This window comes from Mytilus edulis, chromosome 6, assembly GCF_963676685.1.
Source record: "Mytilus edulis chromosome 6, xbMytEdul2.2, whole genome shotgun sequence".
NCBI lineage: Eukaryota > Metazoa > Mollusca > Bivalvia > Mytilida > Mytilidae > Mytilus > Mytilus edulis.
Window position 1 is genome coordinate 50,884,049 of NC_092349.1, and position 72,089 is coordinate 50,956,137.

General features: G+C 33.4%; 1 protein-coding gene and 1 long non-coding RNA gene across 6 annotated transcripts; both read right to left on the minus strand.

Annotated features, from left to right (window-relative positions):
- Positions 1-35,799: 35,799 nt before the first annotated feature.
- Positions 35,800-46,040, minus strand: LOC139529136 (uncharacterized). Its single transcript, XR_011665763.1, has 3 exons — positions 45,863-46,040; positions 45,225-45,429; positions 35,800-35,887 (listed from the first exon to the last, which is right to left on the minus strand). It is a non-coding gene; the product is annotated as an uncharacterized lncRNA (long non-coding RNA).
- On the minus strand, positions 37,206-43,665 carry LOC139529129 (uncharacterized). Of its 5 annotated transcripts, XR_011665755.1 has the most exons (8): positions 42,511-43,665; positions 41,610-41,756; positions 41,057-41,326; positions 40,681-40,798; positions 40,356-40,483; positions 39,862-40,124; positions 39,401-39,545; positions 37,206-37,544 (listed from the first exon to the last, which is right to left on the minus strand). XR_011665755.1 is itself a non-coding variant. In XM_071325453.1 (7 exons), exons 4-7 carry the CDS (start codon positions 40,689-40,691, stop codon positions 37,541-37,543), a joined length of 423 nt encoding a protein of 140 aa, XP_071181554.1. In that variant the 5' UTR covers positions 40,692-40,798; positions 41,057-41,326; positions 41,610-41,756; positions 42,511-43,658; the 3' UTR covers positions 37,206-37,540. The 5 variants fall into 5 exon arrangements, 2 of the variants coding, with proteins under 2 accessions (XP_071181554.1, XP_071181555.1); XR_011665756.1 differs by lacking the exon at positions 40,356-40,483; XR_011665757.1 differs by lacking the exon at positions 39,401-39,545.
- Positions 46,041-72,089: the final 26,049 nt, after the last annotated feature.

Sequence of the window (72,089 nt, forward strand, 5' to 3'; positions counted from 1 at the left end):
AATATAATTATTTTCTGTGACTGTATCTTACATTAATTTGTAGGATCCTTTACTATAGATAACTTAGCTGATCTGTAACAATAACATCTTCATGCCTTATATATCATGTACTGTAGTACGCCGCTAGATTAAAACTGACGTGGAAAGGTAACACATGCCCACCGAAATCTCTTTTTATGAGAGCCGAGGTGGTCGTGTGGTCTAGCGGGACGGCTGCAGTGCAGGCGATTTGGTGTCACGATATCATAGTAGCATGGGTTCGAATCCCGGCGAGGGAAGAACCAAAAATTTGCGAAAGCAAATTTACAGATCTAACATTGTTGGGTTGATGTTTAGACGAGTTGTATATACATTATGTACACAGCCATGTATCACCATCATTGATGGCGATCCGATGGATACATCTGTTGTAGGGTTGTCACTGACTCAGACGTACTTATGAATATAATTATTTTCTGTGACTGTATCTTACATTAATTTGTAGGATCCTTTACTATAGATAATTTAGCTGATCTGTAACAATAACATCTTCATGCCTTATATATCATGTATTGTAGTACGCCGCTAGATTAAAACTGACGTGGAAAGGTAACACATGCCCACCGAAAGCTCTTTTTATGAGAGCCCAGGTGGTCGTGTGGTCTAGCGGGACGGCTGCAGTGCAGGCGATTTGGTGTCACGATATCACAGTAGCATGGGTTCGAATCCCGGCGAGGGAAGAACCAAAAATTTGCGAAAGCAAATTTACAGATCTAACATTGTTGGGTTGATGTTTAGACGAGTTGTATATACATTATGTACACAGCCATGTATCACCATCATTGATGGCGATCCGATGGATACATCTGTTGTAGGGTTGTCACTGACTCAGACGTACTTATATATATATATATATATATATATATATATATATATATATCAATTATTGGCGTAAAAGTCAGCATTTCGTGCGTAAAAATGACCACCAAAGTAGGCACGGGGTTTAACTATGCATTTCCCTGCATACTTAAACTGTAGCGATATATTTCTCTATGAAAAACTTATTTGTTCATTGAATTACGGTATTATTCTTAAAGGCTTTTACATTATCTTCCATATGCACCAAAAATTAGCTCAATTGCGTTTATTTTCGTGAAATGCCGACACTTCGAAATTTCAAGGCGTATATATGATGACCTATGCGCTTGCTTCAAACATATAACTTAAGAGTGCACGGTCTTTAATCATATATTTCTCATTTAAACTGATATATATATTGCTTTTTATTTATGAAATAGATAAAGTGTAAAATACCTTAATTTTTGGTTAAATTATATAAAGCCAACTTTCTTAGTTAAAAAGATATATTTAATAAACCGATATATACGCCTCGTTAAAAGGGTTTTCTTTTCTAGCAATGAATCTCACGTGATTAAATACGTCACATGTAATGTGAAGGACATTTGATATCATGTACAGTCTGTAGAAAATGGAAGTTATATATTTTGAGATTTACACTATATTACGAGTTTATCAAGGTATGAGAATTCCAAATAGGATTTTATTTGTATTATTTGTTTATTGTCAGTATAATAGATATAATAGATAGGTATTAAATGCATTTAGTTGTTATTTTTGGCTAGATGAGCTCTTGACCTACTTAATGTAATAAATAACAATAGCTTATTTTGATTTAAATTTATCACAGACCCTGGCGGATCTAGAAATTTTCATAAAGTAGGGGCCCTCTCTAGTCAACTTTCAATGATTGCACAGTGGCGAATTCAAAAGCGGTAAGATTGTGTGTTCCCTATATAATCCCCCCTTTTTGTCCTGGGTTGGGAACCCCTTTTTAAAATGGCTTGATCCGCCTGTGTTCCCTTAATATTTAACCACTTTTCAGAAATAGAACCCTGCGCCCCCTTAAATCTACCTCTGGGCTCTGGGTTATATCTCCAATTGAGGTCATATTAGAGAAATCAGGTGTACAAACACCAAAGTAGGCACGGGGTTTAAGTATGCATTTCACTCTATACATAAACTGTAACGATATATTTTTATATATGTATTGCTTTTCATTTATGAAATAGATAAAGTGTAAGATACCTTAATTTTTTGTTTAAATTAAGTAAAACCAACTTTCTTAGTTTAAAAAGATATATTTAATAAACCGATATACGCCTCGTTAAAAGGTTTTTCTATTGCAATGAATCTCACGTGATTAAATACGTTAATACAATGATTTTTATAGTTGTTACAATAATGAAACAGTAATGACACAAATCATAAACATGAATTTAACTATTTCTTAGATGTTAATCTACAACCAGATCAGAGCCATATACATAAAAAGGCACAACAATATATTTATTAGCTAGATGAGCTGTTGACCTACTTAACGTAATAAATAACAATAGCTTATTTAGATTTAAATTTATCACAGACCCTGGCGGATCTAGAAATTTTCTTAAAGTAGGGGCCCTCTCTAGTCATTATTCAGTCATTCCACAGTGGCGGATTCAAAAGCGGTAAGATTGTGTGTTCCCTATATAATCCCCCCTTTTTTATCCTGGGTTTAAAATGGCTTGATCCGCCTGTGTTCCCTTTATATTCAACCAATTTTTCTGAAATAGTTCCCTGCACCCCCTTAAATCTACCTCTGGGCTCTGGGTTATATCTCCAATTGAGGTCATATTAGAGAAATCAGGTGTACAAACACCAAAGTAGGCACGGGGTTTAAGTATGCATTTCCCCTCTATACATAAACTGAAACGATATATAATTATATATATATTGTTTTTTATTTATGAAATAGATAAAGTGTAAGATACCTTAATGTTTTGTTTAAATTAAGTAAAACCAACTTTCTTAGTTTAAAAAGATATATTTAATAAACCGATATACGCCTCGTTAAAAGGTTTTTTTATACGCCCGTCAAAATTTTGACGGGACGTATTATGGTATACAAATGTCTGGTGTCCGTCCGTCTGTCCGTCCGTCTGTCCGTCCGTCTGTCCGTCTGTCCGGCGTAAACATGTCGCACCGTAACTTGAGAACGACTTATCCAAATTTCATGAAACTTAATATAGTTGTTTCTTATGATGGTCAAATGATCTGTATACTTTTTGGTGAAAATAAGATTTAAACTTTTTGAGTTACGGCACTTTGTAACTAAAACAGGGGTGTGCTTTTTTTCACATGTCGCACCGTATCTCAAAAACGTTTCTTGATTATTGCTTAAAACTTTACACACTTCTTAGTTATATTAATCTTAATATCTGTATACTTTTTGGTGATGATTCAAAATTTCCTTTTTGAGTTTTTGAGTATTTTGTTAAAACGGGGAGGGTTTTTTTACATGTCGCGCCGTATCTCAAAAAACGATTTATAATTATTGCTTAAAACTTTACACACTTCTTTGTTATATTAATCTAAAGATCTGTATACTTTTTGGTGATGACTCAAAATTTTATTTTTGAGTTATTGAGTATTTTGTAAAACAGGGGAGGGTTTTTTTACATGTCGCGCCGTAGCTCAAAACCAATTTATGATTATTGCTTGAAACTGTGCACACTTCTTTGTTATACTACTCTAAAGATCTGTATACTTTTTGGTTTGATTCAAAATTTTATTTTAGTGATATTTGTAAACAAAAACAGGGTGGGAAGGGGGGAGTTCACATGTCCCGCCGTGTCTCAAAAACAATAAATGGTTATTGCTTAAAACTTCCTCAGAAACTATTTATGATTATTGCATAAAACTTCCACACAAGACGTCGGGTGTAAGCTGTTTATTTTTTTTTATAGCAATGAATCTCACGTGCTTAAATACGTTATTACAATGATTTTTATAATTGTTACAATAATGAAACAATAATGACACAAATCATAAACATGAATTTAACTATTTCTTAGATGTTAATCTACAACGAGCCATATACATAAAAAGGCACAACAATATATTTATTAGCTAGATGAGCTGTTGACCTACTTAATGTAATAAATAACAATAGCTTATTTAGATTTAAATTTATCACAGACCCGGGCGGATCTAGAAATTTTCATAAAGTAGGGGCCCTCTCTAGTCATTCTTCAGTGATTCCACAGTGGCGGATTCAAAAGCGGTAAGATTTTGTGTTCCCTATATAATCCCCCCTTTTTGTCCCGGGTTAGGAACCCCTTTTTAAAATGGGTTGATCCGTCTGTGTTCCCTTTATATTCCACCAATTGTTCAGAAATAACACCCTGCTCCCCCTTAAATCCACCTCTGGGCTCTGGGTTATATCTCCAATTGAGGTCATATTAATGCAGTTTTCATCACTTATTTTTCAAGATTCATCATAACACAAGTTCTTTATCTTATAATGTATATGGCTTCCGCCCCTGTAGAAATCATCTTTCTGAAACACAAAATGCATTTAACTTTTACACATCTAGTGTATGACAGATCTTAACTGAAGCCAAAAGCCAGAAAACTTTTTATTCTCATAGTGGTGTGAACATGATTGTTGTTCCCATAATACTTGTTCCCCCTGGAACAAGTCTTTGAATGGTAATAAGTTCTTTAGAACAAACATAACATAATTTTATTTCCACCTTCTTAAGATATTTTCCTGGAACTAAAATTTTATATGGTTTCATAATATCTGTTCTTTTAGAGAGAGTGTCATTTGATTTTTTATACTTGATCACACCTTAGTTGATATTCACCTCACATTTCATTTACCTGGACATGAAGTACATACAAAGAACATGAAGAGTGGGCAAGAAAAGGGGAACGTGAACCCTGGAACACATGTTTTTTTTTTAAATCTCTGGACTGACTTTAAATTTAGTCCCTGTTTATTTTTTAATAGACTGTGAGAGAAATCAGGTGTACAAACAAGAAACACGAGGCCGGGATAAGGTACCGGTACCTCATGTATCTCTAACAAATGTAAAATTCAAAAAAAATATTATAACACTAAAAAAAAATTATAAAAAGAGATACTGAAATGTTTTATTTAGTGTATAAAGTGTTTTTTCAAAACTAATATATTTTCTCGTTTCAGTTGAAAGTACCTCTCTAATAACTGTTTATGTGCTGCTTAAAAATATATTGCAGCACTTCACAGTTGCTTGAAAGGTTGAAAATGTCATCATGCAGAAATTAGAGCAGATTCCTCAGATTAAAATCATTGAAAATGGATAGATGCACTGGTCCTGGTGGTATACATCGATACAATTAATCTTAATTACATTTGGAATGAAAATTGTCTTCTTTTTTGGTTTTTTGCACGATAAAACCAATATTTAAAGTGAGTCACTCGTTAAAAGTAATGTTTATCCCATTCTTAAACCAATGCATGTATATCATCAACTTAGTCTTCTGTGCATTTCTAATGCAAAATAAGGCAAAATGTTTGGTCCGATTTGATTCTGTTATTACAAACTTTTTAAACAAATTACTTCCCTTTGTTAATCTGAGACTGGTTCCATACCGGACAATTTGGCTTTTGCCAATGCAAAGTATGATGGATTGAAAATGATGTATCGGCGGTTAAACTAATTTTGTATGAAAAATAATTTCTGATGTCGTAAGTATTTATCTAAACAACAAGAGGGACGAAAGATACCAAAGGGACAGTCAAACTCATAAATATAAAACAAACTGACAACGCCATGGCTAAAAATGAAAAAGACAAACAGAAAAACAATAGTACACATGACACAACATAGAAAACTAAAGAATAAACAACACGAACCCCACCAAAAACTAGGGGTGATCTCAGGTGCTCCGGAAGGGTAAGCAGATCCTGCTCCACATGTGGCACCCGTTGTGTTGCTTATGTGATTTCAAATCCGGTAAATAGTCTAATTCGGTAGGTCACATTCATGAAAGGGTTATTCCATAACGGTCAACCAACTCGTGATGGCGTCCGTAAAATTTATGAAGGGATGATTTAAACTTCACCATTGGGAACTCTTGGTTTAATAGCTTCCTTGTGAGCAGTAACCCTCTATCAAGAAAATCATGATAGGAAATGCAAGCACGGGAATATCGTTTCAATTGGGAGATATATACCCCGTATGCAGGTGCTGCTGGAATGTTGCTACCTAGAAATGGAAAGTTCACAATTGGAAAGCTGAAATCATCTCTTTTGTCGTAAAGTTTTGTTTTCAACCGACCCTCATTGTCAATTTCTAGATGTAAGTCAAGATATGAAGCCGACTTAACTGTATCTGTAGTATCCTTTATCTCCAATTCGATGGGATAGATGCGTTCCACATAGTCACCAAATTTTGAATTGTTTAGTGAAAGAACGTCATCTATATAGCGGAAAGTAGAGTTAAAGGATATTGCTAACTTCTTATCTTTCTTCCTAAGAAGTTCCTGCATGAAGTCAGCTTCATAATAATAAAGAAACAAGTCGGCAAGTAGAGGTACACAGTTTGTTCCCATTGGGATGCCGACAGTCTGTTGAAAAACACGTCCTCCAAACGTTACAAATATGTTGTCAATCAAGAAATCAAGCATCTTGATAATATCGGTTTCAGAGAATTTTTTGTCTGAATCAGAGTGATTCTTTACAAAGTATGATTTATCCCTCCCTAAGACAAGATACTTGTATCTACGTTGGCCATTCTTTTTTATGAAGCAAAATAATACCAACTCTTTCGTCTTTTAGTTTGGAATGTGGAATACTTGTGTAAAGAGTAGAAAAGTTAAATGTTTTAACACTGTTACAAGATGAAAGAGAGTTAGATTGTATGTACTCTAAAAGATCTTTGGAATTTTTAAGTATCCACATCTGATTCACGCCACCTCTAGAATAGGCAGTTTCACAATAACTTTGAAGCCCATCTTTGATTGCTGATAAAATAGATGTTAATAATTTAGAAAGAGGTTTCGTGGAGCACTTGGAAGTTTTTAACAATAATTTCTGATGTCGTAAGTATGTATCTAAACAACAAATTAATGTAATTAAAAGATTTCAAAATCTAAGATTACGCACAGGTAAATTTGCTGTTCCTGCTAGCTCTCCATTGTAATAAAAAAAAAATGAATGTCCCTCATAATGGAGACAACTAAAAAAAGGTATCTAATTACAGGGTCGGGAATTGGCAAATGGACTGTAATAATGCTTTTTTCTGCTTATCATGTTTGTGGCTTTGATCTTGTTGTACGTGGTTTAACATGATGATAATGGAAGTGTTTAACGACATTGACTGGATATACATCCCGCGGGCAATTGGTGAGCTTTAGATATTTTCTGCAGTTGGTAATCACAAGGATTTGTATAGTAAGACTTACTATACAAATCCTTGGTAATCAGCAACAGGTTGAAGGCCGCTATTTTGGTGCGCGGCCATCTTGGTTATGCTGAGTTATTTTTGGTTTGTTTACTCTTTTGATGTTTCTTTTGTACTTCACAACGGCTACTTTCAGGCCCAGGTTGGTTAGCTTGATAGCCCGCTAACAACGATGATGGCGTACTAGTCTACGAGTTTCTGACGTAGTAATAACGATGACAGGTAGCATAACCAGTACCAAAGTCGTGAGACAGTTAAATGAATGTCCATTATTCAACACCTCGGTTACAGCTCTCGAGCGTTTGTCGTCATAACACTCCCCCATTAAAAATGAATTTTGGAGTGTATGCAGGCGCGGGTTGGTTTCTGTCATCGAAAGAAGTTAGTCGTTAATACATCTAATAATAAAAATTCCTAATTTTTGAAGCAAGAATAAAACTAAAATTTTCATCGCACGAAATTAAAATAAAATATAGTGTACGAAAATCCATACAAATAAAATATTAAATAACGATATGTTTTGTTTCTATTAAGTTAATGAAATTAAATGAATAGACAACTTTCGAGTTCGATGCATTTCCGTCAAAAACTCTAGTTTTAGTGAACGTCATTTGTGCGTTTAGGGGCGTCGTCACTTCCATTCCAATATTGAGCGAGTGGTTGGAAAACTATACTTATATATTGTACGCATTATTCGGCAAATTGAATTCTCAAAATTGACAATCAGCACTACTGTCATTCGGAATTGTCATTAAGTACCAATATAACAAGCATTATTTCTAGTTTATCCTGCATAATGACGATCACTAAGACGCTTGATGAACGTTAATAGTGCAGGGATACAGGCGATCCCCTCTATCTGGTAAATGACGTCATAAAGGCGCGTATAATTGACGAGTTTTTTTCCGGTGACGGATGAACTCGAAAGTGGTCTATTGAATTAAAATTTCCAAACTATATATGTAGATTTCTCATATTTCTCGACTGTCTTTAATTATTACAAACAAAAAGAAAAATGTTTATTTAGCGGGTTTTTTCTAAAACAATATATCTTCATTGTTTTTTGATATTTCAAAAGACATCTTATTTTGTTTGTTTGCCAAGCTTACTTGTATGCGGTTAGTACCATCACTAATAACTCCTAACTATTAAAGACCAAATGACCTAATAAACAACAACAAATGGAAGTTTTTAACGACCTTGACTGGCTAGGCAAAATAAACCTGATAATTGGTATTCAATATATATAATCCTAGGTCATGCCTGACATATTTCACAAAAACGGCCGATGAAAACTTCGATAACTCCTTAAATGTTAAAATGTTAAAATGATTTTATCAAAACAAAAATTATTAGATGAAGAGTTATATTATCTATCGAATGCATACCTTCACAACACACTAAAACATATATTTCATGTCCTGAGTGCAGTTTGTATGTTCTGAGTGCACTCAGGACGTCCTGAGCGGTGTTTAGACGTACCGGTGTCTTTTGTTTAAGTGTTTAATTTTTTTACATTGTCATTTTGGTGCCTTTCTTAGCTGACTATGCGTTATGGGCTTTGCTAATTGTTGAAGGCCGTACGGTGACCTAAAGTTGTTAATTTCAGTGTCATTTTGGTTTCTTGTGGAGAGTTGTCTCATTGCATGGCAATCATACCACATTTTCTTTTTTATGTTTGTAAAAGTTAACGCACGACAAATGATGAGAATTATTCACCTAGCCCTGGTGTCAGGTGAGCTAAAACATTTGCATTCAAGTATGACTACATATTTTGGAATCAAAACCAGGACACTATTGACTATTGGGCGCGGTTTTTATATAATTATCCTTAAAAGTGTTTTGTGTATGTTCAGTGGAAAATATTACAGAGTAATGAAATGGAGTTTTGAAAACGATCTGTAAAATGTCGAAACATATACAAGAAAAACATACAATCTTCACGCTATACAATAATTTCTACGGAATTGGCTTGTACAATTTCTTTCGACAGGCTTGTAAAATTCTTCTTTACCAGTCAACAGAATTATAATATACAGTGTTAATTTCCATTGTTTAACGCAAGCGTACATTGTAGATAAATAAATTAAATTGTAGTGACCTGGGGTCGTGTCATCGAAGGTGTCTTAGGACTAAGACATGTCCCACGACCATCGTAGGAGATTTTTTTGCTCTTAGCCATGTTATTGAAACGATCTTATTTTAAGAGATGTCCTAATGGTGGTCCCAACTTTAGGACTACTACTAAGGTCTTAAGGACATTTTCACATTAAGGATAACTTTATGAAGTCTTAGCATATAAAATTAAAGAACCTTAGTGAGCACGCTCACATACCCCACGTCCCCACATTGTCACTGGAGAAATTGAATAAGTGTAAGAAAAAAAAAATTGTATAAGAAAAAATAATGACTTATAATTTCCTGTCAATATGCACATCTACATACAGTGAAACCTGGGTAAACCGAACCCTGATAAAACCGAATTTCAGTTTAAACCGAACAATTTTCAAAGTCCCACACAATTTCCCTATTAATTAACGTTAATCTAACCTGAAAAAACCGAACCCTGTCAACACCGAATTCCGAACGCTTTTTGAAGGCTCGTTAGTAAATTTGTATCTAAAAATTACCTGTCAAAATCGATCAATACCAATCAAAACAATAAAATATAATTAATTATTTGCATGATTTAATTAAACAAACACAGGGTGGCAGAGTATCCCCGTAGGTATTTGAGGTTTAATGAACTTGTGAGTTGTTATTACAAACTAATTAGCATGTCTGTGTGCATGTATAAAGTGATTTTTTCGTAAAGAAACGTTAAACTGGTCAGTTACCCCCATCGCCGATAATGACAAGAAAGGAACTTTCCCTCAGATCAATTAAATGAACCTTACTCAAATGATTACGGCCACAAAATCGAAACTGCCATTCTGTAGCTAAACTGTTTAATTAAATAATAGTTTGAAAGCCTTTCACCGGATTAAGAAGTCGTGCAACACAACAAGGTCAATGGATTTCGATTGCTGGATTCCCATTAGAGGCCCTATATATTTGATTCGAATGCTCCCGAAGACTTCCGTTAGTTATTTAGCAATGATAAAGTCCGAGAATAAACTGGACCCCTGCTGTTGTTTCACTGTTATCGTGTGCCGAAGTATCAATCAGCGGGTGACCAGTTTAGTCCGAGAACTCGTGTGTACAATGACATTCCCGATTCAACTACGGAATCGTCATATGACAGTGACTGTGAATCTGAATTGGTCAGTGAATTTACGGATGAGAAAATAATTATAAAAAGCAAAATCGCTCCACGTCGGACATCTCCCAACGACGAGCGTGATTGACGGAGTGGCGTTTGTTTATCAACAAAAATGTAGCAATAGTTATCAAAGGTACCAGGATTATAATTTTGTACGCCAGACGCGCGTTTCGTCTACATAAGACTCATCAGTGACGCTCATATCAAAATATTATATAGCAAAACGTCTATCTTTTATCTTCTTTTATTTTCACATTTACATCTAAATCAACACAAAAATAAACTGTCGGCTGTTGTGTCACAATGTAGTATGTCCTTATTATCTACAAAATTTCATGAAATACTGTTGTGTGGTTTCAGAGGAGTTGAGATGACAAACTGTTGCAGAAGTACATTGAAACAAATATGTTCAAAGGGGCCTAACTCCTAGAAAAAAAATGAATCGTAATTTCCTGTCAATATGCACATCTACGTAGTATGTCCTTATTATCTACAAAGTTTCATGAAATTTTGTTGTGTGGTTTCAGAGGAGTTGAGATGACAAATTGTTGAAGTAGTACCTTAAAGCAAAAAAATTCAAAGAGGCCTAACTCCTAGAAAAAAATTTGAATCACAATTTCCTGTCGATATGCACATCTACATAGTATGTACTTATTATCTAAAAAGGTTTCATGAAATTCTGTTGTGTAGTTTCAGAGGAATTGCCATGACAAACTATTGCAGTAGTACATTTAAGTAAATAAGTTCAAAGGGGCGTAACTCCTAGAAAAAAAATTGAATCGTAATTTCCTGAAGATATGCACATCTAATAGTATGTCCTTATTATCTAAAAAGGTTTCATGAAATTCTGTAGTGTAGTTTTAGAGGAGTTGCGATGACAAACTGTTGCAGTAGTACATTGAAGCAAATAAGTTCAAAGGGGCGTAACTCCTAGAAAAAAAATTGAATCGTAATTTCCTGACGATATGCACAACTACATAATATGTCCTTTTCATCTAAAAAGGTTTCATGACATTCTGTTGTGTGGTTTGAGAGTAGTTGCGATGACAAGAAACAGGACTGACGGACGGACGGACGGGTCAAAAACATTATACCCTCCGCAACTTCGTTGCGTGGGGTATAAAAATGAATCCTGCAATTAGCCAACTATTGTACAAATAACAGGTACATACAAATAAATGTTTGCTTTTTTGTACTTGTCCTGTTACCCCAATTCCACGTTGAGCAAGCAGTAATATGAACATTTCTGTTTCCAAACCAGTTCATTTTGGGGTCCTCTTCGCGGTCCGTGTTTCAACGATGTCGATTTTGTGAAATTAGAGACAATAATTTTGATTTTATAACTAAAGTTTCAAGTGTTGGGAGTAATTTCAGGATTCCTCTTATATGCGTTGCGGAATATATCGACTGTATACCTTTTGTTCCTCTGTTAAAAAGCTTTCGAATGAGATATAGGGTATATCTATAATTAGAGCTAAAAGGTCGCAGCAGTTCATTCCATTTTTCAAATTATTCATTTCATTATTCAAAATTTCTTATTTTTCTTAATTTTCACGCGTATTTTGGCATTTAGGTCCTCCGTAACCCCTCTAATAGTCAATGCTGCACATATCGTTTATACTCAGTTTATTCCATTACCAATAAGCTCTCATTTGGTGTATTAATTTTGTCTTGATTAGGGGCAAACGGCTTGCAGCAATCCATTCCGTTATTCAAAATAAGCTATTTCTTAATGTTCAAACGTATTTCGATGTTTTGTTCCTTCTGTACTCCTCTAATATGCGTTGCAGAACATATCGTTTATCCTCAGTTTATTCCTCTATCAATAAGCTTTAATTTGTATACAGTTTGCCTTGATTAAAGGCCTAGGCCTTGCATCCGTCCATTTCATTATTTAAAATAAGCTATTTCTTAATGTTCGAGCGTATTTCGATGTTTAGATCCTTCATTACTCCTCTAATATGTGTTGCTGAACATATCGACTATTTATCTTGTTTTCCTCTCTTAATAAGCTTTCAAATGAGGTATAAGGTATATCAATAATTAGGGGCTAAATGGTGGCAGCAGTCCATTCCATAAATCAAGTGTATTTCGATGTTTAGGTCCTTCGTTACTCTTCTAAAATGCGTTGCGGAACTTATCAACTATATATATTTTGTTTCTCTCTTAATAAGCTTTCGAATGAGGTTGAAGGTATATCTATAATTAGGGGCTAAAGTCTCGCAATAGTCCATTCCATATTCAAAATATTCATTTTATTATTCAAAATTGGCTATTTCTAAATTTTCACGCGTATTTTGGCATTTAGGTACTCCGTAACCCCTTATGGTCAATACGGCACATATCCTTTCAACTAAAATTATTCATCTAGCAATAAGCTTTAATTTAGTGTATTTGTTTTGCCTACATTAGGGACTAACGGCTTGCAGCAGTTCATTCCGTTATTTAAAATAAGCTATTTCTTAATGTTCAAGCGTATTTCGAGGTTTAATTTCTTCGTTACTCCTCTAATATGCATTACTGAACATATCTACTATATATTTTTTTTCATCTCTTCATAAGCTTTTGAATGAAGTATAATGTATATCTATAATAAGGGACTAAAGGGTTGCACCAGTCCATTCCATTATTCAAAATATCCATTTCGTTAATCAAGATTGGCTATTTCTTAATTTTCACGCGTATTTTTTAAATTAGGTCCTCCGTAACCTCTCTAATGGTCATTACAGCACATATTGTTTAAACTAAATTTATTCCTCTATCAATAAGCTTTAATTTGGTGTATTAACTTTGCCTTGATAAGGGGATAACGGCTTGCAGCAGTCCATTCCATTATTCAAAATAAGCTATTTCTTAATGTTCAAACGTATTTTGCCGTTTTAAGGTTCTTCGTTATTCCTCTTATATACGTTGCAGAACATATCCACTATATATTTTTTTTCCTCTCTTAATAAGCTTTCGAATGAGAAATAAGGTATATCTATCATAAGGGACTAAATGGTCGCAGCAGTGTATTTCATTATTTAAAATATCCATTCATTATACAAAATTCGCTAATTCTTAGTTTTCAAGCATATTTTGGCATTTAGGTCCTCCATAACCCCTGTAATGGTCATTGCTGCACATATCGTTTATCCTCAGTTTATTCAATTATCAATTATCTTTAATTTGGGGTATTTTTTTTTGCCACGAATAGGCTCTGACGGCTTATAGCAATCTATTCCGTTATTCTAAATAAGCTATTTCTCAATGTTCAAGCGTATTTCGAGGTAAAGTTCCTTCTTTATTCCTCGAATATGCGATACGGAATATATCGACTGTATACCTTTTGTTCGTCTGCTAAAAAGCTTTCGAATGAGATATAATGTATATCTATAATTAGAGCTAAAACATCGCACCAGTCCGTTCCATTATTGCAATCAATCATTTTGTTATTTAAAATTTCTTATTTGTCTTAATTTTCAGGCGTATTTTAGCATTTAGGTCCCCCACAACCCCTTTAATAGTCAATGCTGCACATATAGTTTATACTCAGTTTATTCCATTACCAATAAGTTCTCATTTGGTGTATTTATTTTGCCTTGATTATAGGCTAACGGCTTGCAACAGTCCATTCCGTTATTCAAAATAAGCTAAATTTTTTTATGTTCAAGCGTATTTCGATGTTTAGGTCCTTCGTTACTCTTCTAATATGCGTTGCGGAACTTATCAACTGTATATATTTTGTTTCTCTCTTTATAAGCTTTCGAATGTGGTTGAAGGTATTTCTATAATTAGGAACTAAAGTCTTGCAACAGTCCATTCCATAATTCAAAATATCCATTTCATTATTCAAATTGGCGATTTCTACATTTTCACGCGTATTTTGTCATTTAGGTACTCCGTAACCACTCTAATTGTCAGTACGGCACATACAGTTTAAACTAAATTAATTCCTCTATCAATAAGCTTTAATTATGTGTATCAATTTTGCCGAAATTAGGGGCTAACGGCTTTCAGCAGTCCATTCCGTTATTCAAAATAAGCTATTTTTTAATGTTCAAGCGTATTTCGGTGTTTAATTCCTGCGTTACTCCTCTAATATGCGTTGCTGAAAATATCGACTATATACCTTTTGTTCATCTCTTAATAGGTTTTCGAATGGAGTATAATGTATATCTATGATTAGGGACCAAAGTCTAGCAACAGTCCATTCCATTATTCAACATATCCATTTCATAATTCAAGATTGGCTATTTCTTAATTTTCACGCGTATTTTGGACATTATGTCCTCCGTAACCCCTCTAATGGTCATTATGGCACATATCATTGATACTCATGTTATTCCTCTATCAAAAAGCTTTAATTTGTTGCATTAATTTTTCCTTGATAAGGGGCTAACGGCTTGCAGCAGTCCGCGTATTCCGATGTTTAGTTCCTTCGTTACTCCTCTAATATGCGTTGCAGAACATATCGTTTATAATCAGTTAATTGTTTTATCAATAAGCTTTAATTTGGTGTATACTTGCTGCATTGATTACAGTATTTCTTAATGTTCAAGCGTATTTCGATGTTGAGATCCTACGTTACACCTCTAATATGTGTTGCAGAACATATCGACTATATATCTTTCTTTCCTCTCTTAATAAGCTTTCGAATGAGGTATAAGGTATATCTATAGTTCAGGCTAATTGGTGGCAGCAGTCCATCCCATAAATAAATATCCATTTAATATTCAAGATTGGCTATTTCTTGATTTTCTTATGGCCATTGTCGCACATATCGTTTATACTCCGCTTATTCCTCTACCAATAAGCTTTAATTTGGAGTATAAATTTTGCCTTGATTAAGGGCTAATGACTTGCAGCAGTCCTTTCCATTATATCAAAAGAAACTATTTTTTTATGTTCAAGCGTATTTCGATGTTTAGGTCCTTCGTTACTTTTCTAATATGCGTTGCGGAACTTATCAACTATATATATTTTGTTTCTCTCTTAATAAGCTTTCGATTGTGGTTGAAGGTATTTCTATAATTAGGGGCTAAAGTCTCGCAACAGTCCATTCCATTATTCAAAATATCCATTTCATTATTCAAAATTGGCGATTTCTACATTTTCACGACTATTTTGGCATTTAGGTACTCCGTAACCACTCTAATGGTCAGTACGGCACATATCATTTAAACTAAATTTATTCCTCTATCAATAGGCTTCAATTCCGTGTATTAATTTTGCCAAAATAAGGGGCTAACGGCTTACAGCAGTCCATTCCGTTATTCAAAATAAGCTATTTCTTAATGTTCAAACGTATTTTGATGTTTAATTCCTTCGTTGCTCCTCTAATATGCGTTGCTGAACATATCGACTATATACCTTTTGTTCATCTCTAAATAAGCTTTCGAATGTAGTATAATGTATAATTATGATTAGGGACTAAAGTCTCGCAAAGTCCATTCCATTATTCAAAATATCCATTTCATAATTCAAGATTGACAATTTCCTAATTTGCACGCGTATTTTTGACATTAGGTCCTCCGTAACTCCTCTAATGGTCATTACGGCACATATCATTAATACTCATTTTATTCCTCTATCAATAAGCTTTAATTTGTTGTATTAATTATTCCTTGATAAGGGGCTAACGGCTTGCAACAGTCCATTCCGTTATTCAAAATAAGCTATTTCTTAATGTTCAAGCGTATTCCGATGTTTAGTTCCTTCGTTACTCCTCTAATATGCGTTGCTGAAAACATCGACTATATACCTTTTGTTCATCTCTTAATAAGCTTTCGAATGAAGTATAATGTATATCTATAAGTAGGGACTAAACGGTCGCACAAGTCCATTCCATTATTCAAAATATCCATTTCCTTATTCAAGATTAGCTATTTCTTAATTTTCACGCGTATTTTGGACATTAGGTCCTCCGTAACCCCTCTAATGGTCATTACGACACATATCATTAATGCCTGATATTCATATGATGAAAACATAATCTTTTTATCAGTTTAATTGAGGTGCAGAGCTGGCATGTCAGTTAACTGCTAGTAGTCTGCTGTTATTTATGTATTATTGTCATTTTATTTATTTTCTTTTGTTTCATCTTCTGACATCGGACTCGGACTTCTCTTGAACTGAATTTTAATGTGCGCATTTTTATGCGTTTACTTTTCTACATTGGCTAGAGGTATAGGGGGAGGGTTGAGATCTCATAAACATGTTTAACCCCGCCGCAATTTTGCGCCTGTCTCAAGTCAGGAGCCTCTTGCCTTTGTTAGTCTTGTATGATTTTTTATTTTAGTTTCTTGTGTATAATTCGGAGTTTAGTATGACGCCCATTATCACTGTACCAGTATACATATGTTTTAAGGGACCAGCTGAAGGACGCCTACGGGTACGGGAGTTTCTCGCTCCAATGAAGACCCATTGGTGGATTTCGGCTGTTGTCTGCTCTATGGTCGGGTTGTTGTCGCTTTGACACATTCCCCATTTCCTTTCTTAATTTTATCAATTGATTCCTCTATCAATAAGCTTTAATTTCGTGTATTAATTTTGCCTTGATAAGGGGCTAAAGGCTTGCAACAGTCCATTCCTTTATTTAAAATAAGCTATTTCTTAATGTTCAAACGTATTTCGATGTTTAGTTCCTTCGTTACTCCTCTAATATGTGTTGCAGAACATATCGTTTATACTCAGTTAATTATTCTATCAATAAGCTTTAATTTGGTGTATACTTGTTGCATTGATTACAGGCTGAGGGCTTGCAGCAATCCATTTCATTATTCAAAATAAGCTATTTCTTAATGTTCAAGCGTATTTCGATGTTGAGATCCTTCGTTACTCCTCTAATATGTGTTGCAAAACATATCGACTATATATTTTTCTTTCCTCTCTTAATAAGCTTTCGAATGAGGTATAAGGTATATTTATAATTAAGGGCTAAAGGGTGGCAGCAGTCCATTGCATAAATCAATATCCATTTCGTATTCAAAATTGGCTATTTCTTGATTTTTTTATGGCCATTGTCGCACATATCGTTTATACTCCGCTTATTCCTCTACCAATAAGCTTTAATTTAGTGTATAAATTTTGCCTTGATTAAGGGCTAATGGCTTGCACCAGTCCTTTCCATTTTTCAAAATAAACTATTTTTTCATGTTCAAAGCGTATTTCGATGTTTAGGTCCTTCGTTACTCTTCTAATATGCGTTGCGGAACTTATCAACTATATATATTTTGTTTCTCTCTTAATACGCTTTCGATTGTGGTTGAAGGTATTTCTATAATTAGGGGCTAAAGTCTCGCAACAGTCCATTTCATTATTCAAAAAATCCATTTCATTTTTCAAAATTGGCGATTTCTACATTTTCACGCGTATTTTGGCATTTAGGTACTCCGAAACCACTCTAATTGTCAGTACGGAACATATAGTTTAAACTAAATTAATTCCTCTATCAATAAGTTTTAATTTCGTGTATTAATTTTGCCAAGATTAGGGGCTAACGGTTTTCAGCAGTCCATACCGTTATTCAAAATAAGCTATTTCTTCATGTTCAAGCGTATTCCGATGTTTAGTTCCTTCGTTACTCCTCTAATATGCGTTGCTGAAAATATCGACTATATACCTTTTGTTCATCTCTTAATAAGCTTTCGAATGAAGTATAATGTATATCTATAAGTAGGGACTAAATGGTCGCACCAGTCCATTCCATTATTCAAAATATCCATTTCATTATTCAAGATTGGCTATTTCTTAATTTTCACGCGTATTTTGGACATTAGGTCCTCCGTAACCCCTCTTATGGTCATTACGACACATATCATTAATGCCTGATATTTATATGATGAAAACATAATCTTTTTATCAGTTTAATTGAGGTGCGGAGCTGGCATGTCAGTTAACTGCTATATATAGTAGTCTGCTGTTATTTATGTATTATTGTCATTTTATTTATTTTCTTTTGTTTCATCTTCTGACATCGGACTCGGACTTCTCTTGAACTGAATTTTAATGTGCGTATTTTTATGCGTTAACTTTTCTACATTGGCTAGAGGTATAGGGGGAGGGTTGAGATCTCATAAACATGTTTAACCCCGCCGCAATTTTGCACCTGTCTCAAGTCAGGAGCCTCTGGCCTTTGTTAGTCTTGTATGATTTTTTGTTTTAGTTTCTTGTGTATAATTCGGAGTTTTGTATGACGTCCATTATCACTGTACTAGTATACATATCTTTAAAGGGGCTAGCTGGAGGACGCCTACGGGTAAGGGAGTTTCTCGCTCCAATGAAGACCCATTGGTGGATTTCGGCTGTTGTCTGCTCTATGGTCGGGTTGTTGTCGCTTTGACACATTTCCCATTTCCCTTCTAAATTTTATCAATTGATTCCTCTATCAATAAGCTTTAATTTCGTGTATTAATTTTGCCTTGATTAAGGGCTAATGACTTGCAGCAGTCCTTTCCATTATTCAAAATAAACTATTTTTTTATGTTCAAGCGTATTTCGATGTTTAGGTCCTTCGTTACTCTTCTAATATGCGTTGCGGAACTTATCAACTATATATATTTTGTTTCTCTCTTAATAAGCTTTCGATTTTGGTTGAAGGTATTTCTATAATAAGGGGCTAAAGTCTCGCAACAGTCCATTCCATTATTCAAAATATCCATTTCATTATTCAAAATTGGCGATTTCTACATTTTCACGCGTATTTTGGCATTTAGGTACTCCGTAACCACTCTAATGGTCAGTACGGCACATATCGTTTAAACTAAATTAATTCCTCTATCAATAAGCTTTAATTCCGTGTATTAATTTTGCCAAGATTAGGGGCTAACGGCTTTCAGCAGTCCATACCGTTATTCAAAATAAGCTATTTCTTAATGTTCAAACGTATTCCGATGTTTAGTTCCTTCGTTACTCCTCTAATATGCGTTGCTGAAAATATCGACTATATACCTTTTGTTCATCTCTTAATAAGCTTTCGAATGAAGTATAATGTATATCTATAAGAAGGGACTAAATGGTCGCACCAGTCCATTCCATTATTCAAAATATCCATTTCATTATTCAAGATTGTCTATTTCTTAATTTTCACGCGTATTTTGGACATTAGGTCCTCCGTAACCCCTCTAATGGTCATTACGACACATATCATTAATGCCTGATATTTATATGATGAAAACATAATCTTTTTATCAGTTTAATTGAGGTGCAGAGCTGGCATGTCAGTTAACTGCTAGTAGTCTGCTGTTATTTATGTATTATTGTCATTTTATTTATTTTCTTTTGTTTCATCTTCTGACATCGGACTCGGACTTCTCTTGAACTGAATTTTAATGTGCGTATTTTTATGAGTTGACTTTTCTACATTGGCTAGAGGTATAGGGGGAGGGTTGAGATCTCATAAACATGTTTAACCCCGCCGCAATTTTGCGCCTGTCTCAAGTCAGGAGCCTCTGGCCTTTGTTAGTCTTGTATGATTTTTTATTTTAGTTTCTTGTGTATAATTCGGAGTTTTGTATGACGTCCATTATCACTGTACTAGTATACATATGTTTAAAGGGGCCAGCTGGAGGACGCCTACGGGTAAGGGAGTTTCTCACTCCAATGAAGACCCATTGATGGATTTCGGCTGTTGTCTGCTCTATGGTCGGGTTGTTGTCGCTTTGACACATTTCCCATTTCCCTTCTAAATTTTATCAATTGATTCCTCTATCAATAAGCTTTAATTTCGTGTATTAATTTTGCCTTGATTAAGGGCTAATGACTTGCAGCAGTCCTTTCCATTATTCAAAATAAACTATTTTTTTATGTTCAAGCGTATTTCGATATTTAGGTCCTTCGTTACTCTTCTAATATGCGTTGCGGAACTTATCAACTATATATATTTTGTTTCTCTCTTAATAAGCTTTCAATTGTGGTTGAAGGTATTTCTATGATTAGGGGCTAAAGTCTCGCAACAGTCCATTCCATTATTCAAAATATCCATTTCATTATTCAAAATTGGCGATTTCTACATTTTCACGCGTATTTTGGCATTTAGGTACTCCGTACCACTCTAATGGTCAGTACGGCACATATCGTTTAAACTAAATTTATTCCTCTATCTATAGGCTTCAATTCCGTGTATTAATTTTGCCAAAATAAGGTGCTAACGGCTTACAGCAGTCCATTCCGTTATTCAAAATAAGCTATTTCTTAATGTTCAAGCGTATTTTGATGTTTAATTCCTTCGTTACTCCTCTTATATGCGTTGCTGAACATATCGACTATATACCTTTTGTTCATCTCTAAATAAGCTTTCGAATGTAGTATAATGTATATTTATGATTAGGGACTAAAGTCTCGCAAAGTCCATTCCATTATTCAAAATATCCATTTCATAATTCAAGATTGGCTATTTCCTAATTTGCACGCGTATTTTGGACATTAGGTCCTCCGTAACTCCTCTAATGGTCATTACGGCACATATCATTAATACTCATTTTATTCCTCTATCAATAAGCTTTAATTTGTTGTATTAATTTTTCCTTGAAAAGGGGCTAACGGCTTGCAGCAGTCCATTCCGTTATTCAAAATAAGCTATTTCTTAATGTTCAAGCGTATTCCGATGTTTAGTCCCTTCGTTACTCCTCTAATATGCATTGCTGAAAATATCGACTATATACCTTTTGTTCATCTCTTCATAAGCTTTCGAATGAAGTATAATGTATATCTATAATTAGGGATTAAAGGGTCGCACCAGTCCATTCCATTTTTCAAAATATCCATTTCATTATTCAAGATTGGCTATTTCTTAATTTTCACGCGTATTTTGGACATTAGGTCCTCCGTAACCCCTCTAATGGTCATTACGGCACATATCATTAATGCCTGATATTCATATGATGAAAACATAATCTTTTAATCAGTTTGATTGAGGTCCGGAGCTGGCATGTCAGTTAACTGCTAGTAGTCTGCTGTTATTTATGTATCATTATTGTCATTTTATCTATTTTCTTTTGTTTCATGTTCTGACATTAGACTCGGACTTCTCTTGAACTGAATTTTAATGTGCGTATTGTTATGCGTTAACTTTTTTACATTGGCTAGAGGTATAGGGGGAGGGTTGAGATCTCACAAACATGTTTAATCCCGCATCAATTTTGCGCCTGTCTCAAGTTAGGAGCCTCTGGCCTTTATTAGTCTTGTATATGCTTTTTAATTTTAGTTTCTTGTGTATAATTCGGAGTTTAGTTTGACGTCCATTATCACTGTACTAGTATACATATTTTTTAAGGGGCCAGCTGAAGGACGCCTACGGGTACGGGAGTTTCTCGCTACATTGAAGATTCATTGGTGGACTTCGGCTGTTGTCTGCTCTATGGTCGGGTTGTTGTCGCTTTGACACATTTCCCATTTCCTTTCTAAATTTTATGAATTTATTCCTCTATCAATAAGCTTTAACGTCGTGTATTAATTTTGCCTTGATTAGGGACTAAAGGCTTGCAGCATTCAAAATAACTATTTCTTAATGTTCAAGCGTATTTCGATGTTTAGTTCCTATGTCATCCCTTAATATGCGTTGCGGATCAAATTGACTTGATAACTTTAGTTCCTCTCTTAATAAGCTTTCGAATGAGGTATAAGATATATTAATAATTAGAGACTAAAGGGTCACAGCAGTCCATTTTATTATTCAAAATATCCATTTCATTATTCAAAATTGGCTATTTCTTAATTTTCACGGATTTGAAGGGTTTTTCAGGCCCGGGCCCCCACTCTTATCGAGATATATATATATATAGTGAAGCGCCGTAAACACACACAGAGTTGAGTTTTTCAAATGCAAATAATGAAATTTAAAGATCTTATATATGTGGTATTTTACTTTATTTCTTTAAAGACTGCCAGGTATATTACTGTAAATTCTTAAATTATTGCGAGGTTTTTAATTATTGCGAAAATTGCGACAGAGTTGTAAACGCAATAATAAGATTCGTAAAAGTTAAAAATCGCATTTAAGTCTAAAATGACAAAATCGCAATAATAAATGTACGCAATGATTTCTGAATCTACAGTAAGTAGTTATATAAAATCCATAGTCCAAGTTTAAACCATTTTCACTCATCACACCATTTGTTAATAAACAAATAGTTAAAACCCAAAAGTTTTGTGTTGTTAGATTGCTGTCTCGTCGATGTATACCCACACCACCTATTATTCAGATCTCTAAGAGATATAAATATGCTAAAAGGTCATGTGTGTGAGAAGTCACCTTAAAACAAATGTCTAAATATTAAAAGAAATAAGAAATGCATGCATCTATTTGTTTTAATTATATTATAATTGTGCAGATCAGAAGATCTTTCTATATAATGATATTTCCCAGTTCAAAGTCTTTTATTAAAACCATATATTTAACACCAAAACGAAATTGTTCTCCAAATTAATACTCAGATACATGTACAAACACTTTGGTTTGTTTTGAGACTAAGAAGGAGCGGGAAATGTAACTGTAAGCTATACATTATAAATCAGCATGTGTTAACCCAACTAACATGTTTATTTAGATAGTGTCCAAAATTGTTAAATGATTTTAATGATAGGGCGAATGAAGCGGGAAATATAACTGTAAGCTATTATACATAACATGCTGATTACGCATTTCTCACGGATATTTGATACAGGGAAGGTCGTTGTTTTATCATCTCTACCACAAGTACACATTCCATCCTCTAGTTTCCGCTGCAATTTATAATTAATCTGACAGTGCTCGACATCATTCTAAAGTATTTTGCTTCACCGATAAAGGATTAGATATAAAAAAAGAATCAAAAAATTATTAATATGATACTTTAAATTGCAACAGTCTTTTTTTAACTATTTTTAAACATCGACCATCTTTTCATTTATAAAAGGAACCATGTATATTGAAAAAAGGGAATATGTTAGTTTGTTCCAGGGCGTTTTATCTTTCGATTTGGAAAACAAATGTTTGTTCCGAGCAAATATAACTATACCCCCTTGAAAAAATGAATGTTTGGGCTAAACAAATATTTGGTTTTCATTTAGAAAAAAAAAAAAATTATGAAGTTCATTTCATGATTCAAAATAAGCTATTTTATAATTTTCACCCGTATTTCGATTTTTAAGTACTTCATTACTCCTCTAATATGCGTTGCGGAACATATTTATTGATCATCTTTTAATAGGCTTTCGAATGAGGTAAAAGGTATATTTGTATTTGAGTGCTGAAGTGTTGCAGCAATCTAATCCATTATTCAAAATATCCATTCCATTGTTCAAAATTGGCTATTTCTTAATTTTCACGCGTATTTTGGCATTTTGGTCCTATGTAACCGTCTTGAACGTAATTGTGGGTTTTCTATCAATAGCTTTCACATGGTGTATTTAAAGTTTTTCTTATTTAGGGACTGAGTTACTGCCTCTAAATAAAGTTTTATTACTGACGAGTCACAGCAATTCATTCTTTTCTTAAAAAGAACTATGTCTTAATTTTTATATAAAAAAGAAGATGTGGTATGATTTCTAATGAGACAACGGTCCATAAGAGTTTTAAATGACACATAATATGCATTATGTATTTTTCGACATGTTAGATCCTCCGTTTCTCCTCTAATATGCGTTGCGGAACATACTAACTACATATATTTTGTTCTTCTATTGATAGGCTTTCGAATGAGGTATCATGTAAATATGTAAGTATGGGTTGAAGGGTCGCAGCAATCCCTTGCATCATTCAAAATTGGCTATTTCTTAATCTTCACGGTTATTTTGGCATTTATGTCCTCCGTAATCTCGAGCTCTCTAATGGTCATTGCGGCACATATTATTTATAACCTAAACCATTTTGTTTCTCGATCAATGAACTTTCAAATGGTTATAACGTTTTCCTTAATTAGGGGCCGACAGTCTCAGCAGTCCATTTCATTATTTAAAATAAGCTACATTTGTACTTCTTAATGTTCACATGTATTTCGATTTTTAGGTACTTCGTTACTCATCCGCGTTGCGGAACATATTAGCAATATACATATTATATACCTTTTGTTCCTCTATGATTAAGCTTTCGAATGAGCTTGAAGTTATTTCTGAAATTATAGGGCTGAAGGGTCACAGTAGTTCATGTCATTATTTCAAAATATTCATTCAATTATTCAAAATTGGCAATTTCTTTCTTTTAACGCATTTAAGTCCTCCGTTACCTCTTTTATGGTCATTGAGGGACGTATTATTGATACATTTTGTTTCTCTATCAATGAGCTTTCACGTGGTGTATAAAGTTGTCCTTCATAAGGGACTGACAGGTCGCATCAGTCCATTCCATTATTCAAAGTAAGCTTTTCCATAATGTCCACCCCCATTTCGATTTTTAAGTCCTTCGTTACTCCTCAGATTTGCATTGCAGAACATATTGACTATATATCTTTTGTTCCTCTATTAATAGGCTTTCGAATGAGATATAAGGTTCATATATAATTAGGGGCTGAAGGTTCACAGCAGGCCATTGCATTATTCAAAATATCCATTCCAATTTTCAAAATTGTCTATTTCTTAATTTTCACGCGTATTTTGGTATTTAGGTCCTCCGTAACCCTTCTAATTGTCATTGGGGCACATATTATCAATAAAAATTTGTTCCTCTATTCATAACCTTGCAAATGGTGTATAAAGTTTTCCTTAATTATAGGGCTTATGGGTTGCAGAAGTTCATTTCATGATTTAAAATAAGCTATTTTATAATGTTCACCCGTATTTCGATTTTTAGGTACTTCATTTCTCCTCCAATATGCGTTGTGGAACATATTAACTATATACCTTTTGTTCCTTTTTTAATAGGCTTTCGAATGAGGTAAAATGTTTATTTGTAATTAGGATCTGAATTATCGAAGCAATCAATTCCATTATCTAAAATTGGCTATTTTTATTTTATTTTCACGCGTATTTTGGCATTTTGGTCCCCTGTAACCCTATTAAACGTCATTGTGGTTTCTCTATCAATAAGCTTTCACTTTGTCTATAAAGTTTTCGCTAATTAGGGCCTGAGTTACTGCCTCTAAATAACGATATTGTTACTGACGAGTCGCAGCAGTCCATTATATTATTAAAAAAGCTATATTTCATAATGTGTATGCATATTTTGACATTAAGATCCTTCGTTACTCCTATAATATGCGTTGCGGAACATATTAACTACATACATTTTGTTCTGCTATTAATAGGCTTTCTAATGAGGTATTATGTATATCTGTAATTAGGGGTTGAAGGGTCACAGCAATCCATTCCATCATTCAAAATTGGCTATTTTTAAATCTTCACTGTTATCTTGGCATTTATGTCCTCAACCTCTTTAATGGTCGTTGCTGCACATATTATTTATAATCTAAACCATTTTTGTTTCTCTATCAATGAACTTTCAAATGGTTACAACGTTTTCCTTAATTATGGGCTGATGGGGCGCATTCATCCATTTCATTATCTAAAATAAGCTACAATTGTATTTCTTAATGCTCACATGTATTTCGATTTTTTGTCTTTCGTTACTCCCCGCATTACATTTTAGCTATATACTTTTAGTTCCTCTATAAATAAGCTTTCGAATGAGGTTAAAGGTATTTCTGAAATTAGGGGATGAAGGGTCGCAACAGATCATGTCATTATTCAAAATATCCATGCTATCATTCAAAATTCTTTCTTTTCACGCGTATTTTTGTCATTTAGATCCTCCGTAATCCTTCTAATGGTCATTGCGACAGCAATGAACTCTCAAATGGTACATAAAGTTTTCCTGAATTAAGGGATGAAATGTCGCAGCAGTTCATTTCATCATTTAAAATAAGCTATTTCTTAATGTTCACGCGTATTTCGATATGTAGGTATTGTTACTCCTCTAATATGCGTTGTGGAACACATTAACTATGTACCTTTTGTTCCTCAATAAATAAACTTTCGAATAAGGTATAAAGTATATCTGTAATTAGTGACTGAAGGGTCGTTGTAGTCCATTCCATTACTTAAAATATCCATTCCCTTACTTGAAATATCCATTCCATTACTTAAAATATCCATTCCATTATAATCAAAATTGGGCATTTCTTCCTTGTCTTGCGTGTTTTTGGTATTTAGGTCCTCCGTAACCAATGTAGTAATCATTGTGGCTCAATCGACATGTTTTATAATCAGGGGATAAATAACAGCAAATACATAAATAAAAATAACCTTAATCATATGGGCACAGGACGTTTGCGCTTTTTTACCTGTATTAAAAACGATACGACATTTGCGCTTCAAATACTATGGACATTTGCGCTTTAAATTTTGATTCACCAGTATTAAATTGACCGGACATTTGCGCTTTTGCACCTATTGTCGTCTGTCTGTAATTTTAAAGAGAAGTAATTATTGCGTAAATAAATTTAACTTATATTTGGCATTAGTACGACAAATGGTCCAGAATCATTCCCTGTACATTATAATGAACAGTTCTACTCGACTCATCCTGATATTTTTATCTTTTTAAAGAGCATCATTGAACAACAGTATGTGAATCACATTAGATTCGTTATATTGATGAACAGGCACCCCTGTCAAGAATTGGGAAAGAGAATATTGAATATATATTTGATATGTGTGCGAAATGCCAGTCTAAACAGATAAACAGAGCTAAATTTGTCCAATCCTTGGTCTTAATATATCAAGCGAAAACTGACCTGTGATGACTGTACGTGTTTTTAGGTCTTTAGAATGTTTACCTTTAGCTCAGTGTATATAGACTTTTAAACACATATCAATGTGCTATGAAATGAATGTGCTATGAAATGTGCTATTAAATGATTTTTTTAAACCTTTAACCATAAAGAAAAAATATTATTCTGCCAGTATTAAAGAGGAAGATATGATAGTCATAAAAATCAAATATTGCAAAAGGGCAAATGTCCTATGTTAACAGCGCAAATGTCCTTTTTTTAAAAGCGCAAATGTCCTATGATTTGAAGCGCAAGTGTCCAAAAAAAATAAGCGCAAATGTCCTATGAAAAAGCGCAAACGTCCCGCGCCGAATCATATATATGTCTTGGTTTTCAGGTTGTCCATACATTGAACCTTCACTTTTTATCTTGAAAACAGAAATACAAACTATATATCATTATTCAATATACATCACTTAACATTGAATTTTGACTACTGAAAAATTAATAATGGACATACATCAGTGCAATGCTTTCTGTTCTTAAATTGTCTGATCTAGCCAAGAAATCCTTGCTAAAAATTCTGTGGACCTCCTACGGCACCTATTAGTAGTTAAAGATTTGTTTTTACTAAACAAATTAATTTAATGTATGACCTGCATGTACGTATCGCTTAGAAAACGGTCATATACCATACGGCGCGGGACGTTTGCGCTTTTTCATAGGACATTTGCGCTTTTAATTTTGGACACTTGCGCTTCAAATCATAGGACATTTGCGCTTTTTAAAAATGTGCATTTAAGGGAGGATTTTATATTTTGAGACTGTCTCATTTTCTCAAGAGTAGATTTTTTAAAGAAAATTGCAAAAAACTAAAATTTTACCTCAAAATTTTATAACTTTATCAATATTCAAAAACTTACCAATTTTTTCTTTATTCTTCTATATTTCTTCTTTCTGAACATTGATGAAAAAGAACAAAAGCTCAGGCAAAAATATCTCTGCACTTGTTTAACTATATATCAAGGACAAGAGATAATCCCAAATGAGCAATCATTTTTATTCTGCTGTACAATCTTCATCAGTCCTGAAGCAAAAAATAAAATTTTAGCTTAAATCAGTAAGTAATGTAAAGGAGAGCTAAAATTTTAGCTGGTTCTTTTTCAGACCAAAAGCTAAAATTTTAGCATCCACAACTTAGATAAAATTTTAGCTTTGCAGAAAATTGATAAAATTTTAGCAAACATGTATACAAAGATAAAATTTTAGCATTTGAAAAAACATTATATAATATATTGCAAAGAAAAATAGACTTTAGCGTAGTTACATGTATTTTAACACCGCAGATGGCATTACCCCTGTTAACCTTAAGTTTAATTGATTGTTGGTTGTTTAATGTTCAGTGGCAACTAATTCATGCACTTTCAAGACAAGAACAAATAAATAGACAACAGGTAGGTCCTGTAATAGGACTTGATGAGGAGGAAATTTGGACTATCACCATGATCACTGGCTGGTAAATTGGATAGCCCATATGATCAGAAATTTGACCTTTCAAAAATCCACCTATGGACTGGTCAGACATAAACAGTAATAAATGCTGAACAATTTATCATGGTTATTGGTAAAATACAAACAAGTGGTTATATGGGACTCTGGGCATAGGATCAAATACTGACTCAGAGAAATTAACAGAAATAAATGCTGAACAATTCCTCAGTCATGTCATGATTATTGGTATGAACAAATAAGTGCCTTAGTATATGAGAAACTGGAGATAGCATTATATACTGATCCAGAGACAGTAATCATGGTAAAAATGCTGAACAATTACTCATGGTTGTTGGTATGAACAAACACTACTGGACTAAATGCTGAACAATTCCTCATGATTATTGGTATGAACAAACAAGTGGCCATATGAGTAATTGGACATCAGGTCATATACTTACTCACTGACATAAACAGTAACAAATAAAAAAGGGGGGTCCACTCCACAAGCGTCTGTGAGTTCACACGGACATATAATGTGAATTGAATGGGCATTCAAATGTGAATTGACGACGTCAAACGCTTTCACACAGACATCAAAGCGAATTCAATGCACATTGAAAATATTGAAATGTTAATCATTTTCTATTGCGCATTTGATAATGAGAATTAATTTGCATTACATGTGAACAAGGCCTAAGTTCCAAGTGTACAATAAACTCCATTTGAACAGGTGAATTATGGTGTTCATAACTCAGACACAAGTGTAAGGCAAAATAGTGTCCTGGGAAATTGTGTCCACATGGACACTATTTCCTAGAATTTAGGTATTCAATAATGTCCATTGCCATGGATTATTGTCCCCTAAATGGACAGATTGTCATAGCAGTATCTATGAAATAGTGTCCACTTGACTACAGAATGTTATGAAATAGAGGACATTATTAAATCCTACTATAATTAACAAATTATGTCCTCTAAGGGAAGTAATACAATGGTCAGTATAATGTTTTATTATGCTTGAATTTTAATAAAATAAGAAAGTTTAATTAAAAATTGATAATTATAAACAAAATAAAAAATGGATGGAAAGGAATACAGAGAAATTTACAACTATATAAGTTATAAGAAATATCCTGAAAATACAAATCTAAATGAAAGAAGAACTATAAGAAGGAAATGTGAAAAGTTTAAAATTAAATTTGAAGAACTGTACTATATGTACTATGACAAAAAGTCAAAAGAAAATGTGGAAAAACTAGTGGTTCACTGTGACAAGCTAGATGCTGTTTTATTCATATGTCATAATCAAGTAATTCCCGTCAAAGTAACAAAATTTGTGTATTAAAAATTAGCAGGTATAGATTAGAATAAATTTAGTAATATAACTTAGCAATGAATGTTATTTAATCATATATATAAAAAAAAGTCCAGGAGGACAAAAATGTGGACATCTTATCACTGAAGTATAGTATTTAATTATGTCCACTTTCAGGGACACTTTTTCAAATCTGAGGACAGTTTTTCATAGAAAAATGTGTCCAGGACACATATAAATAAGTAAATAGTGTCCCGAGACCGTATTTACTAGGAAATAATGTCCGGTGGACACTTTTTCATTGGGGACATTATTAAATCCTACACAAGGAGGTTATGAACAAATGTAATAAACATTTTACATGTATAAACTACGTATTTATTCCATGGATTACAAATGCACATATTACATGTAAATGATGTATTATGATTTTATTTTATCATGTCACACATAAATTAAGCTTTCCAATAAATAAAAGTTAATAAATAAACCCATTAAGTGATTTTTTTCAAAGTTCTAAATCCATGAAATTTCCAAAAAAAATGATTTGGGTCATGGTGGTTTTATAATATATAAAAAATATTTAAGCATAAATAAATGTACAGAAATAAGCAAATATTCAGCTGTATAGATCTCAAGATAAAGAGCCTACTGAATTATTTATTTTTTTAAAATTGTTGAAACTAAGTAGTCAAAATTAAGGATGTATAAGATAACATGAAATTGACAAATACATCAACTGATGTTTGTTAAAGCAGCACAAATAAATACCAAAAGCTGATAACTAATATTTTATAAATTTATTTTCATCATAGTTAAATTTATTAATCACATGCAGTAGAGGTAAAGGATAGAAAATATGCAGACAACTACTGGGTACTGTTTTATTTAAACTCATGGTATGTACACACAGATGCAAGTCGTTGAAAACAATTGCCAAAAGAGATTAAATTAATAAATCATGTACATGTTTTACTGCAAAATTCAGTTTTAAAATTCATTGATGGAAAGCTACATCAGGGAGCGGATATAGTTTGTAATAACATTTGGAAGCTATGATATTTGTTTTAGTTTATATTGCTGTGTACTCATTGAAAAGGAGGATTCATATCATAAATTTTGATTTTGAAATTGAGTGAGGACAATGGAAACTGTTTTTTTTTTTTTTTATTTCTGTTTATATTGTTGGGTTATTTAATGGAATGATTTGTCAAAAAGTGAATAAAAATTACTTGAGTGAGGTTGTTATTAGAATATAACCATTGTATTAAACCAGTCTATTAATTAATCTATTGCATCCAGCAGCAAGTGTTACTTACAATATAAGCCTATATATCAATGTGGTATGAAGATACCCTGCTTATCATGTGTGCTAGTCCCATAAACAGTGTAAATTTTTAAAGAAGCTGACTTACAAGCATCTTCGCTAGCCAAGGGTTACGATCCACTCCCGCTCTCTTCACCCTTGGCAGATTGAGATAATATTTCTGAGACACAAGGTAAGGATTTTTATTGGTTGCAGTAGAAACTCGCTGCATCCAATCAAAAAGCGCCTATAACATGATCACGTGTAAATGTAGAAAGTGTTTGTAAATAATTGCCACGTGTTTATTGTGCAACAAGTCTTTACATCACTAAACATACGACTATATTTAGTGACATTTTGAATGTTTTTAATCAACTAATGAAGTTCCTGTGTATGATTCATGCACAAATGCATGAATGTTGACGTATATTTTCGTTTCCGGCTTTACCAAGTGGGTAGAATCTAGACGCTACCGTGTTTTACCTCCAAATTGAAGAGTTCAAGTGCTACCATTGGTCAAGAATAATGTATTCGGAATGGGCGTGACTTTAATCTTCCGATAGATGGCGCAACATTGATATCACAAATGTTGGCTCAATCTGCCAAGGGTGAAGAGAGCGGGAGTGGATCGTAACCCTTGGCTAGCGAAGATGACTTACAAGGTGACAGCTACAAGACCCTGATGTGGTACATTATCCCATTTCAAATTTGATTACTTTTTTCTCTTACTTTTTACTACTACATGTATATGACTTGGCATCTGAGAGAAGAAGCAATTTATATACCATTTAAAGTCACTTTTTGAACACGAAAAAGATGTTTCCTAGTGTTAAAAATGGTTGCTTATATTGGCATTACAAGTTGTAATAAACTTTAGGCACTGCTACACTGGTCATTCATCTTTTGTGTGTACAACATGAGGGGGGAGTTCTTCCTCATAATTTCCAAAACAAAAAATTGAACCCCTATTGTTTTCAGAAACATACAGGAACAGTATTATTTTACAATAATAAATGATGCAATCTCAAGATTAATCAGAAGCAGCTGACAACACATTATGTTATTTCACTTTGGGGAAAAATCACTACCCTTTAGCAAATTTTTTCCCCCCCTTCCCAATTCTAAAAAAATGATTTTCCCTTCCCTTCCAAAACAATTTTTCTTTTTCCACTTCCCTTCTTTTCCAATATTTTTTTAAATGAGAAAGAAAATGATTTGTTGGGCCACACCAATTTGATTCCTTGTTCGACGGACCCGCCCGCACCTATTTTTTTCAAAACAGATTTTTTTTATTTTTATTATATTCCTGCTTCCCGCATCCGGAAATGAAATCATGTCCATTTCCCGCACCGTTTTTTTGTAAATAATATAGAAAGATCTCAACATTTGTTTTTTTTAAATCACAGTCTAGCCTTTATATAACGATTTTAAACCTATCAGCACCCCACAACACTGTAAATATCTGCGAGAATAATTGTTTCAGCATGAAACCAATTTATTCCAAGCGGGAGTGCTCCGATATAAATAGAAATACCAGTACAGAACAAAATGTTGGTTTCTTTCCCCATAACTTATATTCCCTATAAATAAATGTTCGTTGTTAAAATAAAGTACAAAGAACTTCTGAAGGATTTGCCTTCAACTGCAATTATAATGTATGGTTACGGTCATACCTGCTGAAGGTTTGTGCACCTGTCATTGTTGATTCACGGACCTGTTGTTCAGCAGTTATCGTTTGTTGATGTGGTTCAATGGTATTTTCCCGTTTGGAAATATAATTTAGATCGTTGGGTTTCCTGTTTGAATTGTGTACAATACTAAGTTGTGGTCCCTTATAGCTTGCTGGTTTGTCTTGATCAAAGCTCTGTGTAAAAGGCCGTACTTTGACCTCTGTTTGTTAATATTATCAGGTTGGGATCAACCCTCCCTCAGACAAGGACCTTGAAGGGGTCATTTTACCATGTTTACTGTTGTAGAAAAGAAAATAGAAATACTAAGGATTTGTACAGTGCTACTATACAAAACCTTTGACAACTTAGAATTTTTTACTCAAAAAGAGGAGAAATACATTATATTTTAAACAACTTTTCTAAAGGAGGGATGGTTCCACTTATTTTGAATAATATGTAACTTAAAGCAGAGACACATTGTATTATATGTCTCTGCTTAAAGTAAATGTGTTAACATGGTTAAAGTCCAGGAATATTACAAAATTCTTGGACATGTTTTGACCATTTAATACCAAATATTATAGTTCTTTGGGAAAATATAAGCCCTTTTGTACTTTAAGTGTTTTTACAAAAAAAATATATTATAACTTATTTTGACCCCTCATAAAAGGGATATTCACAACATAAAGGGGTTGTTCTGAACCTGATTATGACTTGGATGGAGAATTGTCTCATTGTCAGTCACACATACATAGACCAGATTTAATTATTCAATTATTTCTTGTTGAACAGGGAAAAATACTTCATAAATTAAAGAAATGTCAAGGTACAAGTGATAAATCAAGTTTTAATATAGTCAAAACCTACTATTTTATGTTTACAAAAAAAAATTATAATCACTCGCCTTTACTTTTTAAGCTTCGCCTCAAAAATTTGCAAATTAAATATTTTTTTATTAAAATTTTCAAATCGCTCGCTCGCCCCAATTTTTGGAGTCCAAAAATCCGTAGAACAAGAAATTAAATTGGTGTGGCCTTAAAATAAAATAATCATCTTGGCATTTTTCAGTATTTTTTTTCTCTGTCAACACAGAGACATATATAGTATACATGTCTCTGGTCAACATAATTTGTTTTTCAAAACAAAACAAAATTTAAAATTTTTGTATGCTGAACAAGACTTTTAAAAACCTCTGTCACAAGACGAGATACATCATGGAAAATAAATTTACATTCGATTAAAATACGAATAAGATTGCAGAATATTGTCTCATCTTTCGAAACCACTTTTATGTAAAATAATAAAGCTTTGAGATGTAACAACACGTGTTTTATGAACCACACTATTTATAGACTCAGCTGTCAATTTTGTCAATATCCGGTTCTATTTTAAATGAAATTGGACTTTCGTTTTGTCGACCGTAGTACATACTGCAGTACAGCCTTTCAATAAAAAGAAAGAAAACCCGTAGCACTACAGACTTATGAGAGTGTCTGAAACGATGACAAAAGACTCTGACTCAATCAGTAATGAAAGGTTGACTGTCAAACGGCAACGAGAAATAATAATTTACAGTCGTGCACCTGATGGCGACAATCAAAGTCTCGATTTCAGATTGTTTTACAAATATCCTTCTCACAACTCCAAAATATACGTACAATAACTACTTTTGTTCAAGTTAAGCCACTTTCATGACCGCAGGTCAAGTTTTCTAAATGTTTCAACTCAAAATGAAACTCTTGACCATGATTCCGCCATTTTGTTTTTCACGAGGTTTTTTTTCCCTCAACAATCTTTAAAAAAACATATTTCAACAGTGTTTTTACGCCCGATACTAAAATATCGAATGCATTTGATGTTTATCATAACATCTATGAAGCAACGGGGCCAAGAAACATGTTTAATCATTATTTTTACTGTTTGCACTGTGACCGTCTAAAAATAGAAATATTCGGCATCTACACCGGTGTGCCAAAAGGATACATTCGGCATCTACACCGGTGTGCCAAAAGGATACATTCCGCATCTACACCGGTGTGCCAAAAGGATACATTCGGCATCTACACCGGTGTGCCAAAAGGATACATTCGGCATGAAAGGGTTAAAGCAAATAAGTTCAAAGGGGAGTAACTCATAGAAAAAAATTGAATCGTAATTTCCTGTTGATATGCACATCTACATAGTTTGTCCTTATTATCTACCAAGTATCATAAAATTCTGTTGTGGGGGTTGGTATAATAAGGAACAGACAGACAAACAGTCAAGCAGATGGATACACAGACCAGAAAAATTATCTTAATATAATATCACACATGGGGCTTCAAACAACATGCCATGGATCATTTTATCCAATGCTTTAATTTTTTCTGTTAAATATGGGTTATGTAACATGTGCATTGGCGGATCCAGGGGGGGGGGGAGTCTTGGGGTTGCAACCCCCCCTTTTTTTTTGGCCGATCAATGCATTTTAATGGGGACATATAGTTGAAACCCCCCTTTTTAAAATGGCTGGATCCGCCCCTGATGTGTATGTGAGCCTCAGTCTGTGACTCGTCTAACATTTTGTCATTATCATGTCAGATTTATTTGTGAAATGAAATTTACTTAAGAGAATCAGACTGTCTCTGAAATTGTGTATAGAACCAGATTTGCTTATTTTAACAGGTCACATTTAGATCACGGTGAGTTTGTGTTGTAATTATGTTTTCTGTTTGAACAATGTACATTTTGTTAATTTACCCGTTCTAGAGTCAAGGACAGTTTTCATATCAGCTGCTGTTACAATGTTTTTTTTTTCAACTTGCAACCCAATTTTTTATCTTTTTGCGCTTATTTGCCATCTTTGAATCACAATATGACTTTCCTGCATGGGCCTCAGAGTAGCAATATCCCTGTATATTGATCCCTATGAAATATAAGATATTCATTACTCTGCAATTTAAATATACACAAAATAACTAAAAAGTATTGTATAAAAGTTTTATCACATTAGATTAAGGCAAACTACAGAAATAGGAAGAAAACTAAAAAAAATAGCAATTTTACCATTTGTCAAGGGGCATAACTTTAGATGATTAAAGTGACGCCCCCAATATTCAAACTTGATTGTGTTTAGTGGTAATAAGCATTGTATAACAGTTTACTAACATTTGGTTAAGGCAATCTAAAGTTAACTATAGTCACGAAGTGATCCGAACCAGCTAGGGAGGTTTGGGGGCATGCCCCCCCCAAGAAAATTTTGGAATATTAGTAAAATCCTGCATTCTGAGGTTACATTTTTGTGTATAAATCTTGTCAAAAATGTAGAGTTTTTTCTCCATATTATATGAAAAATTCTACTTTCCTTCAATAAAAATTTGTAAGGGTTCCGCGGAACCCAGTGTCTCGCCTACTTTTGCTGTAAATAGCAGGCTCAACAAAAGTCAGGAAAAAAATAAATAAAAATATTCCTCTTGATACTATTTTATGATTGTAAGAAACTTCTGTCCAAGTTTGGTAAAAATCTAGGATAGTTAATGAATCTTATAAATGTTTTGAAAACTTTAACTGCAGACTGTATGTAATGTTAACTGGAAGAAAATCTAAGTCCATTTAAAAGTAAAATACAGAAAAATGGAGTTATCTTTTTACAAAATTTACTTCTGGATACTATCTTATGATCATAAATAAGCTTCTGTCCAAGTTTGGTACAAACCAAGGATAGTTTAAGAAAGATGTTAAAATTTTAAAAACTTTAACCACAGAGTGAATGTAATGTTTCCCCGCAGAAAAACTAAGTCCATTTAACAGTAAAATATGGAAAAAATGGATTTATTTTTTTACAAAATTTACTTCTGGATACTATCTTATGATCATAAACAAGCTTCTGTCCAAGTTTGGTACAAACCCAGGATAGTTTAAGAAAGTTATTAAAATTCTAAAAACTTTAACCACAGAGTGAATGTCATGTTTCCCCGCAGAAAAAACTAAGTCCATTTATAAGTAAAATACGGAAAAAATGGAATTTTATTTTAAAAAATTTACTTCTGGATACTATCTAATATCATAAACAAGCTTCTGTCCAAGTTTGGGAGAAATCCAATATAGTTTAAGAAAGTTATTAAAATTTCAAAAACTTTAACCACAGAGTGAATATTTGTGGACGCCGCCGACGACGACGACGGAATGAAGGATCGCTTAGTCTCGCTTTTTCGACTAAAGTCGAAGGCTCGACAAAAACCTTCTCAAAACTGTTGACAAAACTGACTCCATTCTTTGAATTGAAGACAAACATGTAAATGTAAATTAAATGTATACATGTAGATATAAACCCCTTGCCATCACATATTGTTTATTCAAATTTGACTTTGGAAAGTTAAAGAAATCACCCTTTCTGATGCAGACCAAAAATAGAAGAAAGCTTATATCAATTGATTATATATTTATTCTTCATAATTTTTCATGATTTTTTTCAATTTGCTGAACAACTCCTATTCAGCAAGTTCATTTTCATCTTCACTTTCTTCACCACTGTCCTCATCCTCATCTGTACTGCAATCTTCTTCTTGGTTGATAACAATCATCTGAAAAAAATATATATTAAAACCTTGTAATATTAATCATTTCAATTTGATGTGGATGTACATCATGGTTGAATACAAGTAAACTGCGAGCTACTGCTCACTGATGATACCCTGCCGCAAGTGAATAATATTAATAGTGTAAAAATATGCAAGTGTTCGGTAAACAGGAAGTTGTCGAGTGATGAATCTGAAAACACATCACACGGTACAGCTGACTTATATTAATCCTGAAACCAAATTTCAGAAATCCTTGTATTGTATTTCCTGAGAAAAATGTGACGAAAATGTTCAACTTGGCTATCATGTGTAAAATCGTACAAGTGTTCGGTAAACAGGAAGTTGTCAAGTGATCAATCTGAAAACAATCACACAGTATAGCTGACTTAGATAAACCCTGAAACCAAATTACAGAAATCCTTGTATTGTACAATGTAGTTCCTATGAAAAATGTGACGAAAATTTTCAACTTGGCTATCATGTGTAAAATCATACAAGTGTTCGGTAAACAGGAAGTTGTCAAGTGATCAATCTGATAACGCATCACACAGTATAGCTGACTTAGATAAACCCTGAAACCAAATTACAGAAATCCTTGTATTGTAGTTCCTGAGAAAAATGTGACGAAAATTTCCAACTTGGCTATCATGTGTAAAATCATACAAGTGTTCGGTAAACAGGAAGTTGTCAAGTGATCAATCTGAAAATGCATCACACGGTATAACTGACTTAGATAAACCCTGAAGCCAAATTTCAGAATTCCTTGTATTGTAGTTCATGAGAAAAATGTGACGAAAATTTTCAACTTGGCTATCATGTGTAAAATCATACAAGTGTTCGGTAAACAGGAAGTTGTCAAGTGATCAATCTGAAAATGCATCACACGGTATAGCTGACTTAGATAAACCCTGAAACCAAATTTCAGAAATCCTTGTATTGTAGTTCCTGAGAAAAATGTGACGAAAGTTTCGTGGGACGGACGGACGGACTGATGGATAGACTGACGGACGGACGGACGGCCAGAAAGCGGTAAAACAGTATACCCCCCCTTTTTTAAAGCTGGGGTCCTTTTTTAAAGCGGGATTATAATTTAAAGCGGGGGTATAATAATTACAACAACTTTGGACTATAATAATTTGCATGATATATAGTAATTAGTTCTCTACAAAGAAAAATAATTTATGCTGTGTTGTGTATTAGAATTAAGATATTGCAGAAATTTATATCTTTGCTGGTTCTCATTCTTAAAAGTATTTATGTTTTTTTTTTAAATTACAAATATTTGAATGCTTTTATGAACTATGTGAGGCCAAAAAAAAAAATAGGTGTGTTTCCTGTTGCATGCCCCAAAAAATTAGGGTCGGTAGGTAGGTATTTTTTTTTTTTTTTTTTTACTGGCCTGCTTCGGTTGTTTTTTGTGTATTTTTATAATCAGTTTGTTATTCTTTCAGGTTATTTTCATCAGTTTATTGTATAAAGTATACAAGATATGAATAGTCCATGTTCAAAAGTTGCAGAAGACTTGGCCAGGACTTCCAGCTTATAAAATTTTCAAACTTTTCAGAACTGATACGCCATCTGTACGGGTCAGGCTATAGTCTAACTCAATCTGTATCACACAAATGCTTACTGTATTAAAATTTTATTTGAAATCAAATGTTTAAAAGATGCCATTCAAAGGCTATACTAAACAAAAACCGTTTCCGGAAAAAAAACGAAAAAAATCCGGATTTTTTTTTTTTTTTTTTTTTTCCGGGAAAAAAAGTTAGGGTCGGCCCCAAAAAATTAGGGTCGGTCGGGCGACCGGAAACACACCTATTTTTTTTTTTGGCCTTATGTATTTTAAATACAATAAATACCTGGATGTCTTGACCAGCAGCTGGTGTATCAATCTCATCATGACCAACCACAACAGTTTCTTGGTCGACTGTTTGTTTGGAGTGTCTCGGTTAACCGTGATGGTCTGGAATAGCCAACTCTCCTTCTTCTGTCTGAAGGGGTAATCTGAAACAGTACAAATTATTTAAAAAAAATAAACAGTGTTTGTCAGAAATTTTAATTAAGTTTACAATTATTCAGACTAATATGTAATCAAAGAGGAAACTTAAACTTATTAAAACTTTGTCTTGAAAGAGCTTAACAGCATGGGAGAAAATACGTAAGACATTAAGTAAGTGTTTTAAAAGGCATACAATGATACAGTGAACTGAGGACAGTAAGTATTGAAAATAAGTAAACAGGAATAAATTCAACTTTGAGCTAATATCATCCAATTTTTTCTGTCATGCAGACAAAACAATAATTTTGAATGAACAATTACCATCCAGCTTTGGGTCAAACTGCTCAACATTAGCAGTCTCAATTTCGACTTGGATCAAGTCCTTCAATGTGTCCGTCTTCAAATGACCCCGCCTCTTGCCTTTGCTGAGTTTGGTTCTGCTGAATGTAGTTTCGTTATTGACACTTGTTGGTGGTAGACTGAGCAGAGCATCTATAACAAGCTTTATATTGTCAAGGCCATCCCTGAATGTTTCAAACACAGATCCCCATGTCAAGGCACCATCTATAAGTCTGTTACTGTACCTAAAAAATTAATACACAAAATTGTAAATATTCAATATCAGATCATATGGATATTTTATTTTTAAAAATATTAAGATGTTCAAGGCAAAAAATTGGAGTAAATGAATACAGAGTTAGGAGTTGTTTACCCTATAGGTAACATTAAGCTAAATTAGGTTTTTATAGAATAGAGAATGGAAACATTGTGCCAAAAAGACAACAACCCAAACAATGAGCAGAAACATTAATTACCTTTGATATATTAAAGATTTCAAAATGGCCCACTCTGTGTTAATTAACTTCCTCTATATCCATGCCTGACCTTATTAAGGTGGACTTGAGATTTGTCTTTACAAGATGAATCTCATGGTCCCCATACTCTAAAATGACAAAAAAACTTATTCATTAAACATGTTAAAAAATGAGAAACATATTTTTGCTTGCACCATAAAACACAATTTGCTTATAGACTGAGATATTGATGATTACAGGTATTTATTTAATTACTTTAATATTATAACCTGTACAATCAGAGACAGTTATGCTATGACATATATGCAATTACAAGATAACTTACTTGGTTTGCATATTTTTAGAACTTCTGTAGTTGCTTTGATCTGTGCATGTCCATTATACAATGTTAGGTTCTGTTTCTGCAGAATCAAGGATAGTCTGTTCAAAGGTGATATGATTTCCTAAATGAAATGCAATTAATTAAAATTCAATATATATAAGTTCGTCATATACATGGAAATTTAAATATGCAGTTCATATTCACATTCATTATTTGTAAAGCAGTAATTACATTGTACATATAAGAGTAGTAACAATTGTCAAAAATCAAAACAGACATGTCAAGATAAAGAAAACCAAAAATCAATAAAGCAATCTTAAAAATATTTTGACTTCTAAATGTATGTTTTTAATAATGATTTATTATTCTACATGTATACCTTTAAATTTAACATGAATGTGACAACCGCTACATCAGTTAGAATTTTGGCAAGTCCTTCAGCTTTTTGGATTTTCATGTGAAGCACTTTCTAGGTGAGCTTTAAATCCCCTGTAACCTTTGATAATAACATTTATTGCTCTAAGCATGTGTGGCATCCAACGAGTTCCTCCTACACGGGTTGGAAGTATTTTCGTCATGTTAAGTGCACTGAAAGCTCGTTTTAAGGCTTTCTTCTGTTTGGGACCTCTGCGGTACAAGTAGTAAAGACCTGTAAAATAGTTATTTGAAAATTTGACTTACAAATGTAAGACATCTTCTGTAAGACAAATTTATGTAAATAAATTTACATGATTAATAAATAAGGGTACAATGTATGCCATGGTGTATATGTATAAATTTTTGACATTAAATTGCTATACATCAATGCATGACATACATTGCATATGCATACATGTAAAATATAATAAGCTAAATGCATTTGAATTGAATGAACTAGGACTTTTTAATCATGATAATTATTAATTGTTTTATTGCCAAACATAATAACTTACCAAGAAGAAGAGTTATGGTTTTATCATACAATTTAGATGACTTAATAGCATCCTTAAAGCTTAACTCAACTCTGTGAGCCAAGCAATGTGTAACAACTATTTCTGGGTTTTCTCTTTTCATCAAAGCAGCCACACCATTTCTTATACCTGAAAAAAATATGTCTTTAAAACAAACTATTTTTGTAACATTACATTGACATTGTACATTAAATTAATTTTAATCATATACTGTAAAAATGTTTTAATTCCTTTATCATGTTTAGAATTTTTTCAAATTCTATATGTTTACCACGGTCCATGTTTACTTTAAATCAATATGAAGGTCTAGATTGAGGTTCTTTCATTTTAATACACGTTTCAGTATAATATTCTTTTAATTTTTTAGGTCATTTGTCTTTTCTTTATACCCATTATTTTGTATTCTTTATATTATATGAACATGATGAATGAAGAATTTCATGTTTATAAACTAGTACGTACATACACTGTCACACATATAGCTACAGAGAACATATACATATTTGCTACGCACCAAGCACATGTGAAAATAAATAACTGTATCTACACCTCATTATTTTATCTATATGGATAAGAAAATGTGGCATGAGTCAGAGTGTCAATGAGACAACTCTCAATCCAAGTCACAAATTGTAAAAGTAAACCATTATAAGTCATAGTACAGTCTACAACATGGATACCATTTTTTCTACTGTAAATGTAAAAAAGAAGATGCGGTATAATAGCCAATGGGACAACTATCTACAAAAGACCAAAATGACACTGACAGTCATTAACAACTATAGGACACCGTACAGCCTTCAACAATGAGCAAAGCCAATTCCAACCCCATCCACATTGTATACATGTATTACATAATAAATAAATTAAAAAATAAATTTACCTTGCATGTTTGATGCACCGTCTGAGCAAAAGCCAATAAGTTTACTCCACAGTTGGTTGGTATTGTCCTCTGAATTTTCAAAGCAAACAGCTTTCATGTAATTAAATATGTCCTGAGATCCTGCAGATTCAGCAGTACCCAAATCTAAAAACTTTTCAATTATCTTTCCATTTTGGGCACTTCTTACCCACAATGACTCATATTCATCCCCCATGAAGTCAGATGACCCATCACAGGTGAGGCTCAGAAATGGTGTTTTTTTCAAAAGGTCTCTGGTCTCATTTCTGGAAACACTGGCTATATTTTTGACAAATTCACAGGCCTTTTTGTCATTCAGGTAGCTATTGCCAACATCAAGACCTTTAGCTTGATCCAGTTTACATATAACATTATAAGTTTAAAAGCTTAGATGATGTTTAGCAACAGCATGGGCATTACGAAAGAGAATGCTAAGTCTGTCATATTCAGTTTGTTTTATAGAGTTAATGGCCTTTGCAGCCAGTGAATTCTGAGGAAGTGGCCTCTCGGCAACAGATGTTGCACTGATGTGAGGCGAACTGACTTCATGATTTTGGATGGTGTCAATCCTAAAATTCGTACACCCAGATACGAATTTCCATCCCTTTCCCTGCTCCTTACAGTATGTACAATACATAACGGAATTCTCATTATCATACTTGAGCCAGGGACGACCGTCCATCCAATGGGTTTTGAACTCTCTGACGCGCTTGTCCTCGTATTTTTTCTTTGCTTCTGTAACTTGGTCGGAAGTGAGAGACAGTCTTTTTGGTGCCTTTCCAGGTCTCGCACTATCCGACCACCTCAACAATGAAGCCATGTAACGATGTTAAATTATGTGTGTACTTTTATCTTTCGATATGAAAACAAAACTGGCACCACTTCTTCATAAAATTAACGGTAACCAGTCACCGAGGTCGTCCTAATAACCAATCGTCTAAATACACAAGATGTCAAGCGGACAGTTACGAATTAATGTCTTCCGATGCAAAAATGAACATTTTTTTTTTATTTTCTGTTATGATTATATTTTATTTAGTTTATGCAACACAAATTAATCAATAACTACCGAAATTTGAAATTTTGAAAACACGTGGTACTGACCGTTTTTGCGCTTTTTTTTATTTATTTTCAACAATCGTTAATTAGGGAGACCGTAAAAACTGGTTTACGCTACTTTTGCAAGGAAGTGAGTATCAGTTTATTGATCTCGATGGCGTTGTATTGACACATTCGGCAGTTAACTTACGGTAACGATTAAAAAAGTGCACACAGATATGCACTAGACCGGTCGGTCGAGCTTAATTAAACTAGACACGGGCTTCGGGCTACCGCTTAACGTCGCAGACTGTGTTTATGTATTACATATTATTTTTTTCTCTCATTATTGGTTCATTTATCAGGCTGTAAGTTTTCTCTTTTGAATTGATTTACCTCGCCATTTCCAGGCTTTTTGTAGCTGACTGTGCGGTTTGGACTTTGCTCATTCTTGAAGGCTGTACTGTGACCTATAGTTGTTACTTTATGTGTCATTTGGTCCCTTATGGAGAGTTGTCTTATTGGCAATCATACCACATCTTCTTTTTTTTATAAACAAGGGTTAAACTTAAAGCACCTCCACTATGGCATGGGACATAAAATAAGTTTATGAGTATACATACATGTACGTAACATTTGTACATTTGTACATCTAGAATTATATCAAGGTTATAACAAAATGCACCCAAATTTTCTTTAGAAAAAGAGCAATAACCCTTCAAGTGTTGTCTGATTAAATTTCTTGTTAGAAAGCTTTTGACATGGTGAACAATTTTACTACTTTAGTTTTCCCAAAACTATAATTATATTATTTTATAGATATAACTTAAATGATATCTCTAGGTTGTTTTTTCCAAAGCAATGTCTCAAGAAACATATGTGCTTTAATAAAAATAAAGATTATAGCTAATTTCTTAATGCATGAAGGGCAAGACTTTTTTTACTTTGTTTGTATATTGTACAATAGTAATTTAGATAACATCCAATTGCTTTTAACCATTATATTTACAGGTTTAGGTTTGCCTATATTTATTGTATGAAGATGTCAGTCTTACGTTGTACAAAGCTTGGGTAAACGTTTCAAAATCAAAATTCTACTCTACAAGAAATTAGCTGTAAGATGAACATTAAACTACTGTCACTTACTGACTTAGCATGCTTAGGGAACACATAAAAAAAAATCAATGAAGGATAATAAACTTAATTCAAATAGTTTGGGGTGGGGGTAAAAATTGCTGCAATTTTTCTTTAATTGAAATGATTTTATACTTTCCTGTGGTCAATCTATTTTTCCCAAATTAAGTTAAGAGGAGAGTAAGGGGGTCAGTGTTTATCCTACATTGAACTTTTGATTTCGACCCTAATCATGCTAATTCTCAATTGTTGTCTTCTGCTTTTACCATATAAAATTGAGAAAGGAAATGGTGAATATATCAAAGCGACGACCACCCGACCATAGAGCAGACAACAGCTGAAGGTAACCAATGTGTATTCAATGTAGCGAGAATTCCCACACCCGTAGGTGTCCTTCAGCTGGCCCCTAAAATATGCATACTAGTACAGTGATAATGGATGTTCGAATTATACACAAGAAACTAAAATTTTAAATCATATATTTACTTAGCACAATTTTTTCTGTAATATACATTGTATGTTACCTGTTCTTTTACTTCTCTTACTTCTTGTAAGCATAACCAGATATGTCCACAGTGGTACATGTAGCATGCTGCATTATCTGATAGAAGAACAACGTCTTACTTTAAAGAAGTTGATATTTATAGTCATTATAAAATTCTCAAGAAGTGAAGCCACACACGACCAATCCTGTTTCACAGATTCTAAAACATGGGTGAAAATTGTATGCTGAAAAAGAAATGCACAAGACAATTTTTATAGATGTAAATTGATACTGAATTCATTCCAAATAAAAGACTACATGTACATTTATTTATATTCATTTCATAAGAATCTATTCCATTAGAATCTTAAATCAAGGATTTTTTTGTTTTTTATAGTCATGATAGTTAGTGTGATACATGTAAGAACACAATGAAAAATTATATAAAGTTCCAATTGATCATGTTTTATATATATAAACAAATTGCTAAACAGTCTCAAACTCAGAACAACCTTATACATGATTTACAAATAAGCATATTTTGGTTTTCCCGTTTGAATGATTTTACACAAGTAATTTTGGGGCCCTTCATAGCTTGTTGTTCGGTGTGAGCCAAGGCTCTTTGTTGAAGACTCCAGTTGGTATTACTTATTGTGCAAACAGAGCATATTGATTTACCTGAAAAAAACACATCTCAGTGATATCATAATCAACTCTCCTTCATTGGCATTGTCCACGGCTGGTTCGTGGATAGTCTGGCAACCTCCATGCAGTCTGAGGTCTGTCAATGCTGCGGCGTTATGTCTTCATTACATTCAGCGAGCTTTCGTACACTTTTATCCTGATTACATACAGGATTAAATCCCACATGAACAGATGAATGGGTTAAGACAGACTTATACTGCCCTTCATGTCTGGCAGGACCATCTCGTCTGCCATTTGTTATTGTTGTTGTGCAGACTACGCACCTTTTTTTAAACAGAGGTAACTAAGCAAGGGAGATAAACAATACGGTGAATGACGCGTTTCGATGACTTTACTTTAGTGAATAACATTTTTCAAATAAAAATTTCCAAACTTTTTATTCATTGAAAGAGAAGATATGTATCAACTGATACAAATATTATATATAAAAAAATGTGTGCTAGGCATCTGCTGTTTACAGAAAATCAAATATATCGTTGTTGACCTACTTCATGTACTTTCAATGCCATTACACTGTTGTATATATGCGGACGGCGAATGCATTCAACCTATTTTTTTCAAGACAAATATGGCATACATCGATGTAATACTATGGTTTTGTCACTTTTATAAATGATTACAAAGTTCCCAAAATTTCACCATATTCCGTGCTTATCAGTTTTTATTTGATTTGCCTCTTACACGGACCTGTACTTAAAAGGTCGTATTACCTCTCTAAAGAACAGCTTGCAGTCTTCAATCCTATTAATGGTAAAAAAAAAGGATAAATTTTGTAATTTAGACACTTTGGTAAATGTATACACAGATAAAGTCAGACGGAAGTAACTATTTTTGCGCCAGTTTTTGGGTTACACTAATGTCTGGACCGAATGACAGGACCGAATGACAGGACCGAATGACAGGACCAAATGAAAAATGCTAATAACTTTTTCATTTCTCAAAGGATTGATCTCAAATTTGAAATATAATAAGATTTCATCATTTGGTAAATAGATTTAAGAAAAAAAAAGAAAAAAAATTGTAAGAAACTTTAGAAAACGTGACATGACCAACTCTGAGAATGACAGGACCAAATAAAAATGCTAATAACTTTTTTATTTTTCAAAGGAATTATCTCAGATTTGAAATATAAAATGATATGTCATATTTTGAAACATTAATGTTATAAAAAATATAGATTTATTTTCAAAAACTTTCGAAAACGTGACATGACCATCGCTGACTGACATGACCAACCTCGACAATGACAGGACCAGATGAAATTGCTAATTTCTCTTTCATTTCTCAATTTTTTCCCCTGATATTTGAAATATAATAAGATTTTATTATTTGATAAATAGATTTAAGAAAAAAATTAAAGAAATATGTAAGAAACTTTAGAAAACGTGACATGACCAACTCTGATAATGACAGGACCAACTTCGACAATGACAGGACCAAATGAAAATGCTAATAACTTTTATTTTTTTAAAAGAATTATCTCAGATTTGAAACATAAAATTATATGTCACATTTTGAAACATAAATGTTATAAAAAATATAGATTTATTTTCAAAAACTTTCAAAAACGTGACATGACCATCGCTGACTGACATGACCAACCTAGACAATGATAGGACCAGATGAAATTGCTAATTATTCTTTTATTTCTCAGAATATTTCTCTGAAATTTAAAATGTGTGAAGGTTATACCATTTTATATATAAATATAAGAAAAAGGTATAAAAAGCTTGCTGAAATGTGACCTGGTTAACGTTGTCAATGACAGGACAATCCTCGACAATTAATGACAGGACCAAATAAAAATGATATTAAAATTATGCATAACATTTGTTAGAATAATCCTCTCAAATTTGAAATAATGACAATTTAGACCATTTCGCACATCATATAAGAAAAATATAGAAAAAAAAACGTATTGAAAGCTTGCGGTTGTGTGACCTGACTAACATCGACTATGATCTGGCCGATGAAAAATCATAATTTCTTTTTTTTTTTACTGAAATTGTTCAACTCTGATCCATAATTAGTAAGATATATCTTATAAATTCAGGAAAGTATATTTTTTGGTGGTTTAAAATCTTGACCTAGCTACTAAACGTATGTTGGCGGAGAGTCACAGGACATGCAGAATCACAGAACAAAAAGACACGAATGAAATATCTATATGTTATTACATATAATCATTTTATAGTTTAAGAGATAGTTCATTAAACCAGAGACATATAATACATGTCTCTGATTAAACTATAGATAAATTAAGATTTATTGAATTATCATCATAATATTTCTTGACATCATGAAGCCCAATTTAAGCCACTTTGGAAAGGTATCAAACCTTTTAAAGTAGTCCGTGAAAATGTTTGCTTCAGTATATTTTATGAAAATATTTAAAACTACCAAGAAATCATGCATGCAAGGGTCGGGCATACTTCAAGAAATGTTTATTTGTTTATTATGAGGGGGAAAAAACTATCAAGATATACCCTACATATACTCAAGCATACATGGAAATAATTATTTACTGTTCTGAAAATATTAATAAAACAACGACATGAACTATTGTGTGATTTTAATTACTGTCATCACAATCTTTATTGGATTTATCAACTTATTTATGGCTTATGTCACACCTTTTGTTTGTTACGTACCTTATAATTGTTTTCAGACGTGTCAGATTATGACCGGTAATCATGCAATATACAAAATATTCTGAATGAATGAATGAATGAACTTTATTCTCATAAACCAAATACATATTTGTCGAGAAGATATTACAATAATAGATATAACATATATAAGATATATTTTTTAGAAATAAAAAGTAAATTTTAGCAAATTCATCTGGTCCTGTCATTGTCGAGGTTGGCCATGTCAGACAGCGATGGTCATGTCACGTTTAAACTTTTATGTTTCAAAATATGACATATCATTTTATATTTAAAATCTGAGAGAATTCCTTTGAAAAATAAAAAAAAGTTATTAGCATTTTTATTTTGGTCTGTCATTGTCGAAGTTGGTCCTGTCATTATCAGAGTTGGTCATGTCACGTTTTCTTATGTTTCTTACAATTTTTTTCTTTTTATTTCTTAAATCTATTTATCAAATGATAAAATCTTATTATATTTCAAATTTCAGAAAAATATTTGGGAAATAAAAGAGCAATTAGCAATTTCATCTGGTCCTGTCATTGTCTAGGTTGGTCATGACAGTCAGCGATGGTCATGTCACGTTTTTGAAAATAAATCTATATTTTTTATAACATTTATGTTTCAAAATGTGACATATCCTTTTATGTTTCAAATCTGAGATAATTCTTTTAAAAAAATAAAAGTTATTAGCATTTTCATTTGGTCCTGTCATTGTCGAAGTTGGTCCTGTCATTATCAGAGTTGGTCATGTCACGTTTTCTAAAGTTTCTTACATATTTCTTTAATTTTTTTCTTAAATCTATTTATCAAATAATAAAATCTTATTATATTTCAAATATCAGGGGAAAAAAATGAGAAATGAAAGAGAAATTAGCAATTTCATCTGGTCCTGTCATTGTCGAGGTTGGTCATGTCAGTGAGCGATGGTCATGTCACGTTTTTGAAAGTTTTTGAAAATAAATCTATATTTTTTATAACATTAATGTTTCAAAATATGACATATCATTTTATATTTCAAATATGAGATAATTCCTTTGAAAAATAAAAAAGTTATTAGGATTTTTATTTGGTCCTGTCATTCTCGATGTTGGTCCTGTCATTATCAGAGTTGGTCATGTCACGTTTTCTAAAGTTTCTTACAAATTTTCTTTTTTTTTTTTCTTAAATCTATTTATCAAATGATGAAATCTTATTATATTTCAAATTTGAGATCAATCCATTGAGAAATGAAAAAGTTATTAGCATTTTTCATTTGGTCCTGTCATTCGGTCCTGTCATTCGGTCCAGTCATTAGTGTAACCCCCAGTTTTTTTCTATTGAGTCATATTTTCCTCCTTTCTGGGAGCACCCGAAGAGTTGTCACAAACCAGTTTAAGGGAGCTACCATTTGATTTTTATGGGGGGCTAGGATGAAAAATTGTGTCCTGCCTTTTTTTTATTTGTAATCTCTGTCCTGCCTTTTTATTTTTCAGTCTATTCGGTCCTGCCTTTTTTTATCTTAGCTTAATTATCCTGACTTTTTTACAACAATTGTCATCCTGCCTTTTTTTTTTGGCCAAGTTACTCATCCTGCCTTTTTTTTTTACTCAAAATCCTGCCCTGCCTTTTTTTTTTTTAAATTTCATCCTAGCCCCCCCCCCCCCCCCCCCCCCCCCCCCCCCCCCTAAAAATCAAATGGTAGCTCCCTAAGCTATTGTGCATAAAACTTTTCGAAGAGACACGTTTAAATCATCGTAAACACTTTAAACAGGTCGGGACCACTACCTTACAATATACTTACTTATATATCTCCCAATTGATACGATATTCCCGTGCTTGCATTTCCTATCATGATTTTCTTGATAGAGGGTTACTGCTCACAAGGAAGCTATTAAACCAAGAGTTCCAAATGGTGAAGTTGAAATCATCCCTTCGTAAATTTTACGGACGCCATCACGAGTTGGTTGACCGTTATGGAATAACCGTTTCACAAATGATATCGGATATGTTCCTTACGTCATAACTACAATCCCCTTCCCTTTCATGAATTTGACCTACCGAATTAGACTATTTACCGGATTTGTAATCACATAAGCAACACGACGGGTGCCGCATGTGGAGCAGGATCTGCTTACCCTTCCGGAGCACTTGAGATCACCCCTAGTTTTTGGTGGGGTTCGTGTTGTTTATTCTTTAGTTTTCTATGTTGTGTCATGTGTCCTATTGTTTTTCTGTTTGTCTTTTTCATTTTTAGCCATGCCGGCGTTGTCAGTTTGTTTTAGATTTACGAGTTTGACTGTCCCTTAGGTATCTTTCGTCCCTCTTTTACAATGTATATGGAAATGCATAAATTAGCATACTTATGTTCTCGCACATGTAATTGTTTATTTACATGTGTCGCAATTTATTTTTACCTAGTTTTTTTTACCAATCCAGTAAATGAGTCACAATGCATGATGGACAACTACGTGTTTACAATCAACCAAAACACGTGTTATTTACTGAAATACAACACATTTTTTCGTGCAATGCGGGATTCACAATTTCGCTTAGTTTTTTTATTTTGTGTATCCTCATTTATAGTTCGTGATATAAAGTATTCGTGTAATATTATTTGGATGGATACTATTACTTAAACAAGTAATTTGACCTTTATTACGAATATTTGTAATATAGACGAGTAGAAAGTATTATCTCCCTTTAATTGTTTCGACTATTACATCTATGTTTCGGCAGACATAGGCAAGTTAAAAAAAAAAAGGAAATTTATCAAATAAATAATCTTTATTGCAAAACATGAATTCCTGGCGGGTTAAAATGCAAACATATTAGTACAGATAAACAAAGCAAATAAAATTAACAAAATGTAACACTTCTTTCCGTTATGATCTAACAATAAAAGGTTACATGCAGCATATTTCACTATCTGAATTGATATTGTCAGTATCTGACCATCTTCGCTAGCCAAGGGTTACGATCCACTCCCGCTCTCTTCACCCTTGGCAGATTGAGCCAACATTTGTGATATCAATGTTGCGCCATCTATCGGAAGATTAAAGTCACGCCCATTCCGAATACATTATTCTTGACCAATGGTAGCACTTGAACTCTTCAATTTGGAGGTAAAACACGGTAGCGTCTAGATTCTACCCACTTGGTAAAGCCGGAAACGAAAATATACGTCAACATTCATGCATTTGTGCATGAATCATACACAGGAACTTCATTAGTTGATTAAAAACATTCAAAATGTCACTAAATATAGTCGTATGTTTAGTGATGTAAAGACTTGTTGCACAATAAACACGTGGCAATTATTTACAAACACTTTCTACATTTACACGTGATCATGTTATAGGCGCTTTTTGATTGGATGCAGCGAGTTTCTACTGCAACCAATAAAAATCCTTACCTTGTGTCTCCGAAATATTATCTCAATCTGCCAAGGGTGAAGAGAGCGGGAGTGGATCGTAACCCTTGGCTAGCGAAGATGGTATCTGACAGGTCGCAAGGAAAAATTAACGGAAAAGGTTTATACCTATATACCGACTGTACCTCTTGAGGTGGTTTGAAAAAGATTCTTATTTGAATCGATTATTTTTTGGTGTAAACGTTTAGATTGATTGCGACGGTGAATGTTATAGTTAGATATGGAAATAAAGGTCAGATCGGTGCTTTTTATGTTATAGTGTAAACGCACTGGATTAACTAAGACGATCTTGCTTGTGCAATGTAAACGCGAACTGGTCATTTTAAGATCAATTCAAATAAAGATCGCTCCAATTTCGTTGCCAGTGTAAATGGGGTGTAAGAGAAATTGGTTATCAGAGATTTAAAAAAAAAAGACTTCTGTTGTTCACGATTTAAAAAAAGATAAATGCATAACATAATGGTTTGGTTTCGGAAAATATGATAAGCCGTGTTTGATTTATAGTGTTTCAACAAAATACTTTAATAATTTCTCGTTACATTGAAGGTTGGTGACCTTCTGCTGTTGTTTTTTCTATGGTCGGGTTGTTGTCTCTTTGATACATTCCCCATTTCCATTCTCAATTTTATTTAAAAGAATACACGACATAGGTCGTCAGTCAGCTTTTATCAATGTAGGATTTTAAACAATTACACATGCAAATTACCTCAAGTATATGAAGGTTATAATTAAACATAATTTAACATCAAATATCTATCATCATTACCATATTCTCCGGATTAAATATCTTATTAAGACAAAAACTGACGAGGTAAGGACTGTCACAGGAATATGTTGAGGGTATAAACTAGATCTTTTTTTTTAATTTTAATTTAATCATAAATAAACGGATAACTCTTCTAATATTATGATAAAATTGAGAATGGAAATTAGGGAATATTTCGAAGAGACAACAAGCAGAGAACAGCCGAAGGCCACCAATGGGTCTTCAACCGTCAGCGAGAAAATTCCCGGTGCACCCGGAGGTGGTCCTCGACTGGCCCTTAATACAAAATTGTACTAGTTCAGTGAAAATGGACGTCACACTAAACTCCAAAATATACAAATGTAGTAAAATTAAAAATATACAAGACTATCAAAGGCCAGAGGCTACAAAATCCCATGCGGTTCCAGTTCCGATCAGCATACTACTCTACAGTAATGTAGGCTAGTTTGTGATATCGAAAATCCTTGGTGTAATAACTTTTCAGTAATACAGAGATTTCTTTCGTTGAAATTAAATACGCTACACGAGCGAATCGAACAAAGATGGTGACAAAGGTACAATGGTAACAATGGACAATTAACAATGGGAAATGAAAAATCATCTCTTTTATCATAAATTTTGGTATGACTGAGCTTCCCGTTAAAGATATCATGATCCAGGAAAGGGTGTAGTGTTCATTGTTAAAAGTGAGAATGGAAATGGGGAATGTATCAAAGAGAACACAACCCGACCATAGAACAGACAACAGCATTATCTTTATTTAAAGTCAGTTCGGCAGGATAAATTTCTTAAAGGTCTTTGCTTATTTTCGTAATAAATTGTAACAATACAGAAGCAGGTCCCCAATAAGCGGTGCACACTTAGTGCCGGCCATAGGAATTCCGTATAACTTGACGATATACGGAAAATTACGTGTGCGACAGAATTTGTTTGTCACCCTCAAAATAACATTTGTTCTCAAAATAATTAAACATTCATCTAAGAAAATTAGATCGAAAATATACCATTTACAATGCTCTTAAACGGGTTGATGCAATATACGAAGAAACTATATGTAGAAAGGGCAGAAACAATAGTTATATCACATTCCATATAATATGAACAACAATACTATTTGCTAATTTGCACCAGCCACGAGGAAGGACTTAACTCAAAGTGTTTTTCTTTTCTATAATGGATGTCATGCTGGTTCTAGTGCATGGTCAGTAATCACTAAATATATAGATTTTGATATACATGTGACTATACATGTACTATTAACTCAATTTATATTTCATGTTTTTGTCAAACGTATTTCTATTTTTATTTTTGTTTATTGTCTATTGCAATTGTGTGATAAAAAATCAATGTACTGATTATGCCTGTAATGGGTCCACTATTGGAAATAAAATATATCTTATCTTATCTTATATTAAGAGACGTTTATTAATTAATACGTGTATCGCCTGTTGCAATCAAAATGTTGAGTTTAACTATATAGTCCGACAAAAACCTATTGATAACAGAAATTCAATGTATACATAACAAAGCATTTTTATGCCCTACCTACGATAGTAAAGGGGCATTATGTTTTCTGGTCTTACGTCCATTCGTCCGTTCGTTTGTCGTACCGTCCATTCGTCCGTCTGTTACACTTCAGGTTAAAGTTTTTGGTCAAGGTAGTTTTTGATGAAGTTGACTGAAGTCCAATCAACTTGAAACTTAGTACACATGTTCCCTTTGATAAGATCATTCTAATTTTAATGCCAAATTAGAGAATTTATTCCAATTTCACGGTCCAGTAAACATAGAAAATGATAGTGCGAGTGGGGCATCCGTGTACTGTGGACACATTCTTGTTAATAATAATTCGGAAGAAATAAATATTTTAGTTAAAATTAATAAGAATGATAGCTGAAAGAAGCTTTATTTCTTTTAAAGCAGCCGGTATTTGTTAAAGGGGCTGATCGAAAAGACGCGCGTGTTCAACATCATGCAAGCATGGTGAAATGATTAAGTGGTTAAATGCTTGATAAGTGAAATGGCAGCTTTATTGTCCGTTTACGCCTACGCAGGTCAATTCAGTTAAATGATGCACTGTCTATAGTATTTCTCGCACTTATATCATCAGAAAAACGCCAAAGATAATATTAGTAACATTTCAGTATTGATAAAAGTTTATATGCAACAGTTTCATCAAAGGAGCGAAGTGATGTAATTTAGAATGGTGACTTGTCAAGTATTTTGAAAAACTTTACTTTCAATGGTATACAGTCTTGAATTTAAGCCGTTGAGAGTGAAAACAAAATCTACATGTTACAGCTTACAATTCATATATTTTCTCAGTTTTGAAATGGCAAAGTAGAGCTATAAATCTGTTATGGCATGTAGATAGTAACATGCATAATTGGATTTCAAATATTTTGGCCACGAGCATCACTGAAGAGACATGTATTGTCGAAATGCGCATCTGGTGCAAGAAAATTAGTACCGTTCATTTTATTAAAACAGTAAACGTAATAATAATAGAGGTTTTAAGTTTTTTCTGATAACCATCCAAAGAAAGAAAATAATATACATGCGGTAAGGGCTTTGTACATTATTGAAGGCCGTATGGTGACCTATAGTTGTTAATGTCTGTCATTGGCAATCATATACCACATCTTCTTTTTTTTATATGTGATGATGGGACAACTTCAATAGATTATTTATACACATTATACATTTAAAAGAATAAAAGACATAGAAAAGGAACTTCAATTTTACACATTAGTTTTACAGTAACTTGATAATCTAAGTATTATCATTTTCTATTAATCTGTATGTATCAACCTCAATCAAATGTCAATGATTGTATAATCATGTAATATTAAAATGGGCCCGAAATTCTAGAATGTCTAGTCTTAGATTTAACACACGATAATCCCACCTGTTACTTATAAATCAACATCCTCTTAATAAGAATTTAGTTATATTAATGAACAATAGATAACGCTACAGGTTTGGAATGATTTTTTTTGTTAGATCAAGTCGAATGTACTTCGAAAAAAAACCCGTAGAAATAGAATTATTACTAGATGTAGGACTGTATATATAGTATATTTCATGACAAAAATCTTAACCAAGCATTTTAGCATTCTGTCTTAACAATCAATCAATCGCCACAATCCAGGGGGTGGGGTGGGGTCCGGGAGTTGGAACCCCACCCTTTTTTCGGACGATCAATGCATTTGAATGGGAGAATATAGTTGGAACCCCCCTTTGACTCTGGGATGGGACCCCCCTTTTAAAATGGCTGGATCCGCCCCTGCGCAATGTTGGCGGTATATCTGAACTTGACGTTATCTGCAACACGAAGGAAAACACCATTTTTTCAAATTAAACTGTCACTCCAATTACAATTGATAAATATCATATGTCGTGTTTGATTGAATCCCCCCCCCCCCCCCCCGGTGACTGGTGAAAAGAAATATTGTCACTAGGTCTTCGACCGACCGGCAGTAAAAGGCTTGCCAAAGTAGGGCGTTCGTTTGGCTGTGAGGGATGTACAAGTTTGCAGTCACGATGCAATCGTCAGAATGGACATGCCTCGTGTAAAGAGATTAATACTTGATTTTTGAGGGATCCGTAGGTGGTATGTTGCAAAGCACAATTTCTGTACCGATCGAATACAACCTCAGTTTCCAGTGGCGGTCCAAATTTCACCGACCATCATCATTGTTTTTATTGTTAACTTGACGTTCTCGTCCTGAACATGCATGAAATATTTGCGACTGGACGTTAAGCAACCAAAAATCGATCAATCATTGATTCAAAAGTGAATTATTATTTCATAAATAGATTAATATCAATGCACAGCCGGTTAATCCAAACTGTATAAATCCTAAGTAGATAATTTGTACGTGTAATACAAATACAACTGTTTTAATTAACAAAATTGGTTGTTGAGTCCTTATAATTAATGCATATATTATAATATATACACTCTAACCTGAGACTCTAACACACAGCCCGTTACAACTAAAATTTTGTTATCAGTAATGAACTACTGGATTTGTAATTATTTCTTGCCAAGCTAATAAAATCTGTCATTTAAAATGCACCTTCTGACATTTGAAAGTGAAAGAATGCAAACATGTGTACACACACACTTCATGACTTTCATGTATACATTGTATCATATAAACAGAGAAGTTTCATTATGATTCAAATCATTTTACTTGTGTAAAATCCAAATATTGGATAACATGACAATCATTACAAACATACAATATTGAAATTTAAACAACATTCATATTTTATAAGACTATATATTAAGATGTTTTGGAGGAGGTGATACTTTTGCAAATTTGAAAATACAAGAACATAAATTCATAATGCAATTGTAATACAATATGTCATAACAAATACTATAAGAAAAATATAAAATAGTCATAACTTTTTTCAGCTCTCAAAGAGTTCTTGCAAATGTTCTTTAACGTAAGGAGCCTGAGAAACTTTTCGGAGATAACGTTCCCATTCCGACCGGACGTAGACTAGGTTCCAGCTATGTATCACCGTGTTCTATACATATTGATATATAAAATATGAATATATAAATATTTATGTTATCGCTTGCTATCACCTCGAGTAATTATACTCCGCTTTAAAAAAAATGGGGGTATACTTTTTTACCTCGGTCTGTCCGATCCGTCTAATGAATATATTTCGTCGCATCTTTCTCAGGAACTACATTACAAAGATTTCTGAAATTCGGTTTTAAAGTTTATATGAGTCGGATATGTTTTCAGATTCATCACACAACAACTTCCTATTACCTTAATATACTTTTAGTGGACGGAGGTGTCCTTAAAGTGAGAAGTCTACAACTCACAGATTCACTTGTTTAATTCAATATAATGATTAACGAGCCTTTGTCGTCGAACATCAACATCAGACATTTTAAGACTATTTGTACCCTTGAGAATTCAATCAAATTTGACAAAAAGAAGATTAATCAGTGAATAGTGTGAGTATTAGCTATAGACTTTCAGTTACGTAGATATTGATAGAGCTACGTAGATGCTACGATATTGAACTCAACCCAGCTAGTCCATAGCTACACATTCAATAGTCAAATCTTCGTAGCATTACTTAGTTTCTATGATATTGAACCCAACCCGGCATTTTTCACAATTCGCCCAGGTTGCGTTCAATATCGTAGCTGCTACGAAGCGCTAAATTTACCTAGAAATTGGCTATTGCACGTATAACTAGCCTAGCCGCTAAGTAGATTTCTATACCCCTTACAAAGTTATGGTCATTTGTACTTTGAAGTCTATCCAATATAAACTGCTGGGTTGAGTTCAATATCGTAGCGGCTACATAGTGCTACGTAGATTTTGACTATTGAGCTTGTAGCTACCTATAGCTAGTTGTTACATAGATGTTGATAGCAACTATGTAGCCGCTACGTAGCTGATACGATATTAAACTAACCCTGGCCCAATTAACCAATCATTCTATTTAGCGAATACAAAATGGCGTCGGGAAGGTTATTACTAATGACGCCATTTTGCTAGCTACATAGCATTGTTGAGTTCAATATCGTAGCTGCTACTAGCGGCTACGTAACTGGGCTGCGTTCAATTTCGTAGCTGCTACTAACGGCTACGTAACTAGGCTGCGTTCAATATCGTAGCTGCTACGTAGGTTTTGACTATTGAACGAGTTGCTATAGACTGATCATAGACTAGCTGCTACAATTGATAGCAGCTACGTAGCCGCTACGTAGCTGCTACTATATTGTATTCAACCCTGCTATCAATATTTACGTAGTAGGGTTGCGTTCAATATCGTAGCGACTACGTAGTGCTACGTAGATTTTGACTATTGAACGTGTAGCTATATACTAGTTGTAACAAATATTTTGATAGCAGCTACGTAGCCGCTACGTAGCTGCTACGAATATGGAACATAACCCAGCTAGTATATAGCTACACGTTCAATAGACAAAATCTACCTAGCACTACATAGCTGCTACGATATCTAACCCAACCCTGATCGTTCAACATAGATAGATATCCAAGACATAGCTATGCTAGCTGCTATGATATTGATCACAAACCAGGGCTATTTCACAAGTGATGGGAAATATTTCTCTTACATCGATCAAGAAATGTGAAAGCCTGGGTTGAGATCAATATCATAGAAGCTACGTAGCAGCTAGTCTATAGCTACACGTTCAATAGTCAAAATCTACGTAGCACTGCGTAGCACTATGTAGCAGCTACTATATTGAACGCGGCTCAGGTGAAACCATATTTCTATACCCCTTACAAAGTTGGGGTTAATTGTACTTAGAAGTCTATCTAATATAAACTACTGGGTTGAGTTCAATATCATATAGCAGCTACGTAGTGCTACGTAGATTTTGATTATTAAATAGACTAGTTGCCACATAGATATTGATAGCAGCTACGTGGCCGCTACGTACCAGCTACGATATTGAAGTCAACCCTGGGTTGAGTTCAATATCGTATCGGCTACGTAGCTGCTATCAATATCTCTGTACCAACTAGTCTATAGCTACACGTTCACAAGTCAAAATCTACGTAGCACTACGTGTAGCTGCTACGATATTGAAATCAACCCTTGTAACTGAAAACTAACAAGTAAATACGAATGGCGATAGGTTTAAGTGTAGTACTAGTGGATTATCCCAAAATAGGGGGCGGGCGGGGTTTGGAACTTTCCTTTTTTGGAGAATCAATGCATTTCCAATGGGGACATGTGGTTGAAACATAGCTGGATCCGCCCCTGACTACGCTATTGTCTCTTTTCTCTTATTATCTTGATTATTGAAATGTATTAAAGTGAAACGATTTTATTAAAAGTATAACGATTGTCCGTTGATTTAAAATTATTTCGAATTCGATCAAGTTAAGAAAGGCTTTACCATCGTACCTGCATGTTCATGCAAAAACGATGTCTACTACCGTTTTTGTATTTTTTTGATATTATAATTAATAGTGTAATATTATTTAGCTTAAACACGTATAACAGGCATATAACAGGCGATGAGGGACATACCACGGTAGATGAGATACCAATCCAGCAACACATTAAACTAAAAGTCTTCTAGAGGGTAATAAAAGTCTACATCTGAAGCACCTTACTTCAATGACTTTTATCAGGAACGGCCAGAACCAGAACTTTGAAAGCAAACTAAGACCTATTGGTGGTCTTCGGCTGATATTAAAGAGCAGATGTAGAATGATTGCCAATGAGACAAATTTCCACCAGAGACCAAAATGACACAGAAATTAACAACTTTATGTTACCGTACGGCCTTCAACAATGAACAAAGCCCATACCGCATAGTCAGCTATATATATAACAGACCCCGAAATGACAATGTAAAATAATTCAAACGAGAGAACTAACGGCTAATTTATGTACTATAATTGAACGAAAAACAAATATGTAACACATAAACAAACGACAATCACTGAATTGCAGGCTCCTTGCTTAGAACAGGCACATACATAGAGAATGTGGCGGGGTTAAACATGTTAGCGGGATCCCATCCATCCCCCTAACCTGGGACAGTGGTGTAACAGTACAACATAAGAACAAATATAAAAAATCAGTTGAAAATTATAAATGGATTACTGATGTACAGTAGTTGTCGTGTATTTATGTAAATGAATTTATACTTGTTTCTCGTTTCTCGTTTTTTATATAGATTAGACCGTTGGTTTTCCCTGTAAAATGGTTGTACACTAGTAATTTTGGAGCCTTTTATAGCTTTTTGTTCGGTGTGAGCCAAAGCTAGGACGCATTGAAGGCCGTACATTGCCTAAAATGGTTTACTTTTATAAATTGTTATTTGGATGGAGAGTTGTCTCATTGGCACTCACACCACGTCTTCCTATATCTATTAACTCATCAGATGGATAAAAATACAAATACTATACATACAAGTGAACTTGGCTGTGTACTTTTACATTCCAACAACAAAAAGACAGTGAGTACAGATCTGAGAGTACTCACAGTTACTGACAGCTAGTTCAAAGCCACTTTTGATGTCTGCTCTTTGGTCTGGTTGTTATCTATTTGACATGTTCCCCATTACCATTCTCAATTTTATAATGTATAGATATATTGGTATATGCTAAGCGTTATGACCAAAAGGAACATACAAAGAATAGAAAAATATACTTAAGTTCAGCTATCCCTTATGGAGTTAGAACACTAGTTTCTATTAAAATAATTTCGAAGTTTTATCATCGGCGAAATTGTGAAAAGTATGTCAGTACCGAAACACATGTGTTTTGATACTCTCAGGGATTATAGAACAGAAATCCTCCTTTTATTAACGATTCGATACTGTCATGAAAATAATTAATTTTGTAAAGCTTGTGTTACTAATATTTTATGCTTTAGACCAAAGCTTAAATATGTAGAGCAAAAAAGTATCAGCGGGGTTGAACTTTTTCAGCCAATGACTGAATATAAGAACTCTTTTTCTAAAGTCGCTCGGCACGCCTTTTATTTCAACTTTGGTATATTGCAGCGTTATATTATTTATAACTGTTGGTTACTCTGGATCTGTGTCCGAATCTCTGGGATAAGCGCACAATCTACATTTATTTATTCTAAAAGGTAATAAAATAATTGGGAGTGGAATAAATCAAACTGAATGTCCAGTTGAGAAAGGAGTAGGTTCAGTAAGACCCCTTTTCGGCCCCAAAATATAGCAGTTTTACAAAATTGTTTAAATGTAAACATTGAGTTATTTTTGGGAAGGTATAATGCCTCTGCTACATAAATATGGGCTGTTTTTTTGACAATTCACATATAACGGGTACTTGCATCATTAAGTCATACTAAATTACTGAAATCTTCACAATTTCAGCATTTTAGTTAAATTTTAGACAGTTTCCGTCTTAAATGAAATTGGCCGCATTCGTGTTCATTCTAGATATTGAAATAGAAGTTGTGTTTGATGATAATACTTAACATGTATAAAGGTCGAGGATGAACACAGATGCGGCCACTTTAATTTTTGACAAAAACCATATGAAAAGTGACATTTTTTGGCATATTTGATAGATTTTTCATATTTAAGCTTGAATAGGAGCGTTTTTAATGAGTGAATCAGTTGAAATCTTTCACAAAAAAATAATTGAATCAATTGAAATAGACATTTAAGTGTTTAAAAGTGTCCAACATCTTTCGTCAGATGAACTTGAAATTTGAGGCCAAATCTGGCCCTTACCGGACCTACTCATTTCCCTATAATAAAGATTTAATGTATAGGCGGAAGATTACAGAAGCCTATCAGCGCCTCACATTTCTTCCTACATGTATGTTTGCGTTTGAACGCAAACCTTTGCGCTAAACGGCAAACCTTTGTGCTAAACGGCAAACCTTTGTGAAATAACGCAAACATTTGAGATATAACGTAGAACTTTGCGATATAACGCAAACTTTTGCGGAATAACGCAGACATTTTCGAAATAACAAAGAATCTGTCGTATTCTGAAATTTCAACAAACTTTTTCTAACATCAAAATTAAAAAAAATCTGTGTTCTAAATAATTCATTTTAAAGTAAAAACATCATTGTTTCTATTTGACTTATAGTTTCACAATTGTTTGTCATTATTTTTGCTCTAATCTACTATACCCGCGTCCTTTTTGTTATTTTGTCTCTTTCAATAAGAATTGGCTGTACCATATCTATTGTCTTGTTAAATTTATAAAATTTAAAATTATATCATGAATGTAAATGTAAATCCAATATTATAGTGTCTGATAATAACATATACAAAAATAAATTAAGAATTGAAACGCAAACCTAGGAAGAAATTTAAAAAAAAATGTGTGGTGCTAATTAGCCTCCTTAGAAGATACTGATTGTAGTACGGAATAATATTTATGAGTTAATCTTCTCCGAGCCTAAAAGCTGAATCACCTTTTCATAAGGCATGATTAAAATTAAATAAATGAAAGCCAAATACAATTTTGGCCCGGCAGTTCATCTGTTTAAGGGGGTATGGTTATCCTTGCATGGGACAAACATTATTTTCCTATTAAAAATAAAGGAAAAACCTTTCTTTTTCCAAAACACACAGGATGAAACTTTTTTAAATCAATGTTCTTGTTTCTAATAGAAACAATTTATGTTTCTAATATATATAGAAACAATTTATATGTATTTCAATTCACTTCAGAAATATGATTTTTTTATTTTTAAGAAACGTCATGGTTCCATTGTCGTTGTCTCAGAATAGTTAATATATAAAATATCATATTGACAAAATGTTTTTTTATGTCATATCTAAAATGCAACAAACTACTTTGTCGGTGTAGCAGTGACTTTAAAATGATGTCGAGCACTGTCAGATTAATTATAAATTACGGCGGAAACTAGAGGATGGAATGTACATGATGTAGGAGTGATGATAAAACAACGACCTTCGCTGTATCAAATATCCGTGAGAAATGCATAATCAGCATTATGTATATAGCTTACAGTTATATTTCCCGCTCGTTTAACGATTTTCGACACCATCTAAATAATGTTAGTTGGGTTAAAGCAGTTATATTTCCCGCTTAGTCTAAAAATAAAACAAGGTGTTTGTATACGTGAATATAATTGGGAGAACAATTTCGTGTTGGTGTAAAAGATATGGGTTTTACACAAGACTTTGTATTGGGAAATGCCATCCAAAAACACGTTATATAACTAAATCTCTTGATCTGACAATTAAAGTATTTTAACAATTGCATTTCTTTATTAACTTGTTTGTTAAAGGTGACCTCTCATACACAGGACCTTTTTAGAATAATAAAAATACTTCTTTCAATTTAGTTCATAATGCAGATATAAATAAAAGAATTTGTGGGTTGTACATCGGCGAAACAGCACTGTGGATTTTATATAATTACTAAATATACAAATGCAGTTTAAAAAAAAACATAAAGTTAAACACCGAGCGCTAGAAGTTACAGGGGCAGTCATCCAGCAATTTTTAAAAAGGGGGATGGGGGTCCCAAGTTCCCAACACAGGATAAAGGGAGTTTCAACCATACGTCCCCATTCAAATGCAATGATCGTACCAAAAAAAAGGGGGTCCAACTCCCGACCCCCACCCCTTTGGATCCACCACTGCGTTTCATTTAGAGCACCATACTCCTATTTCGAGCTCTAGACTTTTAAATCTACAGTACTATACTTTACATTTTCAGCCCTTGGGTTTATATTTTTAACGCTGAACTTTATCTCCACCGCGCATTTCACATCTGTAGCGCCAGTCTTTCCGTATCCATTGCAGAATTTTAAATATATCTACAGCGATCAACTTTATATTTGCAGCGCTTGAGTTTTCAGTTATATCTTCAGCGCAAGACTTACCATCATCAGCGCTGGACATTAAATCGTCAGTTCTGATCTCAATATCGTCAGAGCTAGACTATATAATCCTTCAGCGCTGATCCCAACATATTCAGAGCAATACTATACAACCCCAGCGGTAAACTTTAAATTTTAGCGCTAATTAAATTTCAGCGCCAAACTAATTCCTCGGCGTTTGACTTTCCAGCTTTAGCCTGAGACTTTTAATCTTCATAGTCAAAAAACTTTTAACACAAAGAAATGTTTCACCTATTTGCAGAAATTAAGATGGGAATTAAATACAAATGTCTTCTTCTAGAGAATCAGTGAATAGAATGAAACCAAATATGGCATGAATAATCCTTAGAAGGTGCTGACTAAGTGTTGTTACTTTGTAGCAGAGCCATCATCAATGGCTGTCAGTGGGACTTTGTTTAACATAGTACTTTATGGGTTATACATACAATTGTTCAAATAATCTTATCAAAGCCAGGTGAGCGATTCCGGCTCTCATGAGCCTCTAGTTTAATTCCAATATTAATAGGAATAAGTAAAGGTACAAGTTATGGTTGTGTTTATTCAATATGGTATGGATTTTAATTCAAGTAGCACAATCAAAATTTAACATTTATATTTCCACATATTGATAGTAAATGATAGTGATGGTTCATTATTATCCCTGTAGGTAACTAGAATGAGAGGGTATATATATTATATAGTATTGTTCATGCCAACAGATTGTCTGTCTGTTCATTGTGGTTTCATTGGCAATCATACCACATCTTCATATATTTTTTTATGAATACTGATAGTGAATAGCTGATATTTTTCTTTACTTTAAATGTAACTTAATCATTGTTGAATTCAAATATGTCATGGACCATATAATATAAGAGGTGTGCCCATATTTTAATCACTTAATTCCTGTTTTTGATTTAAATGTTACATGTTTTAAATTGTTTGGGCTATGTTTTCTGTTTTTTTAATACCCAATTTATGCTAGATCTGTTCTTGTTTGTTTTAGGTAATTACAAAAAGAAGGAAGAACAAAACAGCTAGAAATACACAGAACTGACTTTCTGTAAATTCAACGAAAAAAATATGCTACTGCATAATAAGATTTAATATAGATATAATAATGCATGGCAAGGAATCATTTTGATTGAGATTCAAGAAATGGTTTTGATTTTTTTTACTAAAAATTGATTTACTGTCAGAAAGATAAGTTTTCTTATATTATGAATGATTTCGGATGTTTCTTTCCTCATGCTGTTAGCGTCATTAGCCAGAATGTGGAAAGTAACACCAGAACTCATTTTGATTGAAATTTAAGAAATGTTGACTTTATTACTAAAAATTGATTTAATGTCAGAAAAATAAGTTTTCTTAGATTAAGAAAGATGTTTAGTAAAGATTTCAGATGTTACTTTCCTCATGCTGTTAGCGTCATTAGCCAGAATATGGAAAGTAACACCAGAACTCATTTTGATTGAGATTCAAGAAATGGTTTTGATTTTATAACTAAAAATTAATTTAATGTCAGAAAGATAAGTTTTCTAAGTTAATGAAAAAAGGTTGAATAAAAATTTTCGGATGTTTTTTTCCTTATGCTGTTAGCGTCATAGCCAGAATTTAGTAAGTTATCTGAAACTTGTTCATTTGAATCCTTTCCTGCATATATATTTTTATATTTTAGCTCATCTGACCTAAAAGGTCAAGTGAGCTTTTCTCATCAATTTGCGTGCATCCTCCGTTAACTTTTTACATTTTTAACTTCTTCTAGAGAACCACTGAATGGAATGACACCAAATATGGCATAAATGTTCCAAGTGTTGTTATTTTGTAGCCAATCCATCATCAAAGATGGCCACCAGAGGGGGGCTTAGTTTAACATAGGACCATATGGGAAATACAAATGTCTTCTGTTAGAGAACAACCAAATTGAATGAAACCAAACATGACATGAATTATCTTATGAGGTGCTGACCAAGTGTTGTTACTTTGTATCTGATCGATCACCCAATATGGCCGCCATCAGGGACCTAGTTTAACATAGGATCCCATGGAAAATGCATACAGTCTTCTTTTACAGAACCACTAAATGGAATGAAACCTAACATATAATGAATGTTCCTTATAAGGTGCTGACTAAGTATTGTTACTTTGTAGTCGATTCCATAATCCAAGATGGCCGCCAGCATGGGAATTAGTTTAACAAAGGAACCTATAGGAAATACATGCAAATCTCCTTTTTAGAGAAGCACCAAATGGAATGAAACCAAACATGGCATGAATGTTCTTTATGAAGTGCTGATCAAGTGTTAATTTGTATCTGATCCATCACCCAATATGGCCGCCATCAGGAACCTAGTTTAACATAGAATCCCATGGAAAATACATAGATTCTTCTTTTAGAGAACCACTAAATGGAATGAAACCAAACATGTAATGATTGTTCCGTATAAAGTGCTGACTACGTGTTGTTACTTTGTAGCCTATTCCATACTCCAATATGGCATCCAGCGGGTGACTTAGTTTAACATAGGAACCTATAGGAAATACTTACAAATTTCTTCTTTTAGAAAACCGCTTCAGGAATTGAAACCAAACATGAAATGAATGTTTTTATGAGTTGCTGACCAAGTGTTGCTACTTTGTTGTTGATCCATCACCCAAGATGGTGACCAGCAGGGGACTAAGCTTATCATATGACCCTATGGGAATAAATTACAATTGTCTTCTTTTAGAGAGCCACTAAATGGAAACCAAACATGGCATGAATGATCATTATAAGGTGCTGACTAAGTGTTGTTACTTTGTAGCCGATCCATCATACAAGATGGCTGCCAGCAGGGGGAGTTTGTTTAACATAAGACCCTAAGGGTAATTAATACATACAAATGTTCAATTAATCTTATCAAAGCCAGGTGAGTGATTCAAGCTCTCATGAGCCTCGAGTTTATATTTACTAGAGTCAAATTAAATATGTTTTCTTGCGTTCTGTAAGTATTTGTCTCGCCTGCGACTTCTGTTGCAGAAAGCGAGACTTAGAGATAGTGATCAGGCGGTGAAGGCGTTGATGGCGGTGTTAGCTCTTGACTTAAAAGCTTGAAATTTTAGAAGGTAGAAGACCCAGATACCTCATACTTTGTATATAGATGCATTTTGTTATGAACTTTCCGTCTGTCATATGACCATTTTCCTTGACTTCATTTTCAAAAAAGTTCATTTTTTTTGCAATGTTAATTTCTCACTTATTATAAGTAATAAGATAGCTATATTTGGTATGTGCGTATGTTGCAAGGCCCTCATGTCAGTCCGTCAGTTTTCACTTGACCTCAACCTCATTTCATGGATCAGTGAACAAGGTTATGTTTACAGGGTTAGGTCCATATCTCTGAAATTATAAGCAATAAGTCTTCCATATTTGATGTATGGAATGATTGTAAGGTGTACTTGCCCAACAGGTGTCATTTGACCTTGACCTCATATCCCTGGTTCAGTGGTCAAAGTAGTTTTTGTGTTTTGCTTTTTTTCTCAGAAACTATTGGCATCCAGTCAATTATATTTGGTGTATGAAATGTTTTTAAGGTGTACATGTCTGTCTGGCAATAATCAACTGATCTTGACCTCATATTCATAGTTCATTGGTCAAAGTTAATTTTTTGTGTTTTGGTCTATTTCTCAGATACTATAAGCATCCAGTCAATTATATTTAGTATATGGAATGTTTGTAAGGTGAAAATGTCTGTCTGGTAATAATAATCTGAACTTGACCTCATTTTCATGGTTATTGGTCAAAAATAAATTTCTCTGATTTGGTATATTTTCAGATACTTTAGGGATAGTAGAACTACATTTGATGTAGGGAATAAATGTAGGATGATGTGTATGTCTGTTTAACAATTGTTAGTTGATCTTGACCTAATCTTAATGGTTCATTGGTCAAGTTAATTTTTTTATGAGGTTGATTTTGGAGATACTTTTAGCAATAGGTTAACTGTCTGTCTGAAAGGGATTATCTCACCTTGACCTCATGTACATTGGTCATTTAATGTTATATTTAATTTAATGTAATGTTTGTGGTTTACACTTTTTTTATATACTTTCAACATAAATAATACTTCTTTTTAAATTTTCAACATAAATTATATTATGAACACTAGAACAGGCAAGACATTTCAGTGTATCCACTCTTGTTATGTTATATATACATCTTTAAAAGTGTTATTTAATTCTTGGGAATTGTGCCTTATACTGTATTATATATTTTTCATGTTTTGTGTTTACAAATAAAAATTATAACTTATATTAGAAGTAAATTATTGTGCCCAGCTGAGGATTGTGGTAAGGACAATACTAGGTTCATAAGCTCCCAAAGGGAGCCGGATATTATGGAAAAAGTGTCAAGTAGCTACTGCACTTACACGATTTTTTTTTCAATTCCGGATGTACTCACTAACTGAAGAAACCACTTCTGGCAATTCGCACTATGACACAAAGGTTCAATCGCACCAAGATACGTAGTTTGTCCCTGGATTTGTTCCCAACCTTTGTTAACAATATTGACAATTGTTGAATGAAAGGTTTCTTTTAAAAAAAAACTCGGGAGCTCTTCAGGTAACACCTGCCTATGTTACATGAACATGCATTTGATGTTTAACTTTCTTTTGGTTTACTCTTTTTAGCTCACCTTTCCTAAAAGGAAATGTGAGCTTTTGCCATCACTTGGCGTCCGTCGTCGTCGTAAATTATTTCAAAGATCTTCTCCTCTGAAACTACTGAACCAATTACAACCAAACTTTAGCTGAATGATCCATAGGGTATCTAGAATAAAGATTGTGTTTTATTTTCCATTTTGTCAAAAAACATGGCCGCCATGGCTAAAAATAGAACATAGGGGTAAAATGCAGTTTTTGGCTTATATCTCAAAAACTAAAGCATTTAGAGCAAATCTGACATGAGGTAAACATGTTCATTAGGTCAAGGTCTATTAGCCCTGAAATTTGCAGATGAATCAAACAACCCATTGTTGGGTTGCTGCCACTTAATTGGTAATTTTAAGGAAATTTTGCAGTTTTTGGTCATTATCTTGAATATTATTATAGATAAAGATAAACTGTAAACAGCAAAAATGATCAGCAAAGTAAGATCTTTAAAAAAGTTAAATGACCAAAATTGTCAATTGATCCCTTAAGGAGTTATTGTCCTTTAATTACAATTTTGCACAATTTGTTCATCATATTTGCTAACTTACAAAAATTTTCTCCTCTGAAACTACTCAACCAAATTCAACCAAACTTCAACTGAATGATCAGTAGGGTGTATAAAATAAACTCTTTATTTTGTTTTTTATTTCGTCAAAAAACATGGCCGTCATGGATAAAAATAGAACACTGGGTAAAATGCAGTTTTTGGCTTATATCTCAAAAACTCCAGCATTTAAAGCAAATAAGACAAGAAGTTAAAGTATTAATTAGGTCAAGGTCTACCTTTCCTGAAATTTTCAGCCAAATTGGGTAACTGGTTTTTCAGTTATTGCCCCTGAATTGATGATTTTAAAGAAATTTGGCAGTTTTTGGTTATTATCTTGAATATTATTATAGATACAGATAAACTATAACAGCAAAAATGTTAAGCAAAGTAAGATCTACAAATAAGTCAAATGACCAAAATTGTCAATCGACCCCTTAAGGAGTTATTGCCCTTTAAAGACATTTTCACAATTTGTTCATCATGTTGACTTTAACAAAAAATTTTACCTATTTTTCTTTGTATTAAAAAAAACCCTCATTACCTAAAACGGAATAATGACATATTCATTTAGTCCTTTGTAGCCAGGCTGATAGCCTAAATGATAAACAGGTATACAGCGGGGTTTTCTGTTTGTCTTTTTCATTTTTAGCCATGGCGTTGTCAGTTTGTTTTAGATTTACGAGTTTGACTGTCCCTCTTTTAATGTGATTATGATATTTGTGTATATAACAGAGTCTTATGAAAACATGCCACTTTGATAATTAGATTTATTGCATGATATCAAATTTGAATGAAATTGATATTTGACCAAGATGGTATACGGTTAGTTCACAAATTTTTGGTCAAAATATTTTTAAGATTTCCTACCGGGGGGTTCCCGAACCCCCTACCCCCCTAAATCCGCTAGTGATGTATGGTCAAGACAAAAGGTATATTTAACCAGAAATGTAGTAGAGTATCGTCAATAAGAACGAAATAACTATCAACAAACCACGTCCACGACACAGCCTATGATAAAAAAAAATACTTCTCGTATTCATAGATCAGTTTAGCAGCTTTTAGTGGAAAGACCTTCAATTCTCTACTAGTTTCAAATGTTCTTATAATTTTCTGTATGCCATAACCATTTAACCCTCTTAATGCCAAGGCGACATATATGTCGTTTCAGTGCTAGGATGAAACATTTTGTCCTGCATATTTTTTAGTTGTGATCTCGGTCCTGCCTTTTTATTTTTCACTATGTTTGGTCCTGCCTTTCTCTTACAACTTTATCCTGGTTTTTTTTCTGCCCACTTGCTCATCCTGCCTTTTTTTTCACTCGAAACTCCTGTCCTGCCTTTTTTTTTTTTAAATTTCATCCTCGCCCCCCTAGTTAATCAAATGCATTAGATAAGTAATACACTCGTTTAATTAAAGAGATAATTCAGTAAATAACAAATTAACTGACAGATTCTATAAAATAAGCACTCGATCATGGTGAAACTTGAACTGAGTGAGAAATTATTATTATCAGAATCAGGGACCTATAATACATATACGTCCCTGTCAGAATGAACGATTAAATACAAATGATTTTTTTTTTCAAACGTAATATTATTTCTAACTATTTAACCTTGAAGTTCATAAATTACAGAAATGAATGTGTTCACACTTTTAAGCTCCGTGTTGAAGGTAGTACCGTAAACTATAGTTGCTTAAGACTATCTTGGATTGAGAGTTGTCTAATTGCATGTCACTCATACTACATCTTCTTATTTTTATCACGAGCAGCACAAAAATGCATTAAGCATTGAGGGGTTATATATATATTATATGAGGTTCACTTGGTACAGGTTCATGGTGGTATGATGACGATGTTTAATTGATAAGTAACCAACTATAAGATTTTGATTTTTTTTTTGCTATGGCTAGTTCGATAGCCTTCAATCCTGGTTCATACTATTCTTAAGTTTGATAGTTATTTTTATGATCACTGTGGTTTTATTTGTACGTTTCTTATGTGTCGTTTTTCCTAAAAATATTGGAGTAGTGTTCCACGTACGGTGCAGGTTAAAGACGAATAACGGTAAGCTAAACTGACTGAGGCCAAAATTAACCATCATACTCAATCATCAACTGAGAGCACAATATCCAATATCCAAAATGACCACCAAATCAAATCATCAACCAACAAATGTAATTCAAAAATCAGTCAATGAATTAGATCTGCTTAATGATTCAATACAAAATATGTCTCCTGAGAAAGATGTCGCTCATACCGATCCTTCACATCATTTTTTTTTATCTTCCTCCATCGAAGAAACCACCAAATATAAACCAGTTCCAGTGGACAGGCACCCGGGACTTAGAATAATGACTCTCAACATTGAAGGGATAAAATCAAATTTTAACTATCTCCAAGACCTTCCTAAAGACCATAATCTTATTATATGTTTACAAGAACACTGGCTTTGGGGATATGAAACAAATTTCTTCGAAAAGCATTTTCCTCTACACACCATTTTTTCACGCTCCCATGACGACAATGATCAAATTCCTAATTTTAAAGCACACAGAGGACAAACAGGTACAGCAATCATGTGGCCTTCTTCTCTTAATAAATTTATTCATAAACTTCCAGATGGTAATTCAAGAGTAATAGCTATAAAGATAGAGTTAGAAAACCATACAGTATGTCTCATAAATGCATACATGCCAACCCTGGCACAAAATTCACAAATAGGCTATGGAGAACATCTAGACATAGTGTCACATATA

Bases quoted from the DNA above. Each gene is read 5' to 3' on its own strand.
- LOC139529129 (XM_071325453.1), bottom strand. The intron at 39,546-39,861 runs GTAATTGTTCAT...GTACTGTTTCAG, and splicing joins GTTTGACCCAAAGCTGGATG to ATTACCCCTTCAGACAGAAG.